General features: G+C 37.0%; 5 protein-coding genes across 6 annotated transcripts in view; 2 read left to right on the top strand and 3 right to left on the bottom strand.

The window, feature by feature from the left end:
* Positions 1-9,154, bottom strand: part of LOC121422041 (ATP-dependent DNA helicase Q1-like) — a 10,920-nt gene extending 1,766 nt beyond the window's left edge. The window contains exons 1-10 of one of the 2 annotated variants that reach the window (XM_041616846.1): positions 8,974-9,154; positions 8,188-8,376; positions 7,346-7,525; positions 6,129-6,434; positions 5,318-5,484; positions 4,181-4,411; positions 3,219-3,336; positions 2,042-2,180; positions 1,375-1,472; positions 1-41 (exon numbers count right to left, since the gene is read on the bottom strand). The exon at positions 1-41 is cut by the window's left edge and continues 100 nt beyond it. In XM_041616846.1, the coding sequence (XP_041472780.1) occupies positions 1-41; positions 1,375-1,472; positions 2,042-2,180; positions 3,219-3,336; positions 4,181-4,411; positions 5,318-5,484; positions 6,129-6,434; positions 7,346-7,525; positions 8,188-8,376; positions 8,974-8,980 (1,476 nt within the window). In that variant the 5' untranslated portion in view covers positions 8,981-9,154. Of the gene's footprint in view, positions 42-1,374; positions 1,473-2,041; positions 2,181-3,218; positions 3,337-4,180; positions 4,412-5,317; positions 5,485-6,128; positions 6,435-7,147; positions 7,253-7,345; positions 7,526-8,187; positions 8,377-8,973 lie in introns of those variants that run through there. The other variant, XM_041616847.1, reaches the window with a different exon arrangement.
* Positions 9,155-16,022: 6,868 nt separating this feature from the next.
* On the top strand, positions 16,023-24,031 carry LOC121422040 (bombesin receptor-activated protein C6orf89 homolog). Its single transcript, XM_041616845.1, has 7 exons — positions 16,023-16,140; positions 17,943-18,311; positions 19,350-19,501; positions 19,744-19,931; positions 21,813-21,948; positions 22,661-22,793; positions 23,672-24,031. The coding sequence occupies exons 2-7, from the start codon at positions 17,951-17,953 to the stop codon at positions 23,758-23,760; spliced, it is 1,059 nt and encodes a 352-aa protein (XP_041472779.1). The 5' UTR covers positions 16,023-16,140; positions 17,943-17,950; the 3' UTR covers positions 23,761-24,031.
* Positions 24,032-29,031: 5,000 nt separating this feature from the next.
* Positions 29,032-36,017, bottom strand: LOC121422039 (40S ribosomal protein S16-like). Its single transcript, XM_041616844.1, has 6 exons — positions 35,971-36,017; positions 35,783-35,840; positions 31,916-32,017; positions 30,518-30,614; positions 29,896-29,943; positions 29,032-29,366 (listed from the first exon to the last, which is right to left on the bottom strand). Exons 2-6 carry the CDS (start codon positions 35,834-35,836, stop codon positions 29,221-29,223), a joined length of 447 nt encoding a protein of 148 aa, XP_041472778.1. The 5' UTR covers positions 35,837-35,840; positions 35,971-36,017; the 3' UTR covers positions 29,032-29,220.
* A 3,258-nt stretch (positions 36,018-39,275) lies between these two features.
* On the top strand, positions 39,276-54,293 carry LOC121422038 (kinesin-related protein 5-like). The gene is made up of 16 exons (XM_041616842.1): positions 39,276-39,355; positions 40,411-40,657; positions 41,729-41,843; positions 42,346-42,496; positions 43,126-43,340; positions 44,079-44,288; positions 44,863-44,981; positions 45,226-45,343; positions 46,863-46,980; positions 47,505-47,727; positions 48,396-48,605; positions 48,863-49,037; positions 50,272-50,404; positions 50,905-51,294; positions 51,795-52,901; positions 53,364-54,293. The coding sequence occupies exons 2-16, from the start codon at positions 40,429-40,431 to the stop codon at positions 54,210-54,212; spliced, it is 4,362 nt and encodes a 1,453-aa protein (XP_041472776.1). The 5' UTR covers positions 39,276-39,355; positions 40,411-40,428; the 3' UTR covers positions 54,213-54,293.
* A 3,930-nt stretch (positions 54,294-58,223) lies between these two features.
* Positions 58,224-71,550, bottom strand: LOC121422036 (bromodomain-containing protein 4-like). Its single transcript, XM_041616840.1, has 3 exons — positions 71,320-71,550; positions 70,757-70,822; positions 58,224-61,474 (listed from the first exon to the last, which is right to left on the bottom strand). The coding sequence occupies exon 3, from the start codon at positions 61,439-61,441 to the stop codon at positions 58,274-58,276; it is 3,168 nt and encodes a 1,055-aa protein (XP_041472774.1). The 5' UTR covers positions 61,442-61,474; positions 70,757-70,822; positions 71,320-71,550; the 3' UTR covers positions 58,224-58,273.
* Between the last annotated feature and the right edge of the window lie 539 nt (positions 71,551-72,089).

Genomic DNA, 72,089 nt, shown 5'->3' with positions numbered 1-72,089 from the left:
GTAGATACGCTGGAGATGGGGTAACATGTCCTTTTCAACAACTGAGAAAGGGAACAGAAGTAGTTTTAGAGAGATTGCTGGGCGTTGTGGTATGGGTCCGTAATCCAAGCTAAATGGGGGAAGTTATGGAGTTATGCTTCATGTTCAAGCCTTGGGGGCTGTTTCACAAAGAATTACGTATGACTTAGGCCCGAATTCACAAAGATGGTTTTGAAAACCCACGGTTGAGTCCATGGATTATGCAGATTTCCTGTATGAATTAAGCTTATTTTACTGCGTATATTCAAAAATTAGAGAATCAAAAGGGGCCTAAGCTTTCGATCCTAGCAGAATCTTCTTCGGAGGCAAAATGACAAAAAAAAAAAGATCGCATTATATTAAAAAATGTACAATGCTGATGCGCGCTTTTGTCACAGTGCGCCAAATTGACGTCTGTTGCCGTGGTCATCCACGCTATTTTATTCATGAGTCCACTGTTTTTAATTAATGTGTCCACTCTACAAACAGTGGACTCATGAATAAAATAGCGTATCTAACCATGGCAACAGGCGTCACATTGGCGCACTGTGACAAAATCGCTCATCAGCATTGGACACTTTTTATACACGCGCCCGATACAGGCTAAATTAACATAATTCAACCGTGGGTTTTCAAAACCACCTTTGTGAATTCAGGACTTAAGAGTCGCACTTAAATGCTAATGCATACATGATATGCAACACGCCACCTTATTGATCAATGTCCAGTAGTGCGCGTCCTCTTGGCATGATATGACCAATGAAAAAAATGAGAATGAGACCAATGAGAAAAATACTTCAGTTACCATTCCCAGATAATTATCAACAATTTGGGTGTCAAATGAGTTAATAAATTGAATGTGAATTGTAAGGGATTCATGGTCCTGGCTCTCCATAGTTAAACCACAACTTTAGACCAGGTGGGTGTTTCATAACTGGTGATCCCTTCTTGTGCTATGTGATATCACTGTGTAATTGAGTTATGACCTAAGAACATGTTCCAGTCGTGCGTAAAGTCGTTCGTATCTTTACGAACAGCTTTATGAAACACCCACCAGGGTTTAATTTAAACCAGAGTTCAGGGGGGTGTTTCATCAATATTTTCGTCCGACAAGATGTCAGATCTGACAACTTTCCTGGATTCTGATTGGTTGAGAAGCACTGTTACTATAGCAACTGTCGGATAAAACAGGACTTGTCGGATAAAACGTCCGACAAGTCCTTTCATGAAATGCTCCCCAGAATACGGGTCTTGGAGTCTATATCGGAGGGGAAACAAAAACAAATTTAAATATTTACAATTCCTTCAAACAGACAAAGTTCAGATGTCAACCTCATACAATGATTACGATCATACCTTTTGCTCCACTTCGGCATACGTCACACATTTTATTACATCTTGCTTGGCCTTCCCAACGCTCTCCAAAATGCTGACCAATCAGGGTCCGTCTACACCTGTGGAATGTGAAAAAAAGGGTAAGGTTAGATTTATGAGATTGTGTTGGAATAGATTTGATTGGATTTGATAACATTGCATTACATCATGTTACATTATGTTACATTAGGTTATGTTACATTACATTATATTACATTACATTACATAATTAGATTAGATTAGAATAGATTTAGACTTGACCTGATAAATGTCAACATAGATCAGATTAGCCAATTGTAACAGAGATTTTTTTTTCTTTCTTTTAACACGTGCATATCTAGATACCCATAATGCATATAGCATTTCCATTTATTTGAAAGCAGGATAAAAAAGCATTGTACATTAAATGCCTTGCTCACGGGCATAGGTGCCGCGGCCAGGGATCGAACCTCAGATTTTCCATGTATAGCCAGGCGCCTTAGACCACTCGGCCATGGCACCTCCACACAGAGATATGCTTAATACTTCCAATTAATCATAACTTTTTGTACATGGTTTCTCATAGACTTACAGCTACACTTAATGTACCTTCAGAAAGATGGCACCATCCCCCCCCCCCCGACATCAAAAGAGGCAAGACGAGACTCACGTGGCAGGAGCGACACAGTAGGCCACCATGTTATAGAGCTTCTGTTGCCCCGTCTGTTCAGTCACGACCATAGTGCTCTGTCTAAATACATCAGCTAAACCATAGTATGCAATGCACTTGGCGGGTTCATCATCGCGACCTGAGAAATATAATAATCATAATTAATTATATAAAGGACACATTAAGTATATAGACTTTCTTCTTTTGGGGGTTCTGATGGCTCCTTGCCTGCTTCACACTATTAACTTAATCATCAATGATAAGACTTTTACCTTCCATGAAATATTGTAGGAAAAAAATTTGAAATAGTGAGAAGATCTTGAATTCACTAAGACATCAAAACCACGCCAAATAACGCTCAGCGATTGATCATGGAGCCGATTTAACGATAGATCATACACAATAATCAATTCAATTAATTGTAAAAGTCAGTCCCACAATGAATTGTTAAGCTTTATGTTACTGGGTTCAGATTCTATGAAACATTCCAGCCACGACCTCGTCCTCGATCGAGGCATCGAAGGACGCATGCCAGAGGCCAAGGCCGAGGACTGGCAAATGGCCTTGAGGACGAGGTCCATCTAGAGACATAAAACACTGCTTATAAAGATTCTTTATGCCTCATTTAAATTTGCTACCAAAATTGTATGAAGGGTAAATGTACAATGTTCTGTGGCAAGTGACGACAAGCAACAACCTTTGCGTTTACATTGCTTACTGCCATGATATACTTTCTTGTGTTAGGCATCCTAGAGGACCACATGAAGATCTTCGTCAATTCCATGGAGTATAGTGGGTGCCCTGTGTAATGCTCCTTTGCCCAAACCCTCTGGTTTAACATTGTTGAGTCCTATGGGTACGGCTTGAATAACCTGTTGAGTCTACTTGTTCTGATTGCTGTCTAACGACCACGGTCACTTGCTAGAATTAAAACCTTTTGTTGAATCCCTTGATCATATATATCCAGAGTTGGATATACAGCTGATAACTCAAATCTCGATAAAACACACTGGCTTAAACTGCTACTTTGTAGTAAATTAAAGTAAAATTAGAACATATGTTTCACCGTATCACTTCGGAGCTCCTAAACTGGACTTAGGCAGCAATCTTATTGGCATGATTATCACAGACCAAGTGTAAATGGCACATTAGAATCTAAAAGTGAAATGGTACTTACCAGCACGCCCGCTTTCCTGGTAGTAATTCTCCATTGACTTGCTGATTGAGTGATGTATAACGAACCTCACGTCAGGTTTGTCGATGCCCATTCCAAACGCTACCGTTGCTACGACAACCTGAGATATCAGAGTTGAAGGAATGTATTTTTATGTATTGTTTTGATAATGATCATAATTAATCATAAAAGTCACAACCCCAACCCAAAATCCCCCCCTCAAAAAAAATGATAAGCTAGCACCGTTGCATTTGAGGAGCATTAATTTTAAAGTCTTGCACAAATTTTTAAGTAACATTTGCTATGCCTGTGTAAGCAATTCCAAGAGTTATGCAACATTTTGTAAGTGCATGTCAAATACATTATACATGTAAAATACAATGCAATTTCTGTACCTATCATAATTTTACTGATTTAAATCAATTCTTTCCATGTTGTTCAAACTTGGAAAAATAATACCAATTTTCATTAAAAAAGCAATAAAAAACAAAAAGTCAATAAACACAGAATAGAAATACAAAAGAAAACATTTTCTACCTATTCACAGATGTAAATATGATCAAAAGTCACATAGTCACAGAAAATAAAAGCAGTTCATTTCATTTTTCATTTTCATTTCATTTCATTTATTTCAAATTCTCATTAAAAAACATACAACATACAAATCAAAGAATACACTACATGTATATACAGATAAGGATACAAAATTAGAATAACAGAACAAATGAGAATATGAGGGAGCCAGCATAGGCCAAAGGCCTTTCTAAGGCTGGGCTCCCGAGACCATAATAAAATCATAATAATCGTAGAGTTCAGGAGCTCTACTCATAGATTTCAGTAAAAAATTATAATTTAATAAAATATATTTACTGAAGTTATAATATACAAATACATACATGGAGATCAGGTAATTTTTTTTAGTTGACATGCCAATTTTTAGCTGAAATCTTAATGCCTCATCTCACCTGTATATTATTCTCCTTCCAATTCTTATGTACTTGGCTTCTGTAATGAGCATCAAGCATTGCATGGTAGGGATGGGCTTGAATTCCACCATCCTTCAAGCTTTCTGCCATAGTCTCTGCATCCTTCCTTGAGAAACAGTAGATGATCCCCGATTGGCCTTTGAACTCACCGTTGATGAGCCTGATCAGTTCTTCAACAAAGTCTGCGTGCTTGGACGGTTTGGGGCGTACCTAAAGATTACGGAAGATTGATTATCCAACTAGTAAATTTCGACGCCAACATGTTTTGTTTTTTTCTTTTGTTTATCGGTAATCTTTCCCCCACAGTAGGGTGCTTTATTGTGTGATATAGAGTACCAAAGCGATGACGTCAGTTGTCATGGCGGCCGGGTTCTAAACAAATGAACCCACCGAATGAAGCATAACTAGTGTTTCTCATAGGAGAAAATGGCTGCTACCGAAATTTGATCACTTGCAACCTATTTTTCAGACGAGCCAAAGTCATTTGCAAATACAATGTGTACAGACAATCGTCAGCTGCGACTCTGTTTAGAACCAGCTTGCCATGACACCATGGCAACTGATGTCACACTTTGGTACTCTATAGCATGCAGAGTTGTCTACATACATACCTGTATAGTACATTAAAAAAAAACATTTTGTTAATAAAGACTGGTTGCAAAATGAAAATTGTAGAAATTACATATAGGCTGTAATAAAAACACAATCACTTGCGTAATGATCCAAACATTTTGACAAGGCCTAGATATGGTGTATTGGGGAAAATTTTATAAAATGTTGTGCCCAAGTGAAGCGAGCGAGCAAAAAGTTTGATCATTTTTATCACAAAGTCAAATCTTGTTATAGATTTTGATGTATTTCAGAAAATAACATATTTTATCTTTTCTCTTGTTTTTTCTTGGTCGTGAAAAAATTTGGGGGGCAAGCGCCCCCAAGCCCCCTCCCCCCATCTGTACGCCATTGGACATCATGTTTATTCGCACAAGGAATTTAGCTGCACAATTGAGAGCCATATGAATAACTATTAATTTTTTCCTTATTCATATCGGTACATGAATATCATTTATATTTTACTCATCTAATTTACATGTCTTGTCAAAGATTCAAAGATCTTACTTCATAGAAGAGATTTGGTCTGTTGAATCCAGCTCGGAACACCTGACAACCTTGCAATCCCAGAATGCCTTTCACATCATCAAGAACATCCATCGTTGCAGTAGCAGTGAGTCCAAGGATTGGGGTTTCAGTGAACTGACGTTTCAGCAAGCCGAGGATTTTGTAATCTGAAAATTTTAGAAAGTTGAAATAAGATATGCTCTGTTTTCTTTCTTTCTCTTGCATGGATTTGAGTATGTAGCTTTCATGAATAAAACAGGTTCAATAGGGTCAGTTCAGTGTGACAATGAAATACAGTTTAACAAATTTGTATTTCAATTTTTATAGTGGTAATGGTGAGAGTGAGGCTGTTAGTGGTGGTGTTGGTGATGGAGATGGTTATGGTGGTAATGGTGGTGGTGACAGTGGTGGTACTGGTGGTGGTAATATTTGTGGTGGTGGTGGTGTGGGTGATGGTTGTGTCGATGATGGTGATGGAGATGATGATGGTTGTGGTGGTAATGATGATGATGGTGGTGATGATGAAGGTGGTGTTTGTGGTGGTGGTGGTGTGGGTGATGGTTGTGTCATTGACGGTGATGGAGATGATGATGGAGATGGTGATGATGATGGTGGTGGTGGTGGTGATGGCGGCAATGACAGAACAGTTGGCGATACAGAATATGATGATAAATGTTGATGAACATCAAACTAAATCATACTTCATTTTCTCCTGATGATAATGATGATGCATGTTCTTAATCTTGAGTCTGACTGAAATCAGAGTTAATTTTCTCAACACACCTCTTTCATTCATAATTCCTGTTCATACCTGGTCGGAAATCATGACCCCACTGACTGCAGCAGTGGACTTCATCGATAGCGATCCTGGTCAGAAGTTTAGCTTTGTAGGCCTTCTCCAGACACGCCATGAAGCGCTTACTCTTCGCGATCTTCTCAGGCGTCACGTACAGCAGCTTGAGCTCCGACCGCGCATCGATCATCTGCCTGTGGACATCCTTGACCAACTCGGGAGGGGTGTTGGAGTTGAGGACTGTGGCGTTCACACCAAGCTCTTCCAGCGCCATGGTTTGGTCTTCCATCAAGGACACCAATGGAGAAACTACAAGTGTGAATCCTGACCAGAGAGCATGAAAGAATGTTTAGAATAGTGAGTTGCATCCAATGAGGGTGGTGGTAGAATAAGGGGGGAGGGAACATGATTGAAATGTACAACTTTTGATATGACAAAATTCTTTCTTTGAAAATCTCCTACAGTAAATCTTGTCGAGCACTGCTTATGAAGTGGTAGCCCAAGCTAAAGCTGTAGTAATAAAAGTTGCGTTTTGTATCCCCTGGCAAAAAGCGGTATATAAATCCAGCTATTATTTAATGCTGGGATAAAAAATAGAGGACCTAAAACATAACCTTGCTGAATAGAGCTGTGAGTTGATAGTTCTTCACTCTGCCAGTTTCCCAAAGTCTACATCAATTAGGATGCAAAAACAAAACTTACAGCCTGTACTTGGGTTAATCTAAATTTCAGCACTGGGATGAATAATAGAGGACCTAAGACCTACCCTTGCTGACCAGAGCTGTGAGTTGACAATTAACTCGAGGTTAAAACAGTTAAATTCTTAGAGAAAGAAAATCTCAAGATTTTGCAATGAGGAGGATTCAGCCACAAGATGATTTGGATGAATCTGGCCTTTTTTCTCATTAGCATAGGGACCTTTAGTCTGACTGCGGTAGGGCATGAGGATAATATCCCTGCCACTCAGAGAAGCTATCAATTTTATTATTCATTAAAAAATCAGTACTATGATGAATAATAGAGGTCCTATAACATACCCTTGCTAACCAGAGCTGTGAGTTGATAGCACAAACTCTTCCCTCCACCGGTAGGCATGAGAAGGATCACATCCCTGCCACTCAGAGGGGCATTAAAAAAAGTGCTATATAAATGCAGCTATTCCAATTCATTAAAAAATCAGTACTATGATGAATAATACAGGTACTATGATGAATAATACAGGTCCTATGACATACCCTTGCTGACCAGAGCTGTGAGTTGATAGCACAAGCTCTTCCCTCCACCGGTAGGCATAAGGAGGATAACATCCCTGCCACTCAAAGAGGCATTCATCGTCTTCTCCTGGAGCGGGCGGAACTTCTTGATGCCGAAGACGGTCTCTCGCAAGCTGTGGAGCTTAGCTGACCATGGGTAGTCTATCAATAAGGAAGGGGAGCACGTGGAAGAGCAAAACAAATATAATAGAGGTAAGACAGAGGGTTATATGAAGAGATAAAATAGAACCTATCATGAGACACTACTATGGTCCTCTTACTTCTTTGTGATTTTTTTTTATACATTTCCATCTTGAAAAGTAAAAGATCGAAAGATTTAGAAGTATTTAGAGTTTCATCAGGAGTCTCAGGACACTAGTGTTCCAAACTAATGTTGATCCTTCAACATAGATATGTCACATACTGCAATCTAGCAATACTATTGGTACATATACATGTAAGTGTGATTTAAAGGTGGAATATAGACCTATCTAGGTGTTGACAAACAGTACAAGCCATTTAAACTTTGAACATGTTCAAATTTGATTGCCATCATTAAACAATTTCTGATTAAAATTGTTAAACATAGAGAGACAATAGACGATATCATTAAATTGTAGTATATATGACAGAACTTTTACACCAGGGAATAAAAAAAGAAAACTCCCAGGTAGCAATTTTCATCTCATTCAACTCATTTTGAACAAATAAAGCTTCCTTCAGAATTGAATTTTAACTTTAAGTCTTTCATTTTCATTGCATTTTTTAAACTGATACAAGACCTTTCATTTGCAGTCAGACAATGTGGTATTCTCCGTACTTACCTGATTTTTCCCAGTCAGTGGAGCCCGCCTGGAGGCTCAGCTCATGAAGCCGACTGGACTGGACCTCCAGCTGCTCCTTCCTCTGCAGGAGCCGTTGTTGTTTCTGCAGGAGCCTTTCAATCTGCTTCTCCACATGCTGGAGCTCCTGGTTCACCTCCTCTAGTCCATGCTGGATATCCAAACTCCCAGCTGTAATAAAAAAAAGAGAATGATATCCTTCAAACTGCTTACATCAGGTCAAAGAATAAGATCAATGAATGTTTGAGAAAAACTGAACAATATTTAGAAAGATATGAGAAAACTCCCAGCTGTAATAAAACATTACATATAATGTATATTTTATACAGTGGCAATTCATCAATGATAAGAGCTTATCATTCAATTGTCCAGACAATACAAAATATTTAAGATCGAGGAAGAGTCAGAGTTTAGAATCACATCCTAGAACCTGAAGTTTTGCCATGACCCCAGTAGTAGCAAGTGTAGGGAGCGGTCACAATAACTTTTGAGTTGTTACGTGACCACAACTAGAAATTAGTAGAGCGGCCCCCAAGGCTTGTGGATAGAGCACAAAGATATCTTACAGTTCTAATCTTCAACTAAGTCTAAATTTAAAGACCGCTTACTTTCATGTTTGTCTACACAAAGCTAGATTCAGTAAATGAAAAGATAATCATGGATGTTCATACTTAAAATTAATCAATGAATGAATAAATGAGTGAAGAAATAAATAAATGAATGGATGAAGGGAGGGAGGGAGGGATGAATGAATTCAATATCTCTTACCTTCCATAGCCGAGAGAGAAAGTGGACGATCTACCTCCAAAAGACTTTACCCCCTACAATCTTGATGGCTTGTTTGTTCCTGATGACCGCCTCACGACCAAATCGGGAGCCACACTCTGGGCAGATCCCAGGCGCCTTGGTCAGGTCTTCCTTGGTGCGTTCCAAAAAGCACTTTACAAGTCCACCTATTAGAGTTACAAACACAAGGTAAATGTTATTGGGGGCCCAATAACACAATGCTTACCGGCTGACATCGGGCTGATTTTTATACTTCTGTTAAGGTACTTATGAATGACTATATAAAGCACACTCATTCCAACTCCAAGTTACAAGCTCTAAATCAGCGCTTCTCAAACAATGGGCAGTGAGAAGCTCCACAGGGAGAAAAAAAATAGGTGAAAAACTATAGTATATTTCACAGACCTGTCCCAACACGGTATGTCCGATCCGTCTATGTGGGTCAAACAAAACTAAAGCACGCTTAGCCTCAGGTATCATGCACGTTGCAAAGCACAACATGCACACTATGATGGTTTTAATCAAAATTGAATGTGATCCTCATGTGCACGCATGCAGTTCTCAAACTGTTTGTTTCGAATGTGCTTCAGAGCTTTGTGTTCAAATTTCACAAAATATATTTATCAAAATGGATCAGCATTGTCTTAAAAGTTTGGTAGGTGGGCCTTAAAAAAAAATCTGAGAGTCAAAGTGGTCCTCGAGTAAAAAAAAGTTGAGAAGTGCTGCTCCAAATAATGAATCACGTCGTTGGTTGAATTAAGCTTGGGATATGCCCTACTTAATATTTAATAATATAATAATACCTCTTTGTCTCATATAGTGCTTTTCATGAGCTCCATATCAGAGCAGCATGAATGTTCAACAATGTCAATTCCTCACAGACAGATTGTAGAAATATTTGTATTCAAACGTAATAAGAAAAACCAAACGCAAGGACTGAATGGGTGCTTCTGATGGGTTGAGTTCAATTGCAACACTCTCTGCATCAGTTCCCAAAAGATCCAGACTGTCTTACCCGAACCACCTTTGTAATAAGTGAGTAGCAACGTCTGACACTGGTGGCAGTAAATCTTTATTAAACGTCTCAATGGTGGCAGCATGTTTTACAGACGATCTTAGCAGGAATCTGAAAGTTTTCAATATGAAACAAGCTAAAGAAATTAGTGAAAATGTAGGTAATCACCCTTGGGTCAATTCTACATGAGAACAAGTGGAATGCCTCTGGCGGTCTCACCTGCATCACGCGATTCAACATAGCAGCAGTGCTGACTTTGAAAACTACTATTACTCGCACAAGATGTTCGGTGATACTTGGTTACTCTTATTTCCAATGCTTATTAGACCAATGCACTTACACAGATATAATGATAATTCAATAAATACCCCCATTGTGGCCAGTTCATTGACCTTACTGTTACATGACCTTTGACCTTGATCATGTGACCTGAAACTCGCACAGGATATTCAGTGATACTTGATTACTCCTATGTCCAAGTTTCAAAAGTCAGATCAATAAACTTTCAAAGTTATGATGGTAATTCAGCAGATACCCCCATTATCGCCAAAGTTCATTGACCTTTCACCTTGGTCATGCGACCTAAAATGCGCACAGGATGTTCAGTGATACTTGATTACTCTTATGTCCAAGTTTCATGAATCAGATCCAAAAACTTTTAAAGTTTTGATTGTAATTCAACAGATACCCCCAAATCAGCCAAAGTTCATTGACCCTAAATGACCTTTGACCTTGGTCATGTGACGTGAAACTCATGCAGGATGTTTGGTGATACTTGATTAACCTTATGTCCAAGTTTAATGCACTAGGTCCATATATTTTCTAAGTTATGATGAAATTTCAAAAACTTAACCTCAGGTTAAGATTTTGATGTCGATTCCCCCAACATGGTCTAAGTTCATTGACCCTAAATGACCTTTGACCTTGGTCATGTGACATGAAACTCTAATAGGATGTTCAGTAATACTTGATTAACCTTATGGCCAAGTTTCATGAACTAGGTCCATATAATTTTAAGTTATGATGTCATTTCAAAAACTTAACCTTAGGTTAAGATTTGATGTCGACGCCGCAGCCGTCGCTGTCAAAATTAACAGGTTGGACCAGGAGAAAAAAAGGTTAGTGTGGCCATGTGGAGCCCTGGGAAGTGAAATAAAACTGTCCTCATAAACAGGGACAATCTCAATTTATCAAAACATGATTTTCTTGGTTTATGAGGGCATCCTTGTTTTTAGACGGCTGGCACCTGTCTGTTTCGAGTTTTTTAACATTTTTAATTTTTTTAATTTGTCCTCGTACACAGACTGCCCGCTATTGTGCAGCCACCAGCATTAGGGGGTCAACAATGCAAAATTCCCCCGACAGGGCAGTTCAATTTTTGTCTTTATGTTCATAGTCTACGGTATATAAAAAGAACTGTATGGTCAGTTCCCCCATGTCTGCGCGGTCTCCCAAGTCTGCACACCAGGGTATCTATTAAAAAAAAGATAGGCAACGGGCACAAACTTTACACATGCAATACATAGGCAGGTATTCATTGAAAAATCCGACTCAAAATGGTGGAAAAATAATGAATTCAGGGCATTTCATGTGACGGCCTCAAAATGCAGCCTTTGTCATCTAAATCCCTGAATCGTGTGCAAAGTGAATAAGTGCGCAGACATGGGGTACCATTTTTTTTTAAAAGACTGCCCGAGGTTTTTTCAAGAATATCTTATATTTTCTTTCATTTTTAATGAGAAATTTGGTACACTTACTCTTAATCACTCACACAACATGCGAGGTTAGTATTACTAACCTCGCACAACGCATGTGGTTTCATAGTGGACTTTGACGTTTTCATTCATCACACGAATGTGAGGGAATGAAAAACGCCAAACGTTTCAGTATTTCTCCACTATGGAATTCTTTTTTTAATGATTTAAGTTTGTTTTAAAAATGAATTGGAAATTATTTATAAAAGTGTTTTTATCGCTTACCTCCAAGTCTCAACCAGGATACTCCGTTCGATCCGTCCTTAATACTGCGGTGGAAAGTACGCAAACAACAATCGAAAAGCAATTTTTCGTATCGAACATTCTCAATTCAAGTCGTCAGCGCATAATAGGAAATTGTACCAAAAATCAACAGGTTGCATCTCATGTATATACTTATTGGTAAAGTACGCCATCTTTTGACAAGATGATGATGAAAGTGGATTGAACGAGCAAGAAAATAATGCTGATCGCCTAGAATGCAGCTAGCTTGCAACACCGTAAACAAAGGTACGGTAGGCACTTAAGAACCAAGTTTGAAAGGACACTGGTAAAATTACGTCACTCTCGCGATGAATATTCATTAGATCGTGGTCGTGCGTGTTCAATACAAACTCTCTGCATGCATGCACTCAGTGTGTATTGAACACGCACGACCACGATCTAATGAATATTCATCGGCGAGAGTGACATAATTTTACGAGTATCCTTTCAAACTTGGTTCGTACGTGCCTACCGGCTTTAAATAATATCGCGCGCCCTCTTTAGGCAAAAGTTAATAAAAACGCTGATCCACAGGCATCTACGTGAAGATCACGAAAAATGTTCTTATTTTATTAAAAAAAAACAGCAAAGAGAATTCAACAAACGATCCATATGGTTCGGTAAGTGTCATAACGTAATTATAATTCTTAGCTACGATGTAAAGTCATAGTTATTTTAGTAAAAAGGATGTGAAAGATTCGCGTGCACCAGGTGCATATGAATCCTTCACACACGAGATGATTTGAAACCATGAGTGACTCTTAATATAATGTAAGGAACACTATTAACCAAAATATGTTGTGAAATAAGAAGAAATTCAGGTTAAATCTTAACTCAAATTGTTAGGTGTGCAGACTTGGGCCCACCATCATACCAAAATAAAGAGTAACATTCCGTTTTGTCCTGAAATGCACCAAAACAGGGAAAAATAAACTTAAAAGGGGGAAAAACAGTGACTTCGGCTGTCGCGCAACTTCAATACCTAATGGCCATTGAGTCTCTGTACAGATCAAGCTACAACTTCGGTCTCTGTATTTGGTGAGTGGACACAACGGAGTTCAGCAGAACAACCAACATGACAGAGGCTGAAGCTTTTGGTCTACCTTGTTTTCTGCAGTGTCTGGGACAATCCTCATTTTTGAACTGGCCATTAAAATTTAAATTCTCGGCCTTGCGCTCCTATAGACCTTATCGCAAATAGATTCACGCAAAGGATCATGGGATCGCAAAGGGGGCAATAGCGCCGCTGTTGTCCGGATGCGACCATGCGAGCGCAAGCAGCCGACAATAAAGTGTACGATTTCCATAGTGTATCAAAATACGATCGACGCCCGCAGCCAACATTTTGCTAACTTCCAGTAAACGCCTCGTCATATTTGTTTCAGAGTCTGACATCACTTTTCTTCTTAATCATGGGTGGCAGAGATAGATGTGCTGTCTATAGCTGCAAGAATTACCACAGATTTTATGAAGAAAAGTATAATTTTCTTTCATTTTCGCGCACTGTCTGTGCGTGTTTTGAGCTGCGCAGCAGCTGTGCAGTGTGCTTGCATGCATGGACAGTGGGCATGCACTCTCGGCCCGGGGACAGTGTACGTCGGCGAGGCAATGGAGGAAACTAGTCCCTAATTCCAAGCAAAAATAAAATGATGATCAATAAAACATACTCTGCAGTACATTTGATTACTTTATTCTAGTTATGTATGTTTGTAATATCAATCGATAGTCAAGAATACATGTTTCATAAATAATTATCTCAATCATGATTTCATTCAGTAGGCCTAAAAACCGAGCTGTGTTTTCCTTTTCTCTCCACAGAGTAGGCTACATAATAGTTGCATATTATTCAGGATCGTGGTCGGACATTCTGAAGTTTAATTATTGGCATGCTTAGACAAAATAATGAATGAAATAATGAGAAAAAATGAGAATAGATGAAAATATATTGAGAGAAAAATAAGATACAAAAAGAAAGTTAATGAGGAAGCTAGGTGATCTGGAAGAGAAGTGACTGAATGCGATGAAATAAATTGAAGATGTAAATGTTGAAATAAGATTTTTTTATCAAAAGAATGGAATATATATCATTTATATGAATTAAATATCCATCATCTACTAAGTTTCAGACAAAATAAGATTACAGAGAGTTGGAGGGATGTTTCAAATTCAGGGATTTATTTAATCTGCATGTCATTTTTATATGTCCTTCATTATGTATATAAATAAATAGATATACTGCATAGCTTATTTTTTTTATATACTTTAGATTTGTCTCACCCCTAGTATAGAGCTTGTATGATCAAACTAAAAGAGCCCGAGTTGCAAAGGAGGACTATATTTGCCCCCGATAACAAAAACTATATAGCTAAATTATATGGAGATATATGGTCTACATTATGATTCTCATGAATATTCTTTAATGGAAAAATTTGCTATCTAATTGGGATCGCCGACGTGCTCTTTTCTAAAGTCGATCGGCATTGACCCGCAATCACCGTCTCACTTTTCCCACAAAATCTTCCCAAGTTTAGCCCCATAAAACTTCGAAAATACGGTGAGTATTGAGTTCATACTTTCACTGGGCAATCATGATACATAGATTGTTTTATAAATCCACATTCAAGTATCCAAAGTAATTTAAATACGAAGAAATCAGACTTTTAAAAAGGCCTGGATTTTGAGTGACACTGCACAAAACATATGGCGTTGTATGGCTTCCCAAAAGCCGATTCTGCGTTTGCCCCCTTTCGCATCCCGTGATCCTCTGCGATGACAGACGCCCTCACGCGACAGACGCTATTTGCGATAAGGTCTATTGACTTGGGCTTGGTACTTAACTTAAGGTTCCAGCTCACTCCTCCTAAATGTCCTCTCTCAACTCTGACTTATTCTCCTTTTCCTTCGGCCTCCTCCTTATTCTTCCTTTTGTACCTCCTCATTTCTCATTCATCATCCTTTCAAATATTGCAAAATGTGAGTGCACATCGACTCGAGTCTTGACAACAAAGTAGGGTGTCTGAAGCCACACTGAAAAGTGTCAGCATAAAACAGGCTGATTTAGGGGAAAATATGGCACATTTTTTTCGGGAAGTTCAGGCTGCTAGAAAAATGTGATCTGAATTGATTATTAACTTGTGTTTGGCATGTATGGAAAGAGAAAATTCAGGGGTTTCTTTTGACAGTAAGGACAAGTTTATAGGATTATTTGAAATAAGGATTTAGAGATAAATTGCAAACCCTTATTTGTGTGTGTGTTGAGATTGTTATTTCCCCATGCGTTTTCTATGGGAAAATGAAATTTCTGTTTTGCACAATTTTTTTCACTTTGTCGCAATTTTTCATTGTGATCTGGTTTCCAAATCTTTATAAAAATCATACCATCAGAAAGAGCATAAAAAATCCTATCGGACACTTTATGGACAAGTTTTTGGCATTAAAATTAAATTTATAACAGCTCTCAGAAGCTGAAAATTTGGATTTGTGTGTGTCCCATTTCTTAACTACACAGTCTATGGCAGAGAAATGCTGAAAATTGACCTAATTTCATTCTTCTCTTTTGCAGCCAATAATTGGAATTTTTTCAAAAATGTTACGTTTCTGTCAGTCTGAAGGTCATTTCTCTTCAAATTCACAAAGAAAATGTGATATTTTCTTGAAATAAGAAAAATAATTTTTTTCTCCAGACACCCTAAACAAAGTACACGACGCAATTTTGTACAGGTGGGACCGATCAAAAATTTCTGCACCAAAACTTCACACATCCAAGCAATAAAATGACTAAAATAACTAATATTATCAAACTTATCCCCCCAAAGACGACTCATAAATCAAGATCTTGCTCAACTGATCATCTCAAATTACCTTTAATCATCACATCTGGGTTTTCTCCACTCGCCAATCTCTGATGAAAAGGAAAGACATCAATTTGGAGCATGAACTCTGCCGCCCTCATGTGCTGAATGTGTGTGCATTGTCAGGCGTCAGCGTAAAGGGAATTTCCCTAAATTTGGAGCTGTCCACTTGCAACTAGTTCGGATCCTTGCTTGCAGATCCAGTTCAGAATTCATCTCATTTTGGACCGAGGACATATTGAATTGATGAAGGATTGAAGAACTTGTACGTATCGATTACGATCTTCTTATACATTCTATATATTCCTAAGACAAGTGTAACAATCATATTTGCTTGGCATGGACTAGACCAAAAGCTTCAGTCTCTGTACTGTATTTTAGTTGTTCCGCTGAACTACGTTACAGTAATTAATCAGAAATTGTTGAATAAATCCCAGAAACGACGGTTATTCCTGTCTAGGCATGGACATGGTATATCATTTCAATTTTCATGATTAACAATCCATGTCATGCCATCTCATACTTATATTTAAAAAAATGACATGTTCAAAATTTAAATGAGTAGGGCCTACTGGGAGTGTCATGACCGTATGCATGAATGATGAATAGATATGAAGTTCAAGTTTGATTTGAAGTATTGCAAGATTCGCAACCCTGACTTTTAACTGTTAATCTTGTAACTAGAATTAATTAAAAAATTAATCAAAAAATTAAACTTTTGTGGTTGATATAAAAGATGGGCAATTAATTAGGGATCAATCTTAAGAATATTTGTTACTCAAGTCTTGAATGAAGAAGACGGACAGAGCCAGGCCCACGCAGAAGTGCAGGATTTGTCAATGTCTGATTTAGTTTTTTGATTGTGTACACTACATGATAGGTGTGCAGATGATGAATTTATGAATGAAAGTCACAGTGACAATAACAGTCACAGGCATGACAGGTAGCTGATGGGCATTGATAACAAAATTTATCTCATTTGCTTGCGCATGAACAGCTCTCTCTCTCTCTCTGTCGTTTCAGTTCCTCCGCTGTTCGGAGATCGGCAGGTACGACTGCAAAAAGTTGAGTCAATTAGTCTGTTAAATGTCAAGTCCAGGGGGATTGAAAGACAGGCAGGTTACTTTGACAGGTTTAATTTAGGGACAAGAAAAGCATGTATGCAGCTTAAAGATGCAGCATCATGTAGTTAAAATATCTTATTTGACGTCCAAATTGGCTAGTAATATTTTGGTGTATGACTTTAAGATACTTGTTCTATTTTCCTCTAGTTTTCACATTAATTTGGAGCTGGAGGGGAGGTCTTGACTTTCATTAGACCGTAACTGTAAGACCCTATTTGAATGAATAGTGAAATCATGTTTGCCTCCATTGCTTGTTAGTTCGCTGTTGCCATGTCTGGTAAGGCTCTGGCAAAGTTTTGGGTCATCAATGTAACCTTAGTTCAATACTTAAAACAGTATTAGAATATGTATGTAAAGCCCCTTTCACAATTGGTAGTACGAAATGCTTACAAATGTCGCAATTCTGTGCAACATCTATTGTGACCAAGTAATCGCAAACGATCGCGCAAGCAATAGCATAGTTGTGTTCTATAAAAGAATTTATCCTGTTATTTTTAGATATACGGTACTAGACTTAAAAGGTAAATGCCAGTTGTGACCGATCTAAAATTGAGTTTGAACAGAATTCAATAAAATGGCCGCAAGTGTTTGTATGTATGTACCTAATGGCCCTGCATGGGAAAACTGTGTAATTGCTGAGAAATTAGCAAAATAAGCAAGGAATTCCATAAAATGTCTGTTTATTTTTCCAAGCAGAATACGGTACACTTACCCATATGCCTTTTTTGTTTTCGTGATCATCAGAATTATCTGTTTTCAGCTAAGATTTCATGATTTCACAAAGATGAGTTAATTTCAATGTACCAGATCAAGATCTATAACAATGTGGTGCCAATTATCCTTAATTTCAAAGACTTTCTCATAAAAATAATTATTTGCAACTGATTTCTTTTACCTTTAAATTGAAATAATTCTGGTGATTGTATATTTTTTCATTAATCAGGGCACACGATGGCAGAACGCCAGCCACGTACCCGGACGCAAATTCTAAAGGAGAGGGTGGAGGAGAAAATCAACCACTTCAAAGACCTTGCAAGCCAACAAGGTCTGACAGGATCTGACATCGATGACTGCATCATTTTAGCACTCAAGGCTAACAAAAGACAGTCTAAACCGGCTTCAAAATTGTGGAGAAATCTAGCTCAAGGGACAATCATCTTTTCAGTCATCTTGCTCTGTCTATGGGTTGTAATCATTAACCACAAACCAACCAAGCAATTCTTTGAACTCCTGTTTTTTAAGACGTCTTATCCGGTAATGAGAGCTGTTCGATTGTTAAGTCTACCGCTTGCAAGGAGAGTCGATTTAAGTTGTAAGTTTTGATTGATTATGACGTTTAAAAATTGGTTAATTTTCCATTAAAGAAATTGAATCTTTTGTGTATATCTGAAATTTATATGTACCTAATATAGATGTTTCTTTACAGGTCAGAGCCAGAATCATGCCTTAGTTCTGATTGCTTTTTATACGATTGAGATTATGAGTTCACATTTCATTTTCAACAAAATATAAATCAAATAAATACAATTATAACAAGTCAACATCATAAAAAAAATATACCAAGGTCACTAAATCAACTTGAAAATTAAAGAAAGTTGCATACAAAAAATCATGTGTAAAGGATTTGTGATAATTTGTGAAATGTAGGATCCCACTAAAAAGCAAAGCTTGTATAGTGTGGGCTCCTCAAAATATGACAAACAAGAAATTAATTTATTTTGAAAATAAATTTTATATTTGACTCAGCTGCAATTCTTTTTTAATTAATGATAGTTGATGTGCTCCAGATTCCAGAATGCAGAGAAATTGTAAATTTTGGAAAGTGGATTATTTTCAAATTATTGCCATTAACATAAGTTTGAAACATACAGTATTTTGACTGGATATAATTAATTTCTGTGGATTTCAAAAGTAAAAATTGCAATACAGAGTCAGAAAGGTTATAAAAGGGCATATGATACACATTAATATGAATTATAGGGGAAACTGCCCTAGTCAAAACTTCAGCACCACTGATTTCTTTTTCAACCTAGGCAAAGTAAGATGTAGAAGATGCAAGTAAACATCTTAAACTACAAGGCCCCATTACACATGGGTTTGTGAATGATCGCGAAATGAAATGGCATATCAAGATCATTGTTGCTTGTGCGTTTTGCTCAATAGACTGACTAGAAACCAATCAGAATTGTTCTTGCATATTAGCGATTCATGTGTAACCCTTGTGTTACAGGACCCCGGTCTGAATAAAATGCTTTGACTTTATAATGTAGGCAATTATTCAGCTTATGAAAGTTTGACTTAACAAGGAAAATTTTTGATGTGATGATGTAACTTTTAATTATTTCTCTAGACATCTATTACTCAGAATGTGCCTTACCGAATCCCCTGTATCATGGTGCTACTGATTTTCCCGACTGCTATCCATGCACAGTTGTGTCTAGTATTGAAGTCATCGAAGGTGCTTCAGGCTATTTTAGTTTCGGACGTCCTTTCATGTTTAAGGTATCGATTGATGGGTATGGTGATGATGCTGATGATGGTGATATTGGTGGTGGTGGTGGTGTTGGTGATGATGATGAAGAGGAGGATGATGAAGATAATATTAATAGTAATAATGATACTAATATTATAGTAATATTGATGATAATATCAATAAAAAATCATAATGATGTCAGATGATAATGGTAATAATCAAATCATACCAATAATATTGATATCTCTCTAATTATTTAATATCAATGCAGGATCCAAAAGTCAATCAGTTCACATATGGCGACATGCAGACATGGCACAGTAAAAACCAGAAGATTTTCAGCCAAACCAGAGCGGATCATGTTCAATCTTCCAATCCATTTGTGCATTCAACAGCTGATCTATTTACAGAGGAGAGAGTTGAGGATGATCTTGAACAGTCTCCATTTTCATTTGAGTGGTAAACCAGGCCCTGTCTTGCAAAGAATTACAATTGATCCGATCAATCACAACTATGGAAAGCCAGCTATGTCAACATCTAAAATGTATGTTTGTTCATTCAAAATAATTTCTTGATATGATGTATATTCATACATTCATCATTTTCTTGACTATTCAGTGTGCTCATCTTTGTTCACAAAGTTAATTGCATGAACAAACTTCCTGTAGAAAATATTATGACACTGATGGATTTCCATATAGTTGAGATTGATCGGATCAATCGTAACTCTTTGTAAGACGGGGTCCTGCTCTCTAAAATTCTAACATTTTACGATCTTGATGTTTTGATTTTTATACCTCAACGTTGATAAAAGTTTCTTGAAGGTCCTATCGGAAGCCAAAATAAATATACATAGATCAGCGGAAATTAAAATTTTGGGAAAGTTTCATTACATAGTTATGTTTTTTGTTGTTGTCCAAATCCTACCCCATAAATTCAGCACAAACAATAGTCAGTTACACTTCAGGTGATTTTATTATCAAGTAATCTTTGCTTAATATTTGACAGGAGAGCAGCAAGCGCTGGTAGTGTTGCGTCTCATCTGGAAGGAGAGTTTTATTAGACGGTTTGGCCCATATTCTAAAGTTAGGTTTAAGTTATAAACACTGGTCTAAAGTTGTGGTTTAACTATGGATAGCCAATCGTGACATAAATCTCTAACAGTAGAGGTTCATAGTATAAGCACATTTGACTCTCAAATCACCCTTAAATGTCTGTGTATTAAAGAGAAATTCCAGTAGTTGCAGTAAACACTGATTTCATGAGAAAGTCTGTAAAACAAGGCTTAATTGTCAGTATATCATCGAGGATCTAGATCTGGTACAGTTACATTAACTGAACTTTGTGAAATCTTGAAATCTACGCTGAAAAACGTTCACACCAAAGATCCCCAACACAGATAAGCGCACGTGGGACAATGTATAATTATTGCTTAGAGCGTCGGGCCCGACGCTCTACCCGAATCCTGTGCTTATTTGCTAATTTCTCAGCAATTGCACTATTTCTTCCAGAATCCTGTGGCAAATGCATTTTATTTATATAAACAGACACTTTGGTGGTAATTTCATTGGATTCTGTACGAATTCATTTTGATATTGTTACCAAAACTAGCATTTACCTTTAAATATTTAAGATGAATAAGATAATTGTCTTCACTTAAGGATAAGGAATGATCACAGTAAACATGAGAAACATGCCATAGGTGTACAAGTTTTGACATGTTTGGCTTCCCATAATTTTAGCACAGAGTTGGACCATGTTATATACCCGGGTTCAGGATACATACCTTTGTCATTTTATTATCAAGAGTCTACCTAGGTATTAAGCAGGGTAAAAGTTTAGTTTTTGTTATACAGGCTTGTTTTAGGTCAGTTTATTATCAAAATTCTCCGTGTATTTTGCACTTATTCAGCATTTTGCAACTTATTCAAGCCTGCGCGTTGTGTGTAAACGTCTCTTCCCTGTTTCATAGATGCAGGCTATGTTACACTGGAAAACACTCCGTCCCTCAGATAGGATGTTAAATGGAAGCCCCGTGTAGAGGAGAGTCACCACCTTTGCACGTGAAGAACCCACTGCACTATTAGAATAAGAGTAGGGGAAACCCCGGTGTAGTGGTCCACCTGCATCCCCCAAACAGTTATATCAGGAGAGACCTGCGGGTCACAGTTCTCCACGCCCTTCCAGGCTACCCAGATTGGCTGACTCCTCCAAAACTGCCACTTTGAATGTCTTTGACAGATATATGGCGCTATACAAATGCTGTGCATCATCATCAATCGCCACTTCTGTTTTTGGTCATTTTTATTATCAGAATTTCTTTTGTTTTGTCTTTGACAGGAGAGTAGCCAGTGCTGGTAGTGTGCGTCTAGTTAGGAACCTTTGTGGTAAACCGAGCTTTATTCCTTCTGGGTCAGAGGTCATTCCTGAGATGTTCCTCATCATCGATTCTTCCTCATCTTATCCTCATAATATGGTATGTTAATCTTATACTCTTAACATGGTATGTCATACTAGTATTACATATCCAAAGTTAAGAAGTTAAGTCAAATGTGAGGAATATTGGCCTTTTTCAAAACTTTATGATATAAAATATCAGATACAACACAAAAGTTTTGAAAGAAATCAATTTACAAGAAGAATATTGTGCTTAATTATGATGAGGTACTAGTCATGTTGTATATTTACTTGGAAGAAAATCAAATAGATATAGTTTAATTTTTTGGATTCTAGTTGAATTTATAAGAATAATGTTGATATTAATATCAATAATACTAAAACAATAATGATAATTACTATTATAAAAACAGAAATAATAGTAATAATTTGTATTTTTTTAATTATAAGAATAATGATCATAATAGGAAGTATTCGTATACTATAAAAAATCTATCTAGATAAAGTCTATTTCATTAAGGCACACCATTATTTTAACCCCAGCTTTAATTAGCTCAATCAAGCTGCCATTTCCAGCACTTGGAGCTTTCAAGAAAAGAGTCCTACATGGGCACCCATTCACCGCCTCACCTGGGTTGATCAAGTAAAGCACGATTTGGGAAACATGCCATATAGCTGGGATTTGAACCCACGACCCTCAGATTAAAAGACGGGAGTCTGAACCACTAGACCATGACATGCCCTTATCTTTAGTTTGTAACCATGTTTTAATTTCCATCTCTGAAACGCAGCCTAAACCGTCTTTCCCTGGCTATGCCTGGATATCACAATCTCACGGATCAAGAGAGATAGTCTTGTCTCCAGTCCCACAATGCAAGAACAACTGCACGGACGTCTCACTCTTACTGGAACCCGGCAATGTTTGTGAGTCTCACTTATTTATATTATACAAGCGTATAGGCAAGAGTGTGATTGTACAAGATTTTGCATAAGGTGAAAGAGAGATGACTGTAGTGTCTCTCTGCAAAATCGTGTTCCATGGCCCGTAGTCTGAAGTCGAGTTTAACTTTATGGTCTAACTCTGTGGTAAAATTATGGGAAGCCAAACGTTTCAAAATTTTGTTTACAGTGAATGCTTCTCATGTTTACTGTGCTCTTTATTGATTCTTTCATGGTGAAGACAACTGCCATACTTATCCTTCCCAGGCAGTTATGTTTTGGGAGTCAAATGAGCTGAACATTGAACCTCTACTGTTATAGATTTATGTTACAACTGGCTTTCCATAGTTAAACCACAACTTTAAATTAAACCTGACTTCAGAATATGGGCCTAGTGTATTTTCTCCCTCTCTTCCTGTTTTACTTTCATATAGTCATGCAATTAATCAAGGTCATTTTCTTCATTAACCCTTTCCACGCATAATTCGCCTCGCACCAATGCACACTTGATGCCTCGCGAACTTCGCATTTCACGCTCAAGCAAATCCATTGTTTCCCCTCCCTGAAAATAATTCCGTACAGAGGGGTTCGTGGCCCAGCGCACAAAGAGCTAAGTACCTGGGTCCCTTTCATAAACCTTGCTATAATAACAAATTTGAATAACACTTTAACTGCTGAATCCTTCAATCTTATTGGTTGATAGTGCATTTGATTTAGAAATTGTGCATTTGATATTATAACAAGTTGTCATGAAACTGGACCCCTATCTTTCCTCAAAATTTTATTTATTTGTGTCTCATACTGGTCATGTGAAATAAAAATGAAAATCTAAATTTTAATCTTTCTCTATCATATATCTACAGTGTTCCTTGATACAAGATACTGGGAGCTTCAGTCCTTTCCATTCGGAGATGGCGGCATCAGCGTGTCCTGTCTGGGTTCCTTTGCATGATCATAGGCATCTACTCAGTCCTAGAACCTTGCAGAGTCCATCCGTCTTGCAGCCCGTCAGATATTCCAAGTTCGAAGACCAGCAATGCCTGCCAGAGATTTCAGGCAGGGAAGAGTGGCTCAGCTTGAGACCACCAGCCATTGTGTGTGAATGTATATGGGGATAGACAATGATAAAGGTGTGAAAAAGAGATTTGGCGCATGAGCAAGAGGGCGCCATGACATTTGCTTATGTCGAGCCTTTATATTTCCATAGGTCAGAGAACTTTCATGTACACTACACAGGTTAGAATCAGTTCAGTATTCTATAGGTCAGAGAACTTTCTATAAACAAGTTGGAATGTTGGATGCAATTCAATTCATCTGCCCAGTCTTTGTAAATTTCACTTATTTTTTTAGCTACACATGGAGTTGACCTGGATTACATGCTTCAATTCATTGATTCTCTGTATGTTCTGTAATACACACACATTGATACACTATACACTTTTTTGCTGATTGGCTTATAATGATTATGCTAATTGATGACTATGATTTGGAAAGGAGACAGAAATAAAGTGGGCCATGTGCTCTTGGGCAGTTCCACCCTAGCCTTGTATAGAGAGACTTCTGAGTTTATAATTTGATAACACCTGTGTAGTGGACCCTAACTCGAACTCCAGTAGCCACCCTACACTTAGATGGAAAATCTGCATGTAAAGCCAAACCTGAAATCTAACTTCTAATCTAACCTCCAGCACTACATAAACCCTGATCCTTGTCTTCACATTATTCTGAATTGAAAAATCTATAACAATTCTATCTCTAACCCTATGCCCTCTGAGATATGAAGACCAGAGGAAATGTCGCAGGAGCAAATGGTGTGTCACCGAGCAATGCGGGAGTCTCATGCCTAAGGCTTGTGGATGCACATGTCTGGCTCATTCTGGGACCTTAACTACGATGTGCTGGAGAACATTTCCTCAACATATGTCTTTCTCTCCGAGGAGTTGTCAGTTCAGACAATAACTATCCTTAATTTTGATTGGATGGGAAGCATGTGTTTGTGTGTGACTGTTACTATGGGTACTATCAGATAAAACTTGTTTTGTCAGAAAAAAATGTTAGACAAGTCCTTTAAAAAATCCCTAACATGTCAGAGAAAAGTTCAGTATACTATGGTCAATATTTAATTTCAATGTAAGTGCATAGAGATCTTGATATTAAGAGCTCTACAAAGCTCTATTAATGCAATATTATTATTATTAAGTTGATTGTTGCCAGTATACAAATAGCGAATAGGCATGAGTGCGACGGTGCGAGATTTCGCATGAGGTGAAAGAAAGATGCTCTATTCACAAGGCGTTAGCTGAGTTGAATAGTGTTTCTTTCACCGAATGCGAAATCTCGCACCATTGCACGAATAGGAATATTCACTATTTGTGTTGTACAACGCCTCGCACTTTAGCGAAAATATCGGGGAAAAGGGAGTTTTTTTCTTGCAGTATCCATGAAAAGGGAGCAAAAAAATTGAAAGCAAAAAGCAAATCCCACAAGCGCACATGACCTCGGGCAGCATTGCGCATGTAGCCAGCAAGCTATGCGCGTATTCAACCTTCATTACTGAGCGCAATGAATTGAATCGTATTGTGACGTCACCTCCCAAAGCCGTGCAACGGTACACTTTGGATGGTACGTCTTGCGTGCAATGGTACGAATGTTTGACATTCAGCCTCCTATTTTCTCGCGTACAAGCTAAGTAGGCGTTGTACAAGATATAGCAAATAACATGATACATTGCAATATGAAAATTATGAGCTGGATTTCCATAACAGGGAAGGGTTGAAGGGGAATCCAACCCGAATGAAAACTTGTTGTTAGAGCGGAAAAATCAGACAAGTTGATAGATGAAAGTATGATCAATGTCGGACAATCAATTAAAAAGTTAGGAATTTTCAAAAATTGTAAATATTGGTAATCACTATACCCATGGAGAATTAGCTGCATATGTGATGTCATAATGATGTAAGGCAAGGACTACTCTTCCATGTACTCCAATACATGAAATGGCTTAACTGTTTTTTTTTTCAAAAATTTTACTTGAAATTATACTTTTCTTTCATGAGGACATAAAACAATATACTACCTGGTTTATATTTGGATTACTGCCCCAAGGGAATGGGTACATAGGAGAAAACCACAAATCCCTGACAATTAAGTACATGGCCTATGGGAAAGTTGTCTTTGACCCTTGTCATAATTTACTTACCCAGTAGCCAATTTGAAATCTTCAGTCCGAGGGATCTCTGAATTTTAAAGCAGCCATAATATTCTTATTGCTCGTCCAATTTCTTTCAAACTTTCACCATTCTGTTTGATTTATTTTCCTCCTTAACAACACAATATTTTATGACCAAAGCCAGATCCCCCTTTAAATGGAAGTAAGGCTTTCATCAGTGCCTGTACTTAAAAAAGTTCTGAGTTGAAGGAAACAAATACAGAGTAGCATTTTGATTAATTTTTTATAATGAACAATATTTCGGTCATATCGTGTTACAATATATCAAAATTTCATCAACCATTACAGTATATTCATTGGCCCAAATTCACAAAGGTGGACTGAAGTTTTACCCAGGGTATAAAACTCGTCATTTGACGTCATTTTAATCCATGGACTAAAGTTAGCACCTAGGGGCTAATTTTTGTGATTCACAAAGGTGGACTAAAGTTATACCGGGGTACGCGTCATTTGACGTCACGATTTAGTCAGCTCTTTGGGTGGACTAAATCGGTGGATTAAAGTTAGTCCACGGTTTTAACCAATCAGAGAGCCGCATTGCGGTTGCAGAAAAGTTTGCCGTAAGAAAAAAGTTTTTTGGACGGAGACGAGATTCAGTGTGATCGGCTTATCTAAAGCTTTATTACACTGAGCATGCTCAGTGCAGTGTTATAATAGTATGCTAGCTTCAGTTCATGATTTAATCCATGGACTAAAGTTAGCACCAGGGTATAACTCAGCCGTGGGTTAAATTTAACCCCGGGTGCTAAAGTTAGGCCATGGATTAGTAAGTCCACCGTTTGTGAATAGCGCGGTGGACTAACTTTATACCCGGGTGTTAGTTAACCCCTGACTAAATTTAACCCCAGTATAACTTTAGTCGACCTTTGTGAATACGGGCCTATATGTTTGGAGATTCACTGAACTAGAGCAATCAAAAACCACTGATTTAATATTTCATCATGTATAGCATAGAATGAAGTGCCCTAAACAAACACAAAAATATTTGGCATTGTACATTCATGATTCTGTATTTCTGTATTATTTTGGGTTCGTCATAATCCAGGATCTACATTGCAAGAGTCCATTTTATTTTTCTTCTTGTATTAATGTATTTAATGTATGAAAGTGGTTCATAGTTTACTTTTTACTACATATAGGATGCCAACATATTTGCAAAGTACTATTTTTAGTAATTTGTATTTTTCTATTTACATGTACATGTTAATTAAGAAGAAATTTGTCATTTTTTTATCAAAGAATAAATATACCTCTTAGAGTTCTTGTATGCAATTTTGTATTTTTGTTTATTTTCCTTTTATTGCTTTTCTCTCTCCCCCTGTTTCTCCCTCTTATTTTCTCTACTCCCCCTTTCTGTCAAAATCTCTCTCTCTCCCCCACTTGTCTTTCTCCCATCATCTTCCTCGCATCCAATACACTTTATTTATTTACAGTTCCTCCTTTTTCACATTTATCAGTACTATTGAGGAATCAGATTTTTCCTATCTCTACTTTGGAAAGCCAGGCAGTCATTATGGACAGGTTCCCCCAAATTAGCATGACATTTTTTTGCGCAGGGACAGTGGATTTTACGCTTTATTTATAGTCCATAATTTTTCGCTTCTATCACTATATTATTTAGAAATTACATTGTTCCAATCAAACTCAATCTTTGGAAATCCAGGCAATCCTTAACGGAAGCATGTCCCAAAATTTTATCACTATATTATTTAGAAATTACATTGTTCCAATCAAACTCAATCTTTGGAAATCCAGGCAATCCTTAACGGAAGCATGTCCCCAAAATTCACATATCTTTGTTTGCGCAAGGGCAGTCAGTGGATATGAATTTTCTTCATGAAGAATCTTCATAGCTTCATTTATGGATGAAAATGAAGACATCTATGGCTTTCCATAGTAAAGTTGATTATCTTAATCACAAGTCTTTGGAACACCGGGTCAAAATCCATTTCAAATTTATGGCTACTTCAAACCATTGTTTTAACATTACAGGACAGGAAATGGGTCAGAATGTTAAATTCTGGGACCACAGATGGTGTTCTTATACTAGGGCCTCATCCTAAAGATTGTAAATGATTAAAATCTGTTGAAATCTCAAGTATGGAAAGCCAGTGAAGCCAATGTCATAAGTTAAACTTTACAAAGTGCGATTCAATTGTAAAGTACATAGAGAATTAGGTATCGACTACTAAGTGCATAATAAATTTAACATCAATGTTTCTGAGAGATGACCTGGGCTTGTGCCAATCACAAGGGCGGAACTCTCCCAAAAGGTAGGGGGGACCAGGGGTTGGAAAATTTGACAAGCAAAAAAAAAAGGTAATCACACAAAAAAGGTCATTTCGATCATAATAAAGGTCATTTCGATTAAAATAAATTTGACAAGAAAAAAAAAAGGTAATCACCAGAAAAGTAACGTCATCTCGTCCAAAATACATTTTTTTTATTTCGATATTGAATAACGTTTTTCTTTCCACCAAAAATAGTATTGTGTCCCCCTACTATTTTGGGTAGTGGGCCGAATCCCCCCTGTCCCCCCTAGGAATTCCGCCCATGGCCAATCATACTCTGGAATGAGGGAAACTGCTTCCATCTGGCTTTCCATAGATTTTTAAATAATCAAATCTCTAGTGACAGGGAGATTGGGGCACTTTGCAGTAAGACTAGCAATTAAACACAAACCAATATATCACATGCAAATCCTAAATATGTGCATCTGATTGGTTGAAAATAAAATTGTGTTTTATTCAAGCACTTTCATTTGATTGCAAGTCCAGATTTTAGGAGTTACATTTGATAGGGAATCAAAATATCACATGCAACTCCCAAATGCATGCATGTGATTGGTTGCAGATCAAATTGTCTTTGATTTCAAAAGTTAGGTTTAATTACAACTCTTACTGCAACAGACCTCTTGAAATTGAGTTTGCTATAATCGCCAGAGTGTACACCAAAGCCACACACAAACATTCAACATATAAACAAAACAAGAAGTGAATTTACATATTGTATTTATTCCTTGATGTCGTCTAACGATGCAACCACAATTGCTGTCATGAGCAAATAGCACATGAAACCCCCCACAGCCGATGAGTGTGTCCGTAGACCAAGACCTCGATGACAAGATCTTGGATCAATGTCCCCCCTATGGTACCAGTATCACCACAGCCATCCTTCCTGGTCTTAACGGTAGGATTTCTGGTAGCGGGCACGGGGTCCTGGACCGCCAAATTTCTTGGGCTCGCAGCGCCTGGGGTCGGCGACGAGGAGTGATCGGTCGTATTGGATGAGGATGTCCTTGATCTCTTTCTTGGATGCTTCATCAACGACTGCAGAAAGACAAAGTAGAAAATCAATATTTTATTGTTCGAAACAGAAATCATCCGAAAATTTGGTTTACCCCATTGATAGTGGGCCCGGCAGCAACTGCGCAGCACCAGATTGACATAGCTCTATCTCTTGTTGGAACGCCAAGCAGGCTAGCAGCAACTCCTATCTTTTCATGTCTTTTGGTCTGACGTCACAAGGGTTTGAACTCGCTACCCCCAAGTTGTGAGACTGATGCTCTACCAACTGAGCCAACACATCGGTGTTGGCCACTTACAAGTAATCCCAACAGGGATAAGATGGCACAGTGACTTGGGCGATTTAGCCCCCGAAAAGCTTATCTATTGCAGATTAAGGCAATTAGTTGTGAAAAGTACTCCTGAAAATACAATAAATACATCTTTCATTTTTAAGTCTGTATTTTTGTCAATCCATAAGGAAAAGTAGCTCATGTATTATATAAAATCCATGAAGTCTGGCAACCCCAGATTATCTTATGAACAGACACACTGCCTTCAAATTAATACTTACATTTTTGGTAATAGGCAACAAGAGACTTGGAGATGGCTTGCCTGATAGCTGAAAAAAAAAATCGATATATTCATTACATGACATTTCAATTTATTAGATTAATAAAAGGCAAGGTTTAACAAGAACATAATTGTTTCCTGAAAGATTGAATCTTGAACGAAGTAAACTGCCAAATCCTTCATTCAGATTTTCAACTCCAAATTTGGCCTCATTTCTGCAGAGGTTCAAAGTGTGGCCACTGGACAGGTATTCCATTTTGCTTCAGCAGAATTTTGAAGAACTTTTTTTTTTATTATTCTTGCATGCATTTTCCAATCCCTCAAAAACTGTCAACAACTCAGAATCTTCGTGCAAGTTTAAGCATTTTGAACAGGAGGGCAATGCTTAAATAAAAGTCAGCAAAATAAATACTAGTTTTTGTTGTTAGTTTCCTTGCCCCTTGGTCCCCCCCCAAAAAAAAAAAAAATTATATACCATGAGAATTGAGAAATTTATCTCTTTGCAATCAATCTTCACACAGAGGAAAAATACACTATTGTACAGTAGGGGAAAAATAAACATACTGACAGAAAATCATTCACGCATGCTAGAAGTAGCTAATCACACCCAAAATTTGGCTTACCATAGATCTGTGCTACACGTCCTCCTCCCTTGACTCGAACCCTGATGTCAACACCAGCAAAGCGATCCTTGCCAAGAAGATACACAGGCTCAAGGAGCTAGGAATAGAAAGCATAATTGTGGTTTTTAATTCAATTCTGTTCAATGATTAGGCAAGGGTCATGTGACCAAAACCATCAAACAGATTGTTAACATGACATGTCACCCATGGATAAAGAAATATTGCAATGTGACAAAAAATTAAAGACACATTAAAGAGAAAAACCAGTAGTTGCCGTAAACACTGATTTCATGAGAAAGTCTGTAAAACCAGGCTTAATTGTCAGTATATAGAGGATCTAGAAATCTTGAAATCTACGCTGAAAAATGTTCACATTGAAGATCACCATCACAGATAAGCACACGTGGGACAGTGTATTATTATTGCTCTGAATGTCGGCCCGAAGCTTGACCCGAATCCTGCGCTTATTTGCTAATTTCTCAGCAATTACACAATTTCTTCCAGAATCCTTTGGCACATATTTTTTAATTATACAAACAGACACTTTGTGGTCATTTCATTGGATTTTTTACGAACTCATTTTGACATCGTTACCACAACTGGCATTTACCTTTAAAGGAGGTAGAAAGTCACAAATCATGTTGAAAAGGAATAAGGAATTAACCAGGGGTTACTTGCACATCATAATCTGTCCGTCAAGCGAGCCCGATAAACTAAAGTTATAAAAATTAAGACGACAAAATGTTGGTCAATCCCAGTTCGTGAACTATACGTTGTCCCAAGTGCTCAATAATTCTAGACCACATGTGCCAAGTTGTATTTGCTTTAACAGTATTTTTATCCCAAAATCAGTATTTCTTTGGTAAGAAATAAATACCGGTATGCATGCATATCAGCAGAGTTTAATATCTGACAATTTCTTTCATGAAATGCTCCCCAAGGCTCTTCAGGGTGCCACATAAGCACTTGCCCGATTGCCCAGGGCAAGTAAAAGTTATAGTCACCAAGTGTTTTGAAGTAAAGACCAAAACTACTTGCCCGAATTGGGCAAGCAAAATTCTCACAGTAGAATTACCAATATTAGGGTCGATATGATATACTGACCCTAAATTTAGTCATGGCGGGCAAGATAAAATCACTTTGTAAAAAAAATGCAAGAACGAGGTACATGTACATCAGTTCATGTCAAAACAGAGAAAAGAAAGGTCACTGATTTCTAAAACCATTATATTTTCTTTTGAAGAAGTAAATCTTTTTTTGAAGGATTTTTTTGGGCAAGTGAAATAGATTTCAGGCAAGTATATTCCAGCTATTTAAAAATTTACTTGCCCAACAGGGCAAGTTCATCTAAAAAGCTATGTAGCACCCTGGTCTTTGTGAATAACTGGTTGAATTTACCTTTGACTGAAGGGCCTGGGGCTGGACAAGCTCCAGAGGATGACCATTGACCTTCAAAAGTCCATTGCCTTGCTTGCAGTGGGCAACAGCTGTAGCTGTTTTCTAATACAAAAATAAAAGATACAAAAATTAGAAGTCGTCATTATATTTGGTCACAGACATTGGTCACTGAATTTCTCCAATATAAACAAAAATTCTAAAACACCTGTACTGGTAAATGACATCATTTTTTATGCAAGTTTTCTTTGAAAAAAGGTAGTTTGCAATATGTTGTTTTTCTGGCCCCTGCTACAAGTGTAAAACATTACCTGTTCGAGATGTTTTCTGACATTGGAAAATATTGATAAATTTCTTGGATTTAAATCATTTAATGTAGGGGTATTCTGCAATTACGCTGAATTCCATCTAGAATAGATAAGAGGCACAAAGCCAAACATGGGACTCACTATCAATCATATCATGGGACTCAAAACTCCTTATTTTCTTGGAAATTTGTTTTGCAAAAGGATTCTATTAAACTAAATCAACACCATGGCACATTTTTCCCACAAACCAAAATCTCATAATAAAAGTCAAAAGCCCATTGGCTTATGTGTAGATCAAAAAGGGGGCAAATTGTTATTGGAATAGTAGATGGTGAGCTTTTAAAGACCAAGTTCAACCTGACAACTAGACAGTTACATTGATTTGAGTCATTTGACCGTATCGGACAACCAAAGTACGGTACTGAAACTTTCATCAAAAGTGGACGTATGATAATAAAGTTATGGCATTTTTATTAAAGCTATTGCTTACTTTCACAAAAAAATACTCATGCAAATGAAGGAATTTGCCACACACTGACACACTCAAAATTTTTATAAATTTATATGTCATACATATTCTCATAAATTAATATAATGTAATATGATTTCAGTTTTACATTATTTGATCGAATGAAATACAGGCCAGTAACATACAAAATATATACCAGTAGTGAGACAGTAATTGTATGAAGAAGTACTGATAACATTTACATCACACACTCACTCACTCTCTAACTATACAGTTAATTGAGTTAAAGTGGAAGTTCCCCCTGACATGAAGTTTGTAGTAAAAGTAGCAGAAAAAAACAGTAAAAAATATTGAAGGTTTTGAGGAAAATCCATTAAACATTACACAGAAAGTTATGAGAAATTCAAGTTTTTTTATTTGTGAAGTCATAAACGAGCAGCTGCCCCACATGTTATGTATTACCAGTAATACAAAACGCATAAACTTTATTTTTACGGTTTGTGATGACTTGATTTTTCATTTGTGTTTAGGAGATAAAATTAAAAACTTTTAAAAAACATTTTCAATTTTCTGAGAAAATTACATTTCATAGATTTTTTAACCATACATAATGTAGGAAAGCTGCTCACATATGACATCACAAAGAAAATAATTAAAATTCTCATGCTTTAAGTTCTTTATTCTTTGATGGATTGTCCTCAAACCTTTACCAATATCTTTTTTTTTAATTTCTGCTATTTTCACAACAAAGTTTTTGTCAGGGTGAATTCCCCTTTGAGAAAAACCATTCGCTAACATCACACGTCCTCCCCAAGGTCTGGAAAATAATGCCCTGCCAGCATGGAAAATACAAATACCATAATCATTCCACTTTTGATAAAATGATTTATCGGAATCCCATCTTTATCTGAAGTTGCCAAATGCAAAAAACAAAAATTGCCAATGTTTGTACCGCCATCTTGGCTTTTTCATGGAAAGCAGTTGTGCAATCGTTTATGGGCTGATAATTACATGTAATCGAACATTTGAATCACCGCATGGTTTCAACTGTCTGGCTGGCGATCGGCCCCCAAAACCAGGATTGTGCAATCGTTTCCCATGTCAAAAGCCAATATGGCAGTGTCCCATTTCTAAATTCAGGGTCCCTGAAATAAATTTGGGTCTGGCATTTCACAAAAAAGTCAGATTTCAATAGCCTAATCATTTTTTTAAATATGCAGAATGATTTAATATCATTGGCCAATGGGATCGGTAAAATGTTTCAATTAACGAGACTTTTTATTTTTGGAAATGTGCTATATGTCAGCAAGTGCCACTGCCAGATGACTTGGAGAGTAAACTCGCGTGAGGGAATGATTTCTCTCCAAAGTTCATGTCTCCAGACTGAATAAGTTTGGGCACAGTACAGCATGCAGGCAAGTGAGACCATGTTTCACTTGGAACTTTGATACAATTTCTCACCATCATTGGCTTTTTATTTGTTTTATTTAAAAATTAAAATTTGTTTTCAATTTCATGTATAATTTAAATATGTCATAGTCCACACTGCAGACAAAAAAAAATTGTGTCATTCTCACTATGTGAATGTCTCACATGGTGACAAAACATGCTTTTTCTACTCGGACGGTATGTTTTTTCACTGAGTGTGTCAGATTCAATCACTAAATGACAATGTCCCATGACAGCGACACTGAACTATGCTCGATTGTCAATGTCATCACTCATCATGACTTTGAAAGATTTTTCTTCATGTTTTCCACTCGTATCAACTCAAATCAAATTTACTTTCAAGATTCAAGCTTAATATAAGTTACACTTAAAGGACAAGTCCACCCCAACAAAAACTTGATTTGAATAAAAAGAGAAAACTTCAACAAGCATAACACTGAAAATTTCATCAAAATCGGATGTAAAATAAGTTATGGCATTTTAAAGTTTCGCTTATTTTCAACAAAATAGTTATATGAACGAGCCAGTTACATCCAAATGAGAGAGTTGATGACATCACTCACTCACTATTTCTTTTGTATTTTATTATATGAAATAGTTTTATTTTCTCGTCATTTTCATGTGAAATGAAGTTTCATTCCTCCCTGAACATGTGGAATTCCATTATTTTAACATTTTGTGCTTCAGGCAAGGAGGTCCTAATCGTCAAATTCATAAAAAATTGAAATATTGTATAATTCAAACAATAAAAAACAAAAGAAATAGTGAGTGAGTGACATCATCGACTCTCTCATTTGGATGTAACTGGCTCGTTTTGTTGAAAATGAGCAAAAGTTTGAAATGTCATATTATAACTTTCTTATTTTATCCGATTTTGATGAAATTTTCAGCATTGTGCTTGTCTGATTTTCTCTATTGATTCAAATCAACATTTTTCTGAGGTGGACTTGACCTTTAAAGATTCAATTCAAATAATATTAATGGAAATACAACATCTTCAGTTCAAAAGTGTGTGAAAGTTGATTTGATTTTTAAGCAAAGCCAAAGAAAACAAAAATTATTTTGTGACAAGCCAAAAATCTTATCGGTGTCATGATTGAATGATAATGATATTGATCTGCATGCATGGCCAAATTATAATTAGTCCGGCCCATGAATTGTTTTTTTTATGCATTATTGCATGTATTGTGTCTTGACTCTTGTGTATTTTTTCGCTCGTCACAAAATTCATTTTCTTTTTTTGCTTAGAAAAAAAATTATTTAATTCAATCAAATAAGAAGACAAAGTACGTAAGTTAGGCCCTACTCATACTCATTCTATAGTCATACTCTGACAATTCACACACTTATTTTCAATAAAAAAAGTCACTCATTCATATCTCATATTCAATAAATGATTAAATCATTCAGAGCACGCAAAAAAATAGACAAATAATGCCTGGGCTTGATGCATCATAGTTTCATACTCTCTATTTCGTCTTGCATTCGTGGGAGTTGCCTTGTCCTAGCCTAGCTTTGTATATGAAATTCATTAGGCCTAATTGATTCATTTTCACATTCGCATTCACAATGAATCATCCATAACCACCAGTACCAACACAAAATAACACACTTGGGACTGTATACATGTGGGGAAATGGATACCTTTCTGCCGAACACTTGCACGGACTGTGGCGGTGTTTTCTCTTTCTCGGCCATTGTTCTGTATGAAAATATAATTAATATAAAGATAAATATTATGGGATTTGATTAAAAGGCATCAATTGCATGGTGAAGGTGCACGCTTAGAATAATAATTCGGTTTATGAGACCGTATTTCATTGATCGTGTACCTGATTTGTGGTTGACCCTGAAAAGGAAGTTGAACGGGTTTCACGTGGTAAGGTCAAACGATACCAAGACAATCCGATACATGTCACTGTATCGATAGTCATTTTGTGCGTCCCCGCTCCCCCCCCCCCACGGGGGGGGGGCGCGGCGCGGGGGGGCTTTCAAATTTCCCTTTTTTCATTGTTTCGTATTTATTGTTCCAGTGTTTTATAAGGGAATCATTAATGAGGGGATGGGTAGTCAGGTAAGTTCGAGCAGTGCTACCAAGATTTCGATGCCATAGGGGGCATCGAAATATTTGTGTTTCCGCCCCCCCCCTTCCTCAACATTATTTAAAATCTAATTCAAGGAGACTCTCGCCCTGATGTAGGATTTGCTATAATAAATGCGGAAGGGAATAAATATTTGTTATGAAGATTTTGGATATCCATCAAAGATACTGATCGATCTTGATTGGCATGGATTTTTACAATTTTCACGTCACATACGCGAGTAACTCCCGTGTACTCATGCGCTGTAATTTCTATATGATTTACCCTCTTTTCAGGGAAATTTAAAATTCGCTTCTGAAAAAAAAATCATGTACGTACATGTTGGAAAATGGGAATTACACTCAGGTTTATGGTAAAGTTGCATATATAGTCGCATCGCCTTTATGACGCCACAAATTTGATTTGATTTTATTTTATTTTATTGTTTACTTCTGCAATTACATCATTCGTATATAATACATTTTCCATAACATAACAAACATAGTATATTGAGAACTTTTTTGGCATGAATCATAACTAAATGTACTAAAATTATCATTACAAACAGAACTGATCTCATACCAAGTTAGTTAACATTTACAATTTGCAGGAGAAGGATTGTCGTCATAAGCAGATTGCTTGAAAAAATGACAACCCCAGGTTAAAACTCAATGATTAATATAATACATTAATACAGCAAAATTAACTTTCATATACTAGTAATGCAGATCTACTCAACCCAGATGTAATTTTATGCATATAATATGATCGTCTTTCTTATTTTGTTCTTTTCCTTGAGCACTCCATTATAGCAGTGCAATTTTTTCTCTCTCGATCAGATCTCTCCTTTAATGCCGACTTGATTATGTGTTGTGTATGTTGTTTCGATTGTTTAAAGGACAAGCCCACCCCAAAAAAGTTTATTTCAATAAAAAGAGAATTAAAAATCAAACAAACATAACAATGAAAATTTCATCAAAATTGACGTAAAGTAAGAAAGCTATGACATTTTAAATGTTCGCTTATTTTCACAAAACATATGCACATCCTGGTCGGTATGCAAATGAGGAGACTGATGATGTCATCCATATTTCTTTTGTATTTTATTATATGAAATATTCTGATTTTCTCCTCATTGTCAAGTGAAACAGTGATTAATTTCTCCATATACATGTGGAATTAGCATTGTTTAATACTATATGGTTCAGTCAAGTCGGTCCCTATGGTCAAATCTGTAAAAATGAAATATTGTATAATTCAAACAATAAAAAACAAAAGTAATAGTGAGTGATGGACATCATCGACTGACTGCATTTGCAGTTCTGGTTATCAGGTGACTGAGTTGTTGCATATCACTGTTTTGTGAAAATAAACGAAGCTTTAAATGCCATTACTTTCCTATTTTACATCCGATTTTTAATGAAATTTTTTATGCTAGTTTGATTTTTCTCTATTCATTCAAATCAACATTTTGCTGGAGTGGACTTGATGACCTTTAATTGTGCAGGGCCCTTGGTTAACAATAGTTTCTAAATCACTGAACAGTCGCCTTATGAAGACAAATAAAATAAAAGTCTAGCTTTGCCCCAAGAAAGACGGAAGTGTGGGGAAGGTGGGGCGAGGGGCCCATCTGATATTCAATTCAATTCAATTCTTTTATTTTTCACTTCCATTAAAAGCATAATACAACTTAATCAAATCAAGTACAATTTTACAGAAGGGCATTCTTACTTCGTAAAACAGAAAAAACAGTATAATATAGAGCATAAATGGAAATGAGGGGGATCCACTAAAAAGCAAAGCTTGTAAAGTGTGGATCCCCCTTGGAAATGAAGAAATTATAGTCGACTTATTATATGCGTACATGCATGTATTACAAGAAAGAAAAAGAAATCATATTGATGGAAACATAATTACTGAACAAATGCAGCTTTTCACACAAAGAGGTCTTCGTTGTAAAGGATATATTGCGCAAGACAGAAGAAAAAAAAACCCAGAGAGATATGAAGGGGAGTCAACTCCAACAATAAGTTGATTAATAATAAACAAAATTAAGAACGTAAGAATTTTTTACATGAGAATGAAAAAACATAGAATAGTCTACGCACACATGAGTGTCTACAGCTTCGGGAATGGTATGGACAAGTTAGTATTCGAGATACTATGGAACCTGAGATGACGTTTACTCATGATCCGGTCAACCTAAAGAGGAGAACTTCTGAATTTGGAACTGATGCAGAGTCATAATGACATTTTAGTATATTCCCTAAGTAGTAAAATAAAAACCTATATGTACTGCAAAAGCTAGCCATCAAAATTGAACTTGAAATCACTTTTAAACCAATAATGACATCGAATAAACCCTTTCTTGTGTATTTTATTGTATGAAATGTTTTAATTTTATCCTCATTACAATAATTATGAAGTTTGATTTATCCCTGAACATGTAAAAAAAAGACGGGCCTATTAAATATGGATCAACTCGGATTTCAATTTTTTATGAATTATAAGTCACTTTAAACTGAAAACTTACACTCTAAATTTCATCCAGACGGACTGTATGACCTAACGTACTCGACACTAGCTTCAATAACCCGAAATTGCATTTGAAAGATTTAATCAGGCCGTAATGAATCATGAGGATTCAGAATAAACCCAATCAATGTTCGGCTATTGCCCATCTTTAGCCGATTTGGATATGTCTTAAATCCTTGAAATTTGGAGTGTGCCCTTTTCAATAATGATCAAGTCATTTTTTTTTTTGTAAGTAATTGTGGTGTCGGATTTTTTTTTTTTTTTTTTTTTGCTTACCTTATTGATGATTGTTTTCTAATCACGTGCTTATCTATTAATAGTCACAGTTGAGTATAACTGGCCATGCAAAAAATCACAATCATATGGTCATTTTTATGTTTTTGTATACGGTTTTGGAAAAGTGGGGGGCTACCCCCCCCCCGCCCGCTTCCGCGGCCCCTGTATACTGTGCAATATAAATTTACAAATAATTATTATTAATTAGTATAAACGACGGGCCTACCATACTCAGATCAATGAGCTTGCCATGCACTTTTGTTTTCGTCGTCACGGACGCGACGACGATTATCTCGGAATTTCTGAATATCTGCTGAAACGAATTGTAAGTGGCGTTTATTAATGACATTTAGTATATCATAATTTCTTTTTTAAGTTTATTAAGTCATTGATTTTGTGTAAAAAAAGAACGTCAAATTATAAACCAAAAGTCTTCCTGCAGGAGTTTTCGCGAGCGAAGCTCTTGCTGGCTTTAATTTCGGTCCCACATGTAGAATATTGTGTAGGGCGTTGATAATAGATGACGGTAGAGCTCGAGCGGCCATCTCTCTCTGAGCTCTGAGTCTGATACTCATCAACGATCGTCGGTGAAAACAATAAGGGAAGAGTTCCTCTTGCGACAGCCACCCAAAGTGAAAAAATGTATAGAAATATACATTACCATGAGTAAGAATGTTAAACTGGTAAATATTATTTAGTTGGTTTGGTCTTTAGAAGTATAAATGATGTTGATGATGAGATGATGAGATGATGATGATGACGATGATGATGATGATGGCCGATGGTGATGGTGGTTGATGATTGATGATGATGATGAAGATAAGTCAAAAAGAGGGAGGAGGGTGATAACGCTGAACCTGAAGTTGCTTAGCCTTACCCTGGCCTTAAGTTAGTGATGTCTTTTTTTAATGATGGATGATGATGATGATGATGATGATGATGATGATGATGTTGTTGATGATGATGATGATGGTGGTGGTGGTGTTGATGGTGGTGATAATGATGATGGTGATGATGTTGATTGTGATGGTGGAGATGATGATGATCATCATCATCATCAACAACATCATCATCATCATCATTAACAAATTGATAAGTCTCCAGCTTGACTAGGATGTCTTCTCTAGCCGACCTCTATTTCCTCCAAGTTGAGTGATGTTCCAGCTGGAGCTTTTCAAAATACCTACCGTGAAACCGATGATGATAATGATGATGTTGATCACAATGACTGCAACTACAATTTCCAATATGATCACGCAAAAGTGATGTAGTCACTCCAATTGATGATGATGAAAATGATAATAATCTAGATTTAAAATACATGTTGTACTGTTTTTCAAGATGCCTGAATTATTGAATCTGGATATTTTACGTCTTCAGGACTGATGACAAAATCCAATGGCTCACATAAAGACGTATGCACGAATCAAACCCACTGGAAAACCATCAAAACGTCTGGATCACGAATCTACCAATGTAGCCATCAGCGTTCCTCAGCTTCAGCCCAGCGGTCAGACCAGGGACTGTACGGCCACACTGACCCATCAGTTTGAGTTTGCAGGAGTCTTTGGACCAACGTCCACCCAAGATGAGGTCTTTGACTCTGTGGCTTCCCACATCGTAGATGGTAACTATTGACCTAACAGATGTACCCATCGGCATATTTCTTGAATCTAACTCATAACTTGTAAAAATATGCAGTTGTAGATCCAGGGGGTAAGGAGGGGGGGGGGTCTCTTCTCTGGAGGAAAAAGAGGGGGGTAAAGTTGATAGAAAAAAATTTATGGGTATGATTAGGGGGATATAACCCTTTTTATTGATTGTATACCAAAAACAAAATAATAAAAGAGAAGATAATCTTCATAAGTGTCAAGCGATGAACACCTCCTTTTTATGTCCTCGGATATTAGTCCCTGTTTGCTAAAATGAGGTTGAAAATTGTTGGCTTATTTTCTGTTGATCTAGTGGATAAATGCTAGATTTGATTTTGTCCCTATTCTATTACAATTATTCATATGTACCATAATTCGCCCCAAAATGTATTGAATTATTTAACTTTTATTTTTCCCAATGAAAAAGAAATAAGAGGCCCTGTCAAAAATATGCTAAAAATACAGTTTTTTATCACTCTGGTGGATAAAATACATCCCAGAGATTATAATGATAATAAATGAATTATGTTTCTTGTTCCAAAATCAGTATTTAAGAAAAAAATTCTTAGTGTGTTGTGTCTGTTGCAAAGATTCACTGCAGTTTGGTTGCTGACTGCAAATGTTTCCATGATAAGCTTTAAGTTTCCATGAGCTTTTAGTCTAAATGTATGCTGGTTTACTGAGCAGGCTCCAGATCAGATCACAAATTTAAAATTAAGGGTCAAATCATTTTACAAACACTGCATATATTGATTTAATGAATACATTATATGCTCTGAAATCAAATACAATATGTTCTTGAAATCTCTTAAGCATCCATATGGGTGCTTGCTTTAACATTGTAGGCTATAAAGGAATTTTATTTCTTAAAGCAAAGCATGTAAAGATGTTCACGAAATGAAACAAATTTCAGGGATTCCTCCTGTAAGATGATTGCATGCACTGTTGGCATCTAGTTTCCCATAGCTCATATTTTCACAAACATCCACAAAGTTACTCAATCCTTTTAACAACTTTTTTTATCCTGATTGGTTAATTTGTGACAGGTTTTCTATCTGGTTACAATGGCACTATATTTGCATATGGGCAGACGGGCTCTGGGAAGACATTCACCATTGAAGGGGGCGCTAAATCCTACTCAGATCGGGGTCTTGCACCAAGGTTAGTATTAGGCCGAGGGAGGTTTGTCAGTCAGTTTAAAAAAAAATGATTAGTTTTGTCCTTGTTGAAGGGGGGTGGAATAGACAACAAAAGAAAGAAGGAAAGAAAGATTACAAATGAAGACATAAATAGGAAGGAAGGGAGGCATGATAAGAAAGACATAAGGAAATAAATATATATATTTAGATAAAAAATTGGATAGGAACTGAACATTCCCCCACCTATTCTTATCCAGTTTGAACTGATTGATTTAAAGAAAAAAATGAAAATAAAGCTGAAATATGATGAAAATTAAATTACAAATATAAGCTCTAAAGTAATAGCAAATTTTATACAATATTGATGCTTTTATACTTTCATTAGTTTTGTGTCAATTATAAGCTAGCTGCACATATTTGAAAAAGAAAATCAGATTGATCAGATAAATGATTTTGTTGCATTTGACTGTAAAAAATATCTCATATTTTTTTTAATTACATGAATTGATACTATATTATTACAGAGCTTTATCAAGAATCTACAAATCTCTGGAGAATCAAAAGTTCGATGAACTCTCCATCAAAGTTTCCTACCTGGAGATTTACCAGGAAATTGGATACGACCTTTTGAACCCTACGACACGACCCGGAAACGTTGTCACACATCTACCCAAGGTATGTACTCTTATCAAGGTGCAGATCACCCCCACCCCTTATCCAGGGGTGGGGGTGATCTGCAGGCACAGACCCTGATTGAAACTTTGATCAACAAGTGGGTCTCCACGCAAAGACTAGCACATTCAAAACTTGCTAATTCAAGGGTGTAATTCAGTACACAAGGCATTAATAGGCTGCACATTCAGATCCTTTACTCGAGTGAAAGGTTTGCACAGCAGACTAGGATGGGGAGGGGGTGCTGATGGGAGGCTTCCCCCTCCCATTTATATTTTTTTTAGATCGTCAAATTTCTGTGGACTGTTTAGAGTTCCCTAAAGCAGCCATGCTGGAGGACAAACAATAAAAAATATTGCATCGAACCATGATCAATCATTGTTTTTTTATGGTCTAATGCAATAGTGGACCATGACTCGGAGGAGACAAAGCATTGGAGGGGCACAGCATTGTTCACAACAATACAATGCCCCTCCAATGCCTTGTCTCCTCCGAGTCACGATCCGCTACTGGTCTAATGCACAGGGTTCCAATTGTTATGTCCTCCAACATGGCTGCTCGTGACATCATATGGGAACCCTCTATTGCTTCCAAAGTGGTAGCTTGATCTCTTGATTCCTTTCCTTTCTCAGGTCAGTGTCACCGATGGACCAAACAACTCTTGCATCGTACGCAACCTCTCTATGCACCTAGCAGCCGATGAACGTGTTGCTCAATCACTTCTCCTGCAAGGTCAGGCAAGCAGGAAGGTTGCTGAGACTCCCATGAACCAACGATCCTCCAGGTCCCATGCTGTCTTTACTATTTATGTCAAGACCCGACAGAAGGGCTCCCATGCAGTTAATATGTGAGTATCTAATCATGACATCAACAAAGGAATTTTAAGATCACTGCATTTTGTGGATCAAAATTGACCCCCAAAACGAATGGCAATGCACTAATTTTGCATATACTCAAAATGATTGATAATTCTTTATAAGTAGCCATACTTATTCCTTGAAGTGGTACATAGAAGAAGTAGTAGTGACAGAGATGGTGATATTATTTCCTGATTGCTAAAGGAAGCATGAATATAGAGCTACCAAGTAGTACTGATTTTCCGTATTTAGTACTGAAAAAAGAGAAGAATACTGATGGTTTCATGCAAAATACTAATTTCTAAAGTTTCAGTTTATGTGTTGTCCTATGGTATCCTGTAACAATACTAATTTCCTAACCAAAATACTGATTTTCAGCCTTGAAAGTATTGAAATGTTCTTGTTCAGGTTGGCAGCTCTGTGAATGCTTGTAAGCAAGTAACCAGAGGACCAAAGGTCTAGGGTCCTCTCCTAGGGTATTTCACAAAGAGTAGCGTGCGACTGTCATGTTGTAATGCCAACGCGCACATGATATGTAACATGCAATCTTATTGATTAATTCGCAAGTAGTGCGTGTCCTTTTTGTAGGATTCGACAATTTTGGTGATGCCTTTTATACTGCACGCCACTGGGAAATTTAAACTTAAATTTTTATGAAACACCCTCCCCCTCCTGGGAATGAATGGAAGTATCTATTAATTTCTTAGCCATATTTGTACTTGATGTAGGTCAAAGTTGCATCTTGTGGATCTGGCTGGCTCCGAGAGGGTAGCGAAGACGAAGATCGCCGGTCAGCAGCTTCATGAAGCCAAGTCCATCAACCTTTCTCTTCATCACTTGGAAGGGGTCATCATCGCATTGCAGGGAGGTCACGGAGAGGGGTCGAGGGTCAAAGGTCGTAGGAGAGCTTTGAGTGCTGGTCCAGTCAGGAACCGAAGGTATGCAGTCGTGTGAAAGAATGAAAGACTGTAATTCAAATCTTTTTGACATTATATGCCAATATAATTCTCTAATTGCAAAGCTTAATGAGACAGAATTATAATACACTGCAATCTAAACACACAGTCTAATTTTAAAATATCGCTTAAAGTGCTAATTGTTTTTCTCTCATAGCATTCAAAATCAAATGCAGGTAGTTGTAAAAATTGTCTTAAATTGATCATTGTAATTATATTGATTATTGCAGTATTCTGATGAGTTCACTATGTTTAGTCTGTATTAAAATTTTGTCTCTTTATGATATATCTCAAATGGAGCACTCCCTCCTCCCCCCCCAAAAAAAAGTGATGTTCTGCTACATTTCAGCCCTCTAAGGTCATAACTTTCCATTTCATTTATATGTATGTGCCCAGACTATTAGGCAGCTCATATAAGAGATTGATCATGAGAAAATTCTTTACTTTCTTAATTATTGATATTAAAAATGTTGTCAATAAGACTATCATATACACACCAGTTGCTACTCTGTCATTGCACATCCATCAAAGGAATTCATTTTGTGTGATTTTTCAGGGTTGGGAGTGCCTCAAGCACACGTTCCTTGCCATATCATAGGTCCATGTCCGTGGGTGGTCATCGTCATGTACCGTATCGTAACTCCTTACTCACTATGGTATTGAGAGATAGCCTTGGTAAGTTCATTTGTAGTCATAGTAATTCTTAAATGATAATAATGGGCATCTGTAGAGCGCCATCCATTTTCATTGTTATGATTGAAATGTTATCATTGTCACCATCATCATCAATTTTAGTCATCATTACCATTCTCAATGGTATCAGAATCCCATATCAATTAAAAATTGCCATCTGCTAATATAAGAGATGTCATTCTGATATGTTTAATGTTTTCTAATAGAATATTATTATTTTGATCAGGAGGAAACTGCCTGACAGCGATGATTGCGACCATATCAGCCGAGGAGATCAACCTGAGTGAATCTTTGTCAACTTGTCGGTTTGCCATGAGGGTAGCTGCTATTCAGAACAAGATCAGGTAACTCTTTGCTACTCCTGGTACATTTTCTTGCCTACACCCAGTAAACAGATTGCACATTCGATCCAAAAGTAACTCAGAAAAATCTTGAAACCTGCATTTAAACTTCGCCAGCAAGCCTCTAGCATTCCATTTCATTGTCCATGGCAGTCAGTGAATGCTAGTCAGATTAAAAATCAGAGGTACTAAGGCAAATGGAGAGGCAGAGGAACGTCAGGCTCGGACAAAAAAGTGGAGGGGCACCTTTTGTCTGCCAAACAATAGGTGCCCCTTCACTTTCATTGTATGAGCCTGACGTTCTGCTGCCTCTGTACTAAGGTATTTGTTCTTGTATCATCGTGACAACACTGATGACTAGGAAAGAGTCGCCGAATGGCAATCAGGTTCAATTGTCGCTGGGTCCAAGATTTCTTCTGACTTATTTTCAGATCGAATATGCAATCATATCGACTGGCTGCACGCCAGAAATTGTACAGTATCTACAGTATCAAAGTTCCCTGGCAAGCCTTTAACAATCAATGCCTAGTGACTTGTTGAGCAATGGAATTGATGGGTGTGTTGTATCCTTGGTAGATGTTTCATAAAACTGTTCGTAAAGTTACGAACGACTTTACACACAATTGGAACATGCTCTTAGGTCATAACTCAATTACATAGGGATATCACATTGCACCAGAAAGGATCACCAGTCACGTGTAAAGTCGTTCGTATCTTACGAACAGCTTTATGAAACACCCACCAGGCATGGCGATGCTCCAGTCACACCGACGAACTGAATCCAAACAGACCAATTGTTTGTCTTTGGAAATGACATAATGACTTTGGTCAGGTTCGAAACAGTCCACAGGTGTGACTGTAGCATAGCTCAAGAGATGTATAAAAGGATAGGAGGAGTGAGAATAATAGAATCAGGTGATGATGATGATGATGGTGATGATTATGAAGATAATGATGACGATGATGATGATGATGAAGATGATGATGATGATGACGATGATGATGATGACGATGATGACGATGATGATGATAATGACAATGATGATGATGATGATGATAATTATGATGATGACGATGATAATTATGATGATGACGATGATGATAATGATGATAATTATGATGATGATGATGACGATGGTGATGATGATGGTGATGATGATGATGGTGATGAAGGTTTTGATGATAATGATGATGATCATGATGACGATGATAATGACGATGATGATGTTAATTATGATGATGATGATGACGATGGTGATGATGACAATGGTGATGATGATGACGATGGTGATGATGACGATGATGATGATAATGATTAGAATTATTATGATGATGACGATGTGATGATTATGACGATGATAATGATGGTGATGATTATGACGATGATAATGATGATGGAGTGGTGCTGATGGTGGTGATTATGATGAGTATAAAAATTACATGTATAACAGGGGAGGACAAAATATGTCAATAAGTTTTGATGTCTTTAATCTATTAAAAACTGTGTATTCTCTTTTCTCAGTCGTAATGAGGTCATCGATGACAAAACGATCATTGCTAGGTTAAGGAAGAAGATTGCCAACCTCGAAGAAGAAATCCTTGCCCTCAAAAGAAAGATTAGTGAAGATCATCATCGGAAGGTATCAAAAAGCTGAAGCTTTACAGACGTTTCTTTTTGCTTGCTTAATGTGTGTATATCAATTATAATTCATTCTACGTCCTTCAAGGTAGTCAATAACAATAAATTTTAAACATGTGTAGTGGTACAGTAGGGCTGAAAAGAAACTTATAGGGTGAAGTTCTAAAATGCTGTATGATGGTCTCATTCTTGTTCACATTATGAAAGATTTTGTGTAAAATATGTTTCGTTCATCGCAACTCATGACAAATAGGTAGTCTTTAATCACCATGAAACAACCCCCCCTCCCCCTTCTGAGAAGCAAAATTAAAATTTGCAATGTAAAAAAGCCATTAAAAGTGAAAACCTTTTTTTTTGCTTATCAAATTTTTTTTTCGGGTACAAAACATCCTTAATTTTTGGTTAATACCTTTTTTTTTTGCTTGTCACATTTTTCCTCCACAAAATGTCCCCCCCCTTTGGAAAATCCTGGATCCGCCCCTACTTCCTTTAATACCGGGTAGCTTTTCGAAAATTTATTGACAGATTGAGGCATCCAGTGAGTCTACCAACACCAACAATCATCCAGCTGAATCCACCACTCACACATCATCTTCATCTATGAAAGGCCCCTCCTCATTGGCTGATGCCCCCAAGCCTTTGGTTGCACCAGCCAATGGGAGTGGTCTTACCAGGGAAGGAAGGCAGCACTGTGCTAGAATCATGCAAGGGTTTGTGAGTGGCAGAGTGACCGATCCGGTTTCATCCGGTAAGTGGACGAATTCTCTACAGGGGTTGGTTTCAAGAAAATTTATTGAGTCTGAATGTTTTAATCACCTTCTGAAAAGCACCCTATGTGAGGAGTAAATTCAGAAAAGTCTAGTTCTGAAGTCATGATAAGTAGAATAAATTCTCACTTCCAAATGATGGATGAAAATGGAAACAGGCTACAGTCCTCCACCCAAATGCTTCACTGTTCACTGTCATAAAATTGTTGAAACTCTTCTCAAACTGACTTCAACGAAAAATCAATCAGCTGCATAATTCTCTAATAATGCTATCATTTAATTCACCCCTTCCCCTCCACCTCATTGACTGATCTGGGGCCTGTTTGCAGAAAGAGTTGCAATCAACCGCAACTCTAGAAATCATGCGCAACTTGATTTTCAACTAATCTACAGTGTGCATTTGGGACTTGCGATTGATTTTTTGACTTGCGTTTAAACGCAACTCTTTCTGCGACGGATCCCAGATCAATCAACTATGGACATAATTCACTCCTTTTTTTAAATCCAACATGAATAAATACCACTGACTCTGTCAGGAAAAGGAAGAGGTTTTAATCCTTTGCAACATGTTCATTCTTTAAACATTCTTAAACATCAAGTTCTATTCATTATTTTTATCTTCAAATCTTATTCAACTACATGTATGAAGGTGTCTCAGATTTCTCCAGTTTCCGAGAGTGCTTGAGGATTCTTAGGGAGATGATCCACCGGTCTTATGCTTACCATCAGAGATACAACCCCGCCCTCCTCACAGATCAACAGCAAGGGTCAAAGGTCAGAGGGTCAGAACAGGATACTCCTGATGTGAAGAGGTCACCTGAAGGAGTGAAGGTCAAGTCAAGGTCAAGTAATGAGAAAGGTAAATCAATATATTATGATTTTGAGGTATCAAATATGCCAAGAGAATTTCCACTTTGTCTAATAATTATTTCAAAAATTTCTCAAATGAAAATTTGATTAATTATGGAAGTGGTTTATTTAGTAGACTACCTATCCCATGTGGAATGTGACATTGCATACAGAGTGTATTGACAAAGTGCGTGTAAACTATAAACTGAATCAGAGTTTACCGTTTTCTTGAATAGTTGTATTTGTTCCAAATTTTCTATATTCCAGGGCAATCCAAAAGTTACAAGTCGCCGTTTGAGAGGAAAAGGGAGAAAGAAATCTCGAAGCTGACCAAGAATGTCGAGACTCAGATTGCAGAACAGAAACAGCAACGGAAAGATCTGATGGAATTCAAAACCCTTCTCAAACAACAGCAGTTGGAGAATGCTCTTAGAGACTTAAGGTCAGTTATTCATAGCTGTTAGAAAACATTTTATTCAATTTTTTTTCTGTCAGTTTTTTTTTCTTATTTCTTTCTTTCTTCATTCCCCCTTCCTTCATTTATTCCTTCAAAATCACACTGTAAAAGTTGTGTATGTGTGTATTTGAGTTTGTCAGATGTGTATCAATCAGGTATGATTTTTTACATCTGGAATAAACCTTCAATGTCACCATCTTACGGACTTAACCAGGGCTCAAACCAATCAATCAAACTTCTGCATCAATTTATAATTTTTCCCCGTAGCTTGGATTGCAGGTGCATGCCACAATGCCACGTTTATTTTAGAATGATATCTAATTAGTAAACTTTATTTATTTATTTATTTCAGTTTTATTTCAACAGGGTGGTCTCATTTCAAGTCCATTTCTGGACCTGCTCTCCCAGAGAGCCCTGCATTCACATAAAAATATTTACATAAAAAACATAACGAAATATACATACAAAGGTAAAAATGCACATGGCATACACAATAATTCCACTCAAACTGACATCCATATTAAGATTAAGCATATGTAATATCAAAATACACAATTACTGATTACAAGAGAAAAAAAAGAAATTAAGAAAACAAAATGAAATGTGATTAATAAAGGTCATTTTAACATGAAAAACAGCGGGAGCTGATGGGCTCTTCACGGCGCCTTGGGTAGGGACAATGGTGGGCCTTGTCCCATCGTTTGCTGCAGCTTCCCGTATTTGCTTTCCCGATCTTGTAGGCATTTTTGCTCACGTTTCGTTGATAAATCAGGGATTTGGGTCCAAATTTTAGCTTCCAGATTAGTTGTTACCTAGATAAACAAGCTGGTATTCCGTGTAGCAATAGTCATTTCGTGTTTTCAAGGTAATATTTCCAGTTCAGCTCAGTGTTAGAGAGAGCTAGATCAACACACGTCCGTCCATATCCGTGATCAAATGCTTTTTTTATTTATTAATCTTTATTTCTTTTGTGAATCATATTTCATGATCAAGTCATATTTTTAACTGACAGATAACATAGTAATAACATGAATAATGGTATAGGATTTGTATAGCGCACATATCTACCTTGTTAGGTGCTCAAGCCGGTCCTATATAGTAACAGCGTAACACCTGTAATCCTTCGTCAATCAAATGCTATGAAATGCTCTTGAGGTCTTGATATTCTTTTTTATGTTTAATCTTTGGCAGGTTTCTTGTTTTTGTTTTTTGTCTGTAGCAACAAGATCAGCATGACAACGGACCACTTAGAGAAGCAACAGGAGTTGGTAGAGAATTTACGGCAGTGCAAAGCAAGCAGGGAACAGATAACAGCTGAGAAGATTGCACAGAAGCAGCTGGCAAAGAGACTAGTCAGTATTTACCATACGAGTACACTTTACCTTTGTGTATGCACTTTGTCTATTAAATAAGAATGAAAATTTTGAAACCAGTTGAATTGTATGAAGAAGAAAAATAAAAGAAACAGATCAATGAATGTTGCGTAAAAAAATTATGAAGAATGAGATTGTTATGAGCATTTGAATAATGAGATCATTATGCTATGCTGGACATCCTATTCTCATCACAACCGATATGTGTGATATCCGACATGAATAACTTTTGTATTACTTTTGTACATGTTGTATTTCGCTTAAATTGTTCTGTAGGTACTAATTAAATTGAAGCTTGCATTCAATTGTTTTTACTGTGATATTAAAGGAGTAAAATATGAAGAATAAAAAAATAAAAGATCATAAAAATGTATGGATATTAAATAATCAAGATTATGATATTCTGTATAAGATGTAAAACAATACTGTGCATTGAATGAAAGAAAAGAGTACTATTTCCTTCATTTCATTTTGTCCAGGCTAAGTACGAAAAGAGATATCAGCTCGCTCTAGAGCACCTCCAGATCGTCTGCAACCACATCGAGCTTCAGGACAGAGTCTCTAAGGCAAGACAATCGACCAATCACAACACTTCTACCAGTCAGGATATCCTCAGCCAATCGGATTCAAGTTCCCATCCTTCTAGTCAGACTGAACCAGCATTTCGTCTCGGGCTCATGTCCTCTCCAAGGCGAGGGACCCATCAGTCTGGCCAATCAGAAGTCATGTTAGATAGGATTGGGGTGGAGGATGACCAATCAGGAAGCTTGACTGATAGGGTCGTGGAGAGATGCCGACATAAGAGCGGGAGAGTGGACTCCAAGAGGGTCCTGGATATATTGAAGCAGGAGGATAGCAAACGCAATAAGGTAACTGGAAGTCTCAACTGGTTTCAACTAGTTCCAGTTCTAGTTCCAAACTGGTTAACACTGGTTCCAACTGGTTCCAGTATCTCAATGATTAAATGATAGAGTAAATTTGCATCAGTGATGTCTTTGAGATAGGTTGCAGGACCCATTGAAGACTGCAACAAAATAAGAAAATGAAGATTGAAGAGATTCTTAAAGAACAGATATTTACCTCTTGTTCTCACATCTTATCATTGTTTAATTTATTTGAATATCTACTGTTTAACGTTTATTTTACCTGTTTAGTAAAACTGTCTGATCTCCAGGGATTCTTTCCTTCAGAATAGTTTCTAGATCAATATCACTTTGAAAAAAGATGAAAATAATGATAATAACCAGCGTTTATTGCATTCTATATAGTGCACTACATATATATCACAGTACTGCAAAAATAAACATGAATAAATGAATAAATAGATTGCAGTTGACCCTAAACAGATCAATTTCTGTTGTACTTTCAGGCAGCTAAGGAGATAAAAGAGCAGCGGATAAAAAACTTTACGCAACACTTCGCTCTCAAGGAAGAAGCTACACTCACAAAACTACAGCATTTTAAAGAGCAACTCCGTAAGCAGCAAGAAAGTGAACAATGGCGAAGTAATTCTTCATTGAGCATGAGCCAATCATGGGATGGTCATGTGAACACTGCATGGTCTGATGATGTCTCAATGGAGAGGTCAAGAACGAGCCAATCAGCAGCTGATCCTGCATTCAACATGAGACAGCCATGTGGTGATCATGTGGACACTGCATGGTCTGATGATGTCACAATAGAGATGCCAGGGATTGACCAATCAGGAGCTTTTGATTCTGCAATAAATGATAGTGAATCTGCTAATGATGTAGGAAAGAATGTGATCAATGAACGGCATGAGAAGAACCAACCAGCCAGATCCCCAGAAAACTTTGTAAATGAGGATTCTCAAAAGCAAAATATCCCTCTTCAACCGTCTTCCTCATTTCAAAAAATTGTTTCCAAGGAAAATCTTCCTGACATTTCATCAAAGAAGGACAACAAAATTGCTGCTGAACCTGCTCATGTTGATACAGTTGTCCAGAATTTGCATGCATTCAATGTCCCGCAGGAAAGATCACCTCATAAGACGTCTTTAGAAGATCCATCTGCCAAGACGATAGCCTTGACTAGAGATTCTTTATACCATGGAGGAGATACCACTTCTGTTCAGGTGTCTGACGTCACCACTGGCAGTTCTGCCAGTGTGCAGTCTCTATTGTCCCCACATAATTCTATGCTGCATAGTTCTCCTCTTGGTAAAGATACTGAAAGTAGTTCTTTTGGAGAAGGAACCATCCATGTTGGCCAAGAGTCAAAGATGTCTTCAGTGCTTTTAGGAAGGTCTTCTACTCGTGGACGGTCAGTTGGTGATGGACCAGCTCTAAGCCATTCTGCAGATTCCATCGTCCATGAACCACGTGGATTGCCAAAACAGTCACCAGATCGGACCTTGACCAATCCTAGAAGTTCCTTTGATGCAGCATTGTCTTCCATGCTCCGCCAGGATAAATCAACAGTCAGCCCTCCGGTCCTTGAGGACACCATACTCAAAGTAAGTAGAGATTTTGTTATATTTCCATTCATTTTTTGGTACTGTTTTATTGCAAATATTATGTAGAACTAACAGCTTTGTGAATATACAGCATATGAAGTGTGTTTATTGCAAATGTTAAGGTACAAACCCAAACAGCTCGTGTTCTAGTAATAAAATGTAAAATCCACTTTGCAGAGTGCTTTAGGCACAAAGAAAGAAAGAAAAACAATCTGTATTCAACACAAAATGAAGAGAGGATGCAGGGACAATTAAAAAAAAGGAAGCATTAAACATATATGCATCTGCCAGTAATGTTTTTGACAGAAATGCAAATCTCTTATGATCAAAGGGAGATATTTCCAGAGAAATGGTTCAGCATGGACAAAAGCCATGCCCACCATGTCATTGTAGATTTGGATATAACAAGAATATTTAATTTCAAATAGTCACACTTCTCTTGATCCACAATTATTCTTTCAGGCACAACATAGTGGAGATGTCACTCTAGCACTTAAGACAAAGCTCCTTGATTACTTGGGTGGTAAACCTATGAGAGGTCCTTCAGTCAGCAGTGTGGCCTCTCTCCAGAATGGCTGTTCAAGGTCTTCCATCAACAGGGGATTCACAGGGTCTTCTATGCAGCGTGATGCCTTCGGGAGTTCTACCAGCAATAGCCTTACTACAGGGTCTTCCATTGGTACTGTCACCAGAGAACCATCCTTGGACAGCTTCTTTGCAGAATCTTCCATCAACAGTGGTTTTACAGGGTCTTCCTTGCAGAGTGATGTCTTTGGGCGATCATCCAGCAATAGCCTCGCCACAGGGTCCTTTGTTGGTACTGTCACCAGAGAACCATCATTTGCAGAATCTTCCATCCATGGTGCCTTTGACAGATCTTCATGGAACAGTGCCCACGAAAGTTCTTCTCCAAACAGATCATTTGACAGATCTTCGGTACATAGTGGCCAAACAGGATCTTCCATTGATAGAAATATAGTCACATCTTCAAAACCCCCTACTTTTCAAATAGGTGCTTCCAGATCAACACTGAACAGCATAGGCGAGGAGGAGTCCATTAATCCAAGAGGGGGAGAGGAAGCTAAACAAGCCTTCCTCCAAAGTAATTTGTCCATCAGTTCTCTTGGCAACCAGGTAGGGTTTAACAATGAAAGGCCTGCGGTCAAAGCAATGGCAGAGGCAGAAGGTCAAAGGTCATATATATCAGCAGCCAAGGAAAATAAAGAGCGTATTCAGAAGATCCGAAAGGCAATAAGATCAGCGGAAGTTATCCAAAGAGCTTGGAAGAAATATTGTGCTCAAAGGAAATAACTATTCCAAGTTCTTGCCCAAAGTATATTTCAATGTTCCCTGTTTGGATGTAATACAAATCATATTGTAGTAACTATTGCAAATGTTGTCCGCGCTATGGTACTTTCTGTTTTTACCGCCTCTAAATACCCATTATCATTATTAATAGGAGTGCCTTTCTTGTAACATTGATTCACTTATCACAAATAGTAGGATTTACATGCATATGCCTGTCAATGATAAAGATTAAAATCCGAAGTTTGATTTTCCTCTTCCCTAATGGGAATATAAATGAGTGAGAATCTGGGGAGCATTTCATCAATATTTTCATCCGACTAGTTGTCAGATCTGACATCTTTCCATGATTTTGATTGGCTGAGAGGCACTGTTCCTATGGTAACTGTCGGATGAAATGGGACTTGTCGGATAAAACGTGCGACAAGTCCTTTCATGAAACGCACCCCTGATGTTGTACCCAAGAAAAGGGCCCTGTCTAACATGGAGTTGGGATTGATAAGAATCAAATTGCGATTGATCTATGATTATGTATATAATAGATAAAAACTTCAGATCAGTTGCAATTGAAGTTTGATTTGATTTTACAGTATCACAACTCTTTGTGAGACAGCTCTCCAGTCATGTAAATAACCAATCTGGAACATCCAATCTGGTATCATTGGCAGTGGTCAGAATGTACAAATCATTGGAGGAGACAAACAAAAGAAAAGAAATGCTTCTCCTCTGGACATTATGAAATCCTATTCAATTAAGGCCAAGGTTAACTCTGTGCTACGATATTGGAAGCCAACAATGTAAAAATTTTGTTTTTAATTGTTTTTGTAATCCTTTGATGTGAAGTTTGATGTTGAGTTATTATTAACAGGTGATTATGAATGATTTGAGTGTCAAATGAGTTGACTAATTGAACATGTACCGTTTAGAGATTTGTGTCATAATTGGCTATCCATAGTAAACCACATCTTAAATCAAGAATTTGAGTCAAATATGGGTCCATAGTACTGGCCTGTACAAGCTGCACAGAAATGTGGTTAGCAACCACAGAGCACTAAAGGCAGGTCCAGTTGCATCTTTCACGCTTTGATGTCAAGTGTTGATCCAAGATATAAATAGCATGTACATGTATCTGTTGGGACATTAGGCATCACCGTGACATAACCCGTTTTAACAAGACCTCTTTTAGCACTCACAACGTCTCTGTGCAGCTGTTACTGGAAGTGTTTGAGGCTATGTCACAAAGCTATCAAAAGCTATGCACTACTTTATGAAAGAAGGGAAACAATCCAATTGTGTTTTCCAATAATTTTTTTCAATCAGTCATAAAAGTTGATATACAAGTAGTGTTGATAGACACTTTTGGCAGTCTACATGGAATATATTTGTTTCGAACAAAGTGTTTTAATTTTCTGCAATTTGAAAGAAATTATATAAAGAAGTCATATTTTTTTTGGAAGGTAGACAAAAAAACTTTCAGCTTTGTACTACATATTGAAGTTGTTGTTTATAAAGCTATGCGTACTTGCAAAATAGTCTTTATTGTAAGGTTCTTTGAAATAGCAGCTGCACTTTTTTATAATATAAATATCTCAGCAAAATGAAATATCCTTGAAACTATACTAGTCTTATTTTCAATTATTTTAGATTAATTTGTTTCCTTCAGTCATTCATGTTTTACACTATGGTAAGCAGTATTTTCTTGTAATGCACATTTCCTCTGAAATATTTGATTCGAATTTAATTCAGGAATACCATTATTACACCTTGCTGAATACAATTATCATGATAATAATTGTAGATTTATAATATTTTGCTACTTGTGTGCCAAAAGAATACTATTTTTTGAAAATAAATGTGTAATATTTATTGTAGATAATTGGTGTAATTTCCAATTTTTTAGACCTAGCTTCCAGAACAACAGCATTGACAAGAAATTACCATTTGGTCTACATATTAACACCCAGTTTCCTCTCTTCCATTGGTCATCGGCTTACTATCAATTGGTCTAATGCCAATTCATCCAATTCCCAACTCGTCTACTATCATTTGGTCTACCATCAGTTCGGCCACTGTCCACATGGTCTAATTGCCATTTCGTCCACTCACCATTTTGTCTAGTAACCAATAGGTCCAATAGCCATTTAGTCCATATACCATTTGGTCTACTTGGAATAAGTGTTAATTGGGCAAAGTGAAAGAAAAATAAATGGATATTAGACGAAATGGTCATGGACGAACTGGTGATTAGACGAATCGATGATTGGACCGAATGGTTGTTAGACGATGTTTCGATGGACGAAATGGCATTAGACTAAATGAAGTTAGACCATGTGGTGAGTGGACGAGTTGGCAATTTACCTGGTCATCCACAAGGTCTAATCATCAGTCGTCTAGAACCAGCCCTTCTACTTACCGTTTGGTCTCATTGCTACTTAGCCCATTAACCATTTTGTCTAAATTCCAGTTTAAAAAATAATACTAATTTCATCTTATATCCATTTGGTCTAAGATCCCTTTAGTCTATGTCTATGATTACTGTAGATAATTTATTTGACAAAGTTCCAAATAACAAGAAGACAAAGTGGAAGTTTAAACTGATGTATGGTTTGATTCATCCAGGAAAAAATAAATCTATTCATCTGGACTTACTTTGATTGAAACAGAGGATTATTATGATTGAAAAATTCCTCAACATCTCCAAGACAATAACGTCGACTGTGCTTCGGCGCCAATCGGCAACAACGATATCCCACCAATTCAGAAGTGTCCCGGATCGGACATGAAACTGTCCTCTGTTTCAATCAAAGAGAGTCCAGATGAAAAGATTTATTTTTTCCATCGTAAAGTGGAAGTTTAACTGTCTTGGCATTGATTTGTTGATAGTAAGACCAACAGAGTACTACATGTAGCCTGATCGATGGTTGGACCAATGGTCATTACATCATGTGGCAATAGACCATGTGGGTTTAACCAAGATAATGTTAGACAATATGAACTTTAGACCATTTGCTAGTAGACCAAGTGGGTTTAGCCATGATGTTAGACAATCAGAGCATTAGACCATTTGCTAGTAGACCAAGTGAGTGTAGCCATATGATGGTATTTGACATACAAACCAACTATTAGACCATCTGGTAGTAGATGAAGTTGATACAGCCCATTCTTATCTTCAACTCTCTCGGTGCTCTTTATCATGCTCTCCCATGTAAGTCACACTGTCCCTATTATTCCCCTCTTTCTTTCTTCCTTCCTTCCTTTCATTCTTTCTTTCATTCTTTCTTTCCTTTCTTTCTTCCTCCCTTTCTTTCTTACTTCCTTCCTATCTCTCCCTTTCTCCTCTTTCTACTATTCTTGTTCTTCTGTCCTTATCAAGATTTCTCATTTTATTCACATTCTCTCACATTTATTGTTCCTCTCTGAAGCATTCCTTCTTTTTCATCTCTTCCTCTTTCTCTCTGTCTCTTTCTTTCTGTCTCCCTCTTGGCCCTTCTCATACCTCCCTCTGGACCTCTCTGGACCTCTTTCCTCTCTTCCTCACCCTCCTCTTTTTATCTATATCCTCTCAATTCTCTAGTTCTTTTGTGCCCCATGTACTTTCACAACAATATAACTTATTTCCCTATTTGATTGTCTAACAAATCAAGATAAGTGACAAAAGATATCTATAAAGGATTTCTTTTGTATATTCTATTGCACATATAAAACAATCTAAGGTAATTCACTCATTAGATGACTTCCGATTAACATTCAGTGCTCTTTGCGCCAGATGCACAGCTTTTGCCATTTTCTGCAATGTTCCAGCGTAACAAGTCTTTGGCATGTATCAATTTGATTATGCATCTCAATTTTCTACTTAATTAGGGAATAGTCATCGGGTAAAATGATTCCAAGGTAAATAAAAAAGCATAATATAACCAACATAACTGACATTCTGAATAATTTGAATATTTGGCTTGTAAAATTGAATGAAGGTGAAACTTTGCTTCTATTGATTGTCTTCAAACCCCTTCAAACAGTTGGAGCATGGGCCATATTTAGAACATCCATCAGACCAACGATCACATTATTTATTTTGAATGTGGACTAAGAAGTCTTTTGGCCTCTAAGAGCTTGACCTGAGCATCAAACAACCATTGCTGAGCATCCGTCTTCTGCTTCTTCTGCAAGTCGGCCGTTGGAGATGATGACCCAACAGATGCAAGGTTTTCCTGCCTTTTAGCTGTCTTAGGATTTTTATCTCGACTGCTTGAGGACTTGTTTGGAGTCCTTGCAGGACTTGATGAGTTGCTTATCATTGCCATGAGGTCATCTGCAATGGTGATACTGAAAGGGGAAGGGTTCTCTGAACTTGATGCCGATGCCTTCTCATCCGCAGTAGCAGGGGATCTGTCTCCCGTTGGAGATGGCGAAGTGACTCCATTTGCTTTGGTGAATTCAGACACAAATCTACTGAAGTCATCATAGGTTTGTTCATTTGGGAATATAATGGGAGATTCAGCGTCTATGTCAAAGGGCTTTTTGAAAGAGTCTTTCTTTTTCTTGCATTCTTTTTTTAAGCTCTTCTTCGGAAGCTCCTGATCAGTATCCACATGTTCCTGTTTATCTGTCTCCTTGGGAGGATTACCTGTTTCACTTTTCTCATCGCCATCACTTTCATTGGGTTTGTCCTCAGGAACTTCCTCTCCCTTGATCATGGCAAGAAGAGTGTTCATTCCATCTTCAGCCACCTTACGACGCATCTCCTCCTGAAGTTCTGCTTCTCTTCTGGCTTTTTCCTCCGCTTCTATTTTGGATTTCCTGGCCATCTCTTCCTTTTGCAGCTCATTGAAGTCAGCTATTGATCTCTTCTTTTTCCGATCCCTCTTCCGCAAGGTAGCATTGTAGAATTCATCATCGATATCACTGTCTTCAAACTGCTCATCACTGAGTTGTACGTTTTCTTCAACCTCCTGTACAGACTGAGCAAGTTTCTTCCTGACGCGGAGACGGATCTCCTCACGTTTCTGCTCTTTCTTAGACCATTGTGGCTTTGCAGCAGGTTCACTGATGACTCTGGCCGGGTTTGTTTCAATAAGCTGCTCTGTTGCTGACAAGACTTCTTTCTTTGGTTGAACTTGTGCGCCACTAATGGGCATGTTCTGAATGAAATCTCTCTGCTGTTGGTTGATTGGCTCATAGGTTTGTTGGGGTGGTGGTGGTGGCTGTTGCTGCAGATACTGTCCATGAGGATATTGCATTTGTGGTTGTGGTGGTATCATAGGAGGCCCATAGCCGTATGGGTTCATGCCATAGTATGGCATTGGTGGAGGTGGCATTGGGTATGGCATCATAATGGGCATCATCATTGGATTCCCTGGCACTCCTCCTTGAAAACCACCATATGCCCTACCATTTGGTTGTTGGACCCTTGGCTGTTCTCCTTCAACCTCATCTGGGACTTTCCCTCCCAAAGCTGCAATCAAAGTCTTCTGGAACTCGGAATCACTGCCAGATGCATTGATGATGACAATGGGTCTGTTTGTGTTGTCACCAAGTGGTTTATCTGCAAGATTTGGTGCAGCACCCGCTGTTTCATCATCTATTACTTTCTTAGCAACCTCTGGGGGAGGTGGTGGTGGAGGGGTCGGTTCCTTTTGAGGTGGAGGCGGTGGTGGAGTAGGTTCCTTAGGTGGTTCTGGTGTTGGGGTTTTTGCACGTGAGAATAGAGACTTAACTTTCCCCCACCCAGCTCCTTTATCTGACTCCTCTTTGATGCTGTTTAAAGTTGTCCTTGAGGCATTGATATTGGCCATGCTTGGAGTTCGTAATGTTACTTGTGATCCTGTCTTACTTGAGATACTTTTCTTCCTCCCAAATAACTTCGACAGTATACCCCTTTGTTTTTCCTTCACCTCCTCATCTTCCTCCACGGAGTTGTCAGCTTTATTCTCTTCCGCTACAGTTTGTTCTGTCTTTGCTTCCTCTGGAGGATTTTCGGGAGGCTGTTCAGTCACCTCGTTGGGTTCTTCTGTCGATCTATCTTCCTGAACAACGGATTTACTTTCCTCTTCTTCAACCTCCTTCGGCTGATCTTCATCCTTAACCTCTGCTTTATCTTCAGTATTTCCAGCCTCTTCTTCTTTATCACTCTCCTCCTTCGGTGTGTCCTCTTTTGTAACTTCTTCTTTGGCATCCTTCACTGGTTTTTCCTCAGGATTCTCTGCTGTTTCTTCAAGATCTTTCTTCTCCTCAGCTACTTCTTCCGTAGGTTCCTCGGGTTTTGGCTCCTCTTCTTCTTTGGCTTCTTCGGATGTTCCTTCTTCTTGCTGTGGTTCATCTTCTGGCTTTTGTTCTTCTGGCTTTTCCTCTTCTGGTTTTTCTTCTTTGTTCTGTTCATCCTCCTTTTGGGGCTCAGGCGCCTCCTCAACTGGGTCCTTTTTGCCAAACATTTTCTTCATAAACAACGACATCCTGGCAACCCTCGTAAACTTGTTGGCAGGTTTCGTTTCCTTTGGCTTATTTTCTTCCTTACTCTTCTCTTCTTCTTCCTTCTGCTTTCTTTCCTCTTCTTCCTTTCGTTTTCTTTCCTCTTCTTCCTTTCGTTTTCTTTCTTCTTCCTCTTGTCTCTTTCTAGCCTCTTCTTCCTCTTTCCTTTTCTCCTCTTCCTCAAGTTTCCTTTTCTCCTCGGCTTCCCTCAATCTTTCTTCCTCTTCTCGTTTTCTTTTCTCCTCCTCTTCTCGTTTTCTTTTCTCCTCTTCCTGTTGTTGAGATGTTGGTGGTCTGCTCCAAGCCTGACGGGTGGAGACCCGGCTTTCGTGTCCCTCCTGGATGCTCTCAAGGGGTGGTTTGTTGCTGAGAGTTCCAACTCGACGAGACCCCCTTCCTCTGCCTCTACCCCTTCCTCGTCCTCTCCCTCTGTCCTGATTATCACCACCATCTGCACTTCTAGGTGGAGGTGCACCCCTTCCTTGTGATGGAGGACGCCCTCTTCCTCTCCCCCTTCCCCTACCTCTGCCTCTTCCTCTACCCCTTCCTGCTTCTGCCCGTTTCCTCTGCTTCAAAATCTCAGCCCTCCTCAAAGATTCTTCCCGGCGTTGTCTCTCTTTCACCAGCTCCTCATCCTCCTCAGGTTTCGGTTCTTGTTTCTTCTCTTCCTCGTCCTTCTGCTCTGGGTTATCTTTGTCGCCTGGGGGTTTCTTCTTCTTTTTCTTCTTCTTCGGAGGGGCGACGTAGCTGAAAGTCTGAATGTCACCCATCCCGCGAGGTCACTGACATAGTTCGTTCATATCCTGGAAAGAAAAAGAATGAAAGAATATTAAAAAATGAAATTATTGAGTAAAACATTTTCCAAGAAAAACAACTATATTGAATCTATCCACAACAATGAGCACATAATATCCCTTTGGTCAATGCCTTAACTTATCTTCATATGTTTTTGCAAATATGATATCCAATATCATGACGTTTTTAAGCAGTGGCGGATCCAGCCCAGCCCCCCCCCCCCCCCCCCGAAAAAAAAAACATTCATAAAAAAGAGAGTGTAAAAATTCCCCTTCCTTGGTGCCAATGAGGAAAGTGATTAGAGTGATTTTTTTGGGGGGGAGTGTTACACCCACAAATGTAATAATCGCCCACAAATGTAATAACGCCCACAAATGTAATAACACTTTACCCACAAATGTAATAATTTCACCCACAAATGTAATAATGCACTTTACCCACAAATGTAATAATTTTTGATCGCCCACAAATGTAATAATGACTTTACCCACAAATGTAATAAATTTGAAGGGATTTTTGGCAAATCCGTTCTAAGCTAAAATCGTATAGTAATGCGTTCATTTAGCACAAACGTGCAAAGTCTCTTTTCCTGATCCGGTTAATTAACAAATTATAATATAAGTCCAAAGTCTTTATTCCAAACCCGGTTTTTTCAAAAATTATAATATAAATCCAAAGTCTTTATTCCAGACCCGGTTGTTTCGAAAATAATAATATGAGCCAAAAGTCTTTATTCCAGACCCGGTTGTTTCAAAAATAATAATATGAGCCCAAAGACTTTATTCCAGACCCGGTTGTTTCAAAAATTATAATATAAATCCAAAGTCTTTTTCCAGACCCTGTTGTTTCAAAAATTATAATATAAATCAAAAGTCTTTATTCCAGACCCGGTTGTTTAAAAAATTATAATATAAATCCAAAGTCTTTATTCCAGACCCGGTTGTTTCGAAAATAATAATATGAGCCCAGAGTCTTTATTCCAGACCCGGTTGTTTCAAAAATAATAATATGAGCCCAAAGTCTTTATTCCAGACCCGGTTGTTTCAAAAATTATAATATAAATCCAAAGTCTTTTTCCAGACCCTGTTGTTTAAAAAATTATAATATAAATCAAAAGTCTTTATTCCAGACCCGGTTGTTTAGAAAATAATAATATAAGTCCAAAGTCTTTATTCCATACCCAGTTATTTAAAAAAATAATCGTATGATCCAAAAGTCTTTATTCTAGACCCGATTGCTTCAAAAATGATAATATAAGTCCAAAGTCTTTTCTCCAGACCCGGTTGTTTAATAAATAATCATATGAGCCAAAAGTCTATATTCCAGATCCGATTGTTTCAAAAATGATTATATAAGTCCAAATTCTTTATTCCAGACCCGGTTGTTTAAAAAATAAAAATGCAAGTCCAGTCTTTTTCCAGACCCTGTTGTTTCAAAAATCATGATATGAATCCAAAATTTTTTTTCCAGGCCCGGGTGTTTAAAAAAATCATGATATAAATCCAAAGTCTTTTTTCCAGACCCAGTTATTTCCAAAATTATAATTTTAGTCCCAAATGAGATACATTAATGATATTCCAGTGGAATAAAAATGAGAATCAAGCTGAGTCTTTTCTTCAGACGCTAATGGTAAATTGAAAATCATGCATAGTCTTTGCTCTAGACCTGGTAACTAAAAGCTGAAACTTTATAGTAATGAGTTTATATGGCACAAAAATGCGAAATCTTTTTTCCAGACCCGGTGAATTAAAAAATTATAATATAAGTCCAAAGTCTTTTTTCCAGACCCATTTATTTCAAAAATTATAATAATTATAAAAAACAAAGACCCACGATCCTATTTATGTTGAATAATATGGAAATGTAGCGTAGTCTTTCTGTCAGACCCAGTTATAAAATTCATTAAAAACACAACAACAACAACAAAACAAAGACCCTGCAACCATTAAAGGTCAAGTCCTCTTCAGAAAAATGTTGATTTGAATCAATAGAGAAAAATCAGACAAGCACAATGCTGAAAATTTCATCAAAATCAGATGTAAAATAAGAATGTTATGACATTTCAAAGTTTTGTTTATTTTTAACAAAATAGTTATATGAACGAGCCAGCTACATCCAAATGAGAGAGTCTATGATGTCACTCACTCACTCTTTCTTTTGGTTTTCATTGTTTGAATTATACATTATTTCAATCAGGACCTCCATGCCTAAAGCACAAATGTTAAAATAATGAATTTCCACGTGTTGCAGGGAGGAATGAAACTTCATTTCACATGACAATGACGAGAAAATAAAATATTTCATATTTCATTTAAGAAAATGCAAAAGAAATAGTGTGTGGGTGATGTCATCAGTTCCTCATTTGCATACCGACCGAGATGTGCATATAACTGTTTTGTGAAATGAAGCGAAACATTAAAATGCCATAACTTTCTTATTTTACATCCGATTTCGTTGAAATTTTCAGTGTTATGCTTGTTGAATTTTTCTCTTTTTATTCATATCAAGATTTTGTTGGGGTGGACTTGTCCTTTAAAAAAAAAAATCTTGTATATTCCTTCCTTTTTTCTTTGAAAACACCTAAATAACCAAACATTAAAAACTGAGAAATAAGATATCAGTAAACAATAGGGGGATTACTTCCCGAAAACGATAAAGTCGTTGATTGACGATCTATGATATATTATATAAAAGAAAAACATTCTAACAAGAGGGGATAACCATTCCATTCCATGTTTTTATTTGGCAATAAGTCATGATTGACTATTTTTGCCACCCACTGTATGAGAAGTAGGGTAACAATATTATTTAGTATTATTTTTATTACTTCTTTTTGTCTCACCTGCATAGCAGAGTGAGACTATAGGCGCTGCTTTTCCGACGGCGACGGCGGCGTCAACATCAAATCTTAACCTGAGGTTAAGATTTTGAAATATCATCATAACTTAAAAAATATATAGACCTAGTTCATTAAACTTGGACATAAGGTTAATCAAGTATCATCAAACATCCTGCATGAGTGTTACGTCACATGACTAAGGTCAAAGGTCATTTAGGGTCAATGAACTTAGACCATGTTGGGGGAATCAACATCAAAATCTTAACCTGAGGTTAAGATTTTGAAATATCATCATAACTTAAAAAATATATAGACCTAGTTCATTAAACTTGGACATAAGGTTAATCAAGTATCATCAAACATCCTGCATGAGTGTTACGTCACATGACTAAGGTCAAAGGTCATTTAGGGTCAATGAACTTTGGCCGATTTGGGGGTATCTGATGAATTACAATCAAAACTTAAAAAGGTTTTGGATCTGATTCATGAAATTTGGACATAATAGTAATCAAGTATCACTAAACATCCTGGGCAAGTTTCGGGTCACATGGTCAAGGTCAAAGGTCATTTAGGGTCAATGAACTTTGGCCGAATTGTGTTTTTTTGTTGAATTACCATCATAACTTTGAAAGTATGTTGGTCTAGTTCATAAAACTTGGACATAAGAGTAATCAAGTATCACTGAACATCCTGTGTGCATTTTAGGTCACATGACCAAGGTCAAAGGTCAATGAACTTTGGCCATAATGGGGGTATCTGTTGAATTACCATCATAACTTTGCAAGTTTATTGATCTGACTTTTGAAACTTGGACATAAGAGTAATAAAGTATCACTGAATATCCTGTGCAAGTTTCAGGTAACATGATCAAGGTCAAAGGTCATGTGAGGTCAATGAATTTTGGCCACATTGGGGTTTTTTGTTGAATTACCATCCTATCTGTGGAAGTGTATTGGTGTAGTTCATAAAACGTGGAAATAAGAGTAACCAGTATCACTTAACATCTTGTGCGAGTTATAGTAGTTTTCAAAGTCAGCACTGCTGCTATGTTGAATCGCGTGATGCAGGTGAGACGGTCAGAGGCATTGCACTTGTTTGTTATTATTATTTCTTGTATATTCATTCCTTTTTTATGAAAAAAAAACCCTTTAAATACATATAAAACAAAAAACTGAGGAATTAGATATCAGCACACAATATGGGGATTACTTCCCGTGAACGATAAGGTTGTTGATCGACGATCTATGAGATATTATATAAAAGAAAATCATTCTAGCAAGAGGGGATAAAGTTTTAACAAGTTCTTCGGTACTTTAAATTTTCAGTGTACCAAGCACCATTTGTAATATATTCAGCTTTTTTTTATTAGTTACAATTCCAATAATCTCAGTGGCCTAAGATATATTTTCTGGGGTTATATTGACCCGTTAAGTAAAGAGAGAGAGAGAGGATTTATGTGATCAAGAAGTGATAAGATAGGAAAAAAACTGATTTGAAATGACTGAAAGAGAGACAGGCAAAGAAAGAAGAGCCCCCTCCCACACCCGTACCAGAGTTACGGAGTTAGGCTGTCCCGTCGGTGGATTCAGGTCCATCAACATCTTGAGGTTTAATCTTTCCAGGGGGCAAACGTGTGTGGGTGTGTGTGTTTGAGTTTTGTCAGACGTGTCTCAGTCAGATATGATTATTTACGTCTGGGACCGACCTTTAACGTCACCATCCGAAAGACGTGACCAGGGCTCGAACCTCTGCATCAATTTGTAACTTCCCCACATAGCTTGGATTACAGGCGCACAACGCCCAATCTTTAAATATGGTGTAGTCTTTGCTCTAGACCCATGCAGTTATTTCAAAATAGGAAATTATTAGAAACGATAAAAACAGACAAATTATATTAACAAAGACGCCACAATATCATTGATGTAGAATAACGTTGTTGTTGTTGTTATTTTGGGTTTTTAAGGCGCGTACCATTCAGATCTGAATATTTACACCTTTTATTAATTTGACGTTTTTGTGGTATTCAATTCAATTTTATTTATTTCACTTCCATCAAACAAAAACAAGTTGTATACCAACTTACGGTATGCCTTATCACAGGGTTTTATAGTTTGGGAGATGCTGGTGTCTAAGTTTTTAGATTAATCTTTTGCTTAGTTTGTATTTTAAGAGAACTGGATGTGGGGTAAAGACAACTCTCTAAACCCAAGCATTTTAACTGGGTTTAATTTTAAAGATTGGTCTCAGCTTTGATTTTTTTCAACATTTGTTTATCTTATAAATAGCTAGGTCTAGACGAAGGTCTAAGCATAATAATAATGTTATTCAACAGGAATAAGAATATGACAAAGTCTTATGTTTTTAAGATTGTTTGAATTAATTTGTAAATGACTGGGTCTGGAATAGGAACAACGCTCTAAACATGTGCTTTTGTACTTGGTCTTAATTTGGAGGATTGTTGGTTCTTAGATTCGTTGTTGGGGGTTGGGTTTTATTGTTTTTTTTTATTCTTGAAATAATTGTGTCTGGAGGAAAGTCTACAATCGATCTCCATGTTATTCCACAGTAGTTAGATTATTGGGTATTTGTTTTAGACAATTTTATTTTTGAATAATAACCAAGTCTGGAAAATGGACGTTTTCTTTGCAAATGCATAATTACAATGTTTTGTAGGGGTCTTAGTATTATTATACAAAAGAATCTGGGTGTGGGGTACAGACATATTTTTTACTGGGTGTAAATTTAAAAAATTGGTTTTAGATTTGATTTTCTTTTTTAATTCATTTCTTAGATAACCTGGTCTGGAGGAAAGAGTACGTTTTACAACTCATGTTATTCCAAGAGAATATGATAGGGTCTTATGTTAGAAGATTTTTTTTGGTAATTTTTGTAATGATTAGGTCTGGAATAAAGACAACATTCTAAACCTCTTTTTAAAAACCTGTTCTTATGTTCAAGGATTGCTTGGTTTTAGATTTGGAGTTATTTATATTTTCACTCTTAGCCTTATTTTGAAAAACAAATGACTGGGTCTGGCTGAAAGACTACGCTATATGTCCATTGGCGCAAATATTCACTACTGAATGACACGCGCCGTATAAGCTAAAACAACAACAACAACAACAGTTATCCAGCATTAATAAGATTATGGGGTCTTTATACGGTTTTTGTTGTTGATGTATTGTTATTTACAATTTTTGAATAACAGGGGTTGGAGAAAAGGCTAAGCTCGATTTTTTTTTCCACTGGAATATCATTATGGTATCTTAGTTTGGACTTATATTATAATTTTTGAAACAAACGGGTCTGGAATAAAGACTTTTGGCTCATATTATTATTTTTTAAACAACCGGGTCTGTAATAAAGACTTTGGAATTATATTATAATTTTTGAAACAACAGGGTCTGGAAAAAGACTTTGGATTTATATTATAATTTTTGAAACAACCGGGTCTGGAGAAAATAGTTTGGACTTATATCATCATTTTTTAAACAATCGGGTCTGGAATAAAGACTTTAGGCTCATATGATTATTTTTTAAACAACCGGGTCTGGAAAAAAACTTTGTACTTATATTATAATTTTTGAAACAACCGGTTCTGGAATAAAGACTTTTGGCTCATATTATTATTTTTTAAACAACCGGGTCTGGAATAAAGACTTTGGATTTATATTAAAATTTTTGAAACAACCGGGTCTGGAATAAAGACTTTGGATTTATATTATAATTTTTGAAACAACAGGGTCTGGAAAAAAGACTTTGGACTTATATCATCATTTTTGAAACAATCGGGTCTGGAATAAAGACTTTGGGCTCATATGATTATTTTTTAAACAACCGGGTCTGGATTAAAGACTTTGTACTTATATTATAATTTTTGAAAACAACCGGGTCTGGAATAAAGACTTTTGGCTCATATTATTATTTTTGAAACAACCAGGTCTGGAATAAAGACTTTGGATTTATGTTATAATTTTTGAAACAACCGGGTCTGGAATAAAGACTTTGGATTTATATTATAATTTGTTAATTAACCGGGTCAGGAAAAGAGACTTGGCACTTTTGTGCTATATGAACGCATTACTATACGATTTTAGTTCAGAACGGATTTGCCAAAAATCCCTTCAAATTTATTACATTTGTGGGTAAAGTCATTATTACATTTGTGGGCGATCAAAAATTATTACATTTGTGGGTAAAGTGCATTATTACATTTGTGGGTGAAATTATTACATTTGTGGGTAAAGTGTTATTACATTTGTGGGCGTTATTACATTTGTGGGTAAAGTGTTATTACATTTGTGGGCGTTATTACATTTGTGGGCGTTATTACATTTGTGGGTGCAACAGGGAGGGGGGCTCTGCTTGTCAACAAGTGTAGTGGAAAATCGTAAATATTGTGACATTTGGCCTCCTTTTGGGGTGAGATTACTTGTCCGAAAATATATTAAAGGGGCTACTCTAGGTTGAAAATAATATGATTTTAAATGACGAATAAAACACTTAAATCTTTTAATCAAAATCTGAACAGGAGTAATAAAGTTATAACATTTTAAAGATTTACATTATTTCGGTGATACAGCTCTTTGCATGTCTTCATGAATATTGAATGATCAAACTGATGTCATATTCCACTTTTCCTTTTGTATTTTTATCATATGAAATTCAGTTATTCAAAGTTTGTCGTCAGAGAAGTTTTTTTTTCAAAATTGATTGACGACTGACTTAATACAATAGACATTATAATTGCTGCCACTTGATTAGAAGGGAGACTTATCATACACACGTAAGAAAATAACAAAAAATATTTATGATTTCATGTAATAACCTAATATAACCTAAAAGGGAAACTAGTGTAATGACGTCATCAGCACATCAAATGATTTTTAATGATGACGTGCATACATAAATCTTGCATCAATTACTTCATAATTATCAGATTTTTGTGACATTTTCAGCATTTTTCTCGGTGAAACTTACACTCTTCTTTATTTAAATAAAATCATTTTCAGTTCGGAGTGTACCCCTTTAAGGCGTTTCTTTCTGGATCCGCCACTGTGAATCTTTGAGAAGATAATCTTTCCCTTTTCCCGTGATTTTTCCTAAATAATTTTCCATCATCGCACGAAAATATATTATAGTGTTATACTAGCATCTAAACATTTATTACGTTTAGAACTAAGAGAAAAAAAATTACCCTGAAAAATATGTCCTCATGCAGTTACGTAGGAATTCAAGAAAAAATGCAAACAAAACATTGGTTCTATTAGTAGTATTTCAGGTAGGGGCGGATCCAGTATTTACCAGTTTGGGAGGGGCTATTTGGAAGAAAAAAAGTCAACCGAAAAAAGGGTTATTGATGCCCGCGGAGATAATTTGGCTAAGAAAAAAAGAAGTTCATGTATGAAGATCTCACCCGCCTTGATCTATGCCTTATCTCGTGCAGAGGAGAAGTGAATCAACATTTTATCATTCATTTTATCTATTTCACTTATTGATTTATTTGTATTCGCTTATTAACTTATTTATCTATTCGTTTATTAATAATAATCCACTTTTATATAGCGCTAAATCCATCTGAACGACGTGTCTATTCTCTAAGCACTTTTACAGATATATTATTACCCCGGTCGTCGGATTCAATCAGTCATTCCCGCACACAATGTGTGCACATCCTCCACTCCCTGGGGAGTTTATTCATTTTTTTTAATATTTACTGAATATTTTCTGACTGGTATCACGTATCCAATTTTGTTTATTTACATGAAGTCAGGTACGCAGGGTATTACTTTCCATTTAATTTTGGTCCCTGATAGAGGCATTGGCGGATGTGACGAGAATATTTCCGATTAACAAACAAAATAAAATAACACAGGAAGGGAGAAAGGGATCCCCACCTTTTAATAATAATATCAAGAAAATGGTGGAATTAGTAGAATAGTATGCAAATAAATGAGTAGACAGATTGTATAGCAAATGAGGGAATGCATTGAATGAATGAATGAATACATAATGAATAAATGTGCATGTAAAATCCTCCCCCCGGAGGTTCTGCTAAAATGTTGATGGATATTTTATATCTGGCTCAAGTAAGATCAGTTGATTGCAACAAATCGTAATTTTCGGATAGATTTTACTGCAGTGATAGCGTATTGAGAAATCAATTTTGAGTGGGTTCATTGGGTGTATTACGTAATTTTGATTAAAAATTTGCGAGCGAGCGAGCAAAAATTTCAACCTTTTTATTACAAAAATCCAAATTTGTGATAGATTTTGACATAAAATTAAGAAAATAATCTCAAATTTCACCCTTATCCTTTTACTTTTCTTTTCTCTTTTTCCTCTTGTTTTTTCTTGGTCGTGATTTCTTTGGGGGGCGGGGGGGGGGGGCAAGAGCCCCCAAGCCCCCCCCCCATCTTCACGCCAGTTAATTTTAGAAACCGTTACTTACATAATTATTTATGGCGATGAATTTCATGGTAGCTCTTCGTCTCTCCAAACATGATTATTCAGTTATCTGTATAGAAAATAAATAGGAACCAGAAAAATGAGAAAGATAATTATCAATACTAAAAGTTCAATTTTAGCAGTAGTCCCAATAAGAAAATATAAATATATGGCAGTTAAGAATGGTTTAAATCACATTGTTAATTCTTTCACATTAATTTTGAGAAGATAGACAAGTAGGCTTACTCTTTGGCGTATTGGCCTTCAACTTTCTTTATAATGGTGAAAAGCAACGGGGATATTTTTGTCAAAATATGATATAGGTCTACAGGTTTAAACTAATTAGATATTAGTAAATTATTTTTTTTTCAATGATAGCTAGGCCAACTTGCCTACAATATTTTCCCAACTATATACGATTGTAGCCTAAGTTATATACCTATGACAAAACTGAAAACTTGAAACATTCTATCCTTTAAACTAAGTATTTTCATTTAAGAATTGAAGAAAAAAATACGGCAAGGAAATGAAGAAAGTATATTTCATATGAAGTTGATAATTACTAACCTCCAGGCCTGCTCACATCTGTAACATCTTTTTCCAAAACGGCTTGATAAGCATTTTCGAGAAACATTTTTATGTTTCCTGATTAATTTCCAGGAATCAGATGAATAACGCAAATATCTGTAGTTTCGAAATCTCCATGTATTTCTTTATCCCTCTCTTTTAGAATATAGCTGTATATAATATTCACCTTATGTGACATGAAATAGTAAAGACTATTCAACGATACGTAATAATACGTCACGGTATGGGAATGTTAGTATACGGTGTATTGTGGTAACTGAGGAGAAGAAGAAGACGGTAGCTCGAATCGATCGATAAGAACTTCTAAGCGTGTCTTTGTTACTTTATTTTACAATGGGATGGGTAGATGATATTGATTCCGTTTTCAGTTATTCTATTTATACGTATGATGTTGAGGTGTACAGGGCGTATTCAAGGAGGGGTCATTCAAATCAGACTGTGTCGATGCACTGGTGTACTAGGGGTTGCATGCATTTGGGGCCATGCCCCCCCCCCTCAAAAAAAAATGTGCCACCACCAAGAAAAGAAAAAAAATAAAAAGTAACACTGGTTTATAGTTAGGGGGCTTGCATGGGGCCATTCTTAAAAAAGGAAAGAAAAGGAAGAGGAAAGGAAAGGAAAGGAGAGGAACGGAAAGGAAAGGAAAGGAAAGGAAAAGAAAGGGAAGGAGAGGAGAGGAGAGGAAAGGAAAAGAAAGGAAAGGTAAGGAAAGGGAAAGGAAAAGGAGGGGGGAAATGGCTCGAAGTATT

The sequence above is a fragment of the Lytechinus variegatus genome, chromosome 9 (assembly GCF_018143015.1).
Source record: "Lytechinus variegatus isolate NC3 chromosome 9, Lvar_3.0, whole genome shotgun sequence".
NCBI classification, from domain to species: domain Eukaryota; kingdom Metazoa; phylum Echinodermata; class Echinoidea; order Temnopleuroida; family Toxopneustidae; genus Lytechinus; species Lytechinus variegatus.
The sequence above is the reverse complement of the archived record's forward strand: the minus strand, read 5'-3'. Positions and strand labels throughout refer to the sequence as shown.

Excerpts from the sequence above, each read along its gene's own strand:
- LOC121422038 (XM_041616842.1), top strand. The coding sequence starts at position 40,429 with ATGGCTCACATAAAGACGTATGCACGAATCAAACCCACTGGAAAACCA. Across the intron at positions 40,658-41,728 it reads GGCTTCCCACATCGTAGATG|GTTTTCTATCTGGTTACAAT; the intron begins GTAACTATTGAC and ends AATTTGTGACAG. Across the intron at positions 52,902-53,363 it reads TTGAGGACACCATACTCAAA|GCACAACATAGTGGAGATGT; the intron begins GTAAGTAGAGAT and ends TTATTCTTTCAG.
- LOC121422036 (XM_041616840.1), bottom strand. The coding sequence starts at position 61,441 with ATGGGTGACATTCAGACTTTCAGCTACGTCGCCCCTCCGAAGAAGAAG.
- LOC121422039 (XM_041616844.1), bottom strand. The coding sequence starts at position 35,836 with ATGGCCGAGAAAGAGAAAACACCGCCACAGTCCGTGCAAGTGTTCGGC. Across the intron at positions 32,018-35,782 it reads TGCAAGTGTTCGGCAGAAAG|AAAACAGCTACAGCTGTTGC; the intron begins GTATCCATTTCC and ends TTTTTGTATTAG. Across the intron at positions 30,615-31,915 it reads CCCAGGCCCTTCAGTCAAAG|CTCCTTGAGCCTGTGTATCT; the intron begins GTAAATTCAACC and ends TTCTATTCCTAG.
- LOC121422040 (XM_041616845.1), top strand. The coding sequence starts at position 17,951 with ATGGCAGAACGCCAGCCACGTACCCGGACGCAAATTCTAAAGGAGAGG. Across the intron at positions 18,312-19,349 it reads AAGGAGAGTCGATTTAAGTT|ACATCTATTACTCAGAATGT; the intron begins GTAAGTTTTGAT and ends TTATTTCTCTAG. Across the intron at positions 19,502-19,743 it reads GACGTCCTTTCATGTTTAAG|GATCCAAAAGTCAATCAGTT; the intron begins GTATCGATTGAT and ends ATATCAATGCAG.